Here is a 72,089-nt window from a genome sequence, read left to right as displayed (position 1 = left end):
CTTAGTGATCATAGATATGTTTTCAAAATGGGTAGAAGCTTTTCCAACCAGGAATCCAGATGCAGCAACAGTGGCAAAGGCCCTAGTAAAGGAAATAATTCCTAGATTTGGCATACCGGAAAGAATCTATAGTGACAATGGAACACATTTTGTCAACCAGACAATTCAGCAACTTGGGAGATTCTTTGGGATTTCCCTGAAGAATCATTGTGCTTACCACCCACAGTCAGCAGGACTGGTGGAGAGGTACAATGGGATTTTGAAAAATAAGTTAAGAAAGTTGATGAGTGAGACTCAGAAGAATTGGATTTGCTGTTTACCTTTAGCATTGCTGAGCATGAGAACAGTTCCAAATGTAAAGGGTTTGACCCCCTTTGAAGTAGTATTTGGAAGGGCATATTATGTGCCACAGTGGAAGGCTCTCATGCCTGCAGAGCTGGAGGTTGATGGCTCCTTAGCCAGTTACATGAAAAAATTGTTAACCAATAAGACTGTATTGCAGTTAAACTCTTTTTCAGATAAAGAACAAACGAAACCAGACGCAGTGGTAACTCCAGGATCCTGGGTATGGTTGAAAGTTATCAAGAAGAAAAATTGGACGAGTCCAAAGTGGGAAGGTCCGTACCAGGTACTGTTGGCAACGCCTACTGCAGTAAAGGTTGCGGAGAGGTCATCCTGGGTTCACCTGACCCATTGCAAACCGGTAAAGAATTTCTAGCTGGACAAACATTTTGTAGCTGATATACCACAGAGACAGAATGACCAGGGGCAGAGTGTATAAAAATACAAAGCAACCCCAAAGACATTGGTTTACTGTCCTACTGATCATACACTTATTAACCATGTTGGTGGTGACTTCTCTTTTGCTGGGGTTTTTCCTGCAAATAACTACACAGATAAAAATAACGAAACGTGATGGACTGGCCACAGATTGGCATCCAAACTTTAACACACACCTAGCCATGAAACGTGTGTATGTAGAGACTATGAACATTTCAAATTGCTGGGTTTGTACAGCCATACCTACAGCATATGGAGGACTTTTGATGTCCGCTATCCCCTTGGGGATAAATGAGACTTGGGAAAATCTACCTTTTGATACAGGTTCTGTGAGATCACAGGACAAAGTGGCACTGTACTTACCTGTTACACAAAAGGGAATTGTTTGTTTCTATAAAAATGATACGCTCCAAGTTGGTTGGAGTAATTGTAACATAACTGTGTCTTACAAGTGTTATATAAAAGCCAAGGATCAGAGTATTAGTTGTAGCATGAATTATGATTCGTATTTAAGCTAAATGAAAACAACATTGAAAGATGTGCAGAAAAATCCTGAATTGTATAAACAGTTGTCTGTTATAGACAGGAAAATGTTTCATTCAGAGTTAACCCGCATCAGTACTAAAGTAGAAAATTGTTATTTTGTTTGTGGGAAAAAAGCATATAAATGGTTACCTGAGAATTGGTCCGGCAGTTGTTTTTTGGGTTATCTGGTTCCAGCCATAAGACATACTGCAGAATTGCCTCTGGGTAAGATACGAAATGTAAGAGATATAGCTCAAAGAACTGGGAACTCAGTCAAGAAACCTACTAATCCAGTGGGTAAAATCAAAGCTGGTTGGAAAGATCATTCATCCGTAAAAGATAAAGAAAAATTGACTCATATGGACTTGAGTGACAGTGTTATATCCTGGGCTGGAATAATCCCAGCCTATGGAGCAGTCAAATCAATCTGGGAACTGAGGAAATTGTCAAAACTTCTCGAAGTAATGAGCAATGCGACTTTTTCTGCTCTCGAACTTGTGACTGATGAACTGAATGCAATGAGAACTGTTGTACTACAAAATCGAATGGCTCTTGACTTCACCCTAGCGGCGAGAGGTGGTACGTGCGTGCTTATCAAAGAAGAATGCTGTGCGTATATACCAGATAATGAGCACGAAATCAACAACCACCTAGAGGTAATTCAGCAAGTATCAGCAATGGCGGAACCAGGCCCAAACCCACTGATGAACATTTTCCAGAATCTATTTGGTGGGTGGGGTTCAACCCTAATGAATATTTTGATAGCCATTTGTGTTGTTTTGCTCATATTGGGAGCATGTGTCTGTTGCGGGATACCTTGTATGAAAAGATTAGTTAGGGACTTTGTTGATGTATCTGTAACCGAGACTATGTACCAAGACCTGGAGTTGAATCTGTTAATACCAAATGAAATTCTTTCTGAAATATAAAACAAATGACTTGCCTAGTTGAAAGTTCCAGAGAGGAAGAGGCTAGGGAATGAAACAATATTGTTTATGTTTCTGAATAGAATAAAAAGTATTCAAAGGAGGGAGAATGTTAGAAAAATATGTACTTAAACATATATGTAGTGCTAGTTTAGAAACAGTATAATATGTAATGCATTTGATTCTATTTAACAATATGGCAGTAGAAATGATCTTGCATGTAATTGCTTGAAGCTTAGCTGCAGTGTGGTTAACCTCTGACCCTGGCAGTAGCCAGCTCAGCAGGCTTATGTCTTTCAGCAATTATAATCTGCTGGGTTAGAGAGAAATAAATATGTATGCATGTATATCTTTCTTCCTTCCACCGTGGAGGATGGCCTTGTGAGCTCTATCGAAGATAGAGTACAGCTGCTTACCAGAGAAACAAAGAAACGTATTAAGAAATGAACTGACTATTGTATTCGTACAGGCCTGGAACCTTGGAAGAGCAACATTTACAGAAAGACATTGTAATTGACCAGGTGCCTTGCAAGGCTGTGTTGTTCTCATGGGAAAGTTTTTAAAAAGCATTACCTCAGCACCTTCTTATGAATGAAATGTTGTGGACTATAGTGATGTAAATGCCCTGTGACTGACCACGTCAGTAAGGTGGGCAAAAGCTGATTGTAAATGCTATAAAAACCAAGTTATTTCCAGTATAGAGCCAGTCAAAACTCTATACTTGTTTTGTATAGTTTTTTGCCTCCTGGTGTACACTAGTAAAAACGTTTTGAACCTGAGCTTCCTGTGTTATTGACTGTCATTTTGAAAAGCCTAATGATTTTTACAGTCTGATTTTAACAATTTATTTGACAGAAACTAAATCCACAGGTCTTCAGCATGATAACAAGGAAATGGGGACGCCCAGACATAGATCTTTTTGCTTCCCCTCACAACTGCCAACTACAGAGATTCTGCACAAGAACTTACCACTCACAAGCATGGAAAGTGGATGCTCTATCATTCAGCTGGAAAACTCACTGCCTCTTCTTCCCAAGGTGCTCCTAAAAGTCAGAGAAGAGAAGCCACAAATGATCCTGATTGCCCCAGACTGGCCCACACCAGCACTGGTACCCAATCCTAAAGAGCTTGTCTCAAGGCCCAGCGTGGCCTTTACCTCAAATTCCTCATCTTCTGACACAACAAAACAATCAGATTCTGCACAGTCAACTCAGAACCTTAAATCTGGCTGCATGGCAGATAATATAGCCACTCAGACCACACCTCTCTCTAAAGCTGTTATGGATGTCATTTTAGAAGCCAGGAGGCCCAGCACTAGGAAATTTTATGCAGAAAAATGGAAGAGATTCTGTGCTTGGAACCAGGCACAAGGACTTGAACCACTTGTTCCAAATATACCTCAGATTTTACAATACCTAACTGAGATGCTGGACAAAGGCCTATCCTTCTCATCAATTAAGATCCATGCCTCTGCCATTTCAGCTCATTACAATACGGAACCTCCTATTTTCTCTCATCCACTACTAAGACAGTACCTCAGAGGGGCAAAAAACATAAGACCCCCAAGGAGAGCACCAATACCTACTTGGGACCTCAATTTTGTTTTAGAAAAACTCACACTGCCTCCTTTTGAGCCAGCCAGTACAGCTGATATAAAATTCTTATCATGGAAAACTGCTCTGCTCCTAGCAATAACTTCAGCAAGAAGAGTCTCAGAGTTACAGGCATTAATGGCAGTGTAAACTTTCATCATTTTTCATCAGGACAGGGTCTCTCGAAGGACAAACCCAACATTTATGCCAAAGGTAGTATCCAGTGTGGCTCTTAACCAAACCATTAATTTGCCAACATTCTATCCAAATCCCCAGAATAAAGGGGAGAGACTTCTGCACACTTTGGATATACACAGACAGCTACGATTCTACTTGGACAAAACAAAAGCTTTCAGAAAAACTGAACAACTGTTTGTAGCCTATGCTGCAGGTTCACAAGTAAAGCCTATCTCAAAGCAGACTATTTCAAAATGGATAGGACACTGCATTTGCTTTTGCTATTCACAGCATGGCAAGCCAGTGCCTAAGAATATTAGGCCACATTCTACCAGAGCAGCAGCCACTTCAGCAGCCTTCCTCAGAGGAGTACCAACCAACGACATTTTAGAGGCTGCAACCTGGAGTTCAGTGCACAGTTTTACCAAGCACTACCACTTACCTCTCTACTCTAAATCCAGAGAAGGCTTTGCCACTGCAGTTCTGCAGGGCCTGGTAGCCTCTCCTAATCCTATTTAGGCCCAGCCACCCAACCTCAGCTTTGGGATTCAACCCAAGTGTAATGACTGCAACAGTGAAACACGATGAACATAGTACAGTTGTGTACCTACCATAAATGTAGATGTTCGAGTGTATTCACTATTGCAGTCCAGGTTACCCACCCACCATCCCCCTTTTCTTGGCTGGGACTTTTCTGTACTTCTCTATTCTATACAACCTTTGTGGTGTATTTGCTTGTAGATGAAGGAAATGTTTATTTTAGTACATGCATGCTTTTTGGCATAATTTTTTTTCAGCCTACCTATTTGGGGCACCTGACATCTGGGGCAAGAAAAACTGAAGAAAATGGCGTCGGCTGCATCTTTTATACCCCTGGCGCACTGACATCGGGGAACAGGTGACAGAAACCGATGCCGGACCTAGACTTTGGAATTCTGGCCGACTGCGGGTAAACTGCCAGCAGGATAACCCAAGTGTAATGACTGCAACAGTGAATACACTCGAACATCTACATTTATGGTAGGTACACAACTGTACTGTACCCAGAAAAGGCAATACATGGCGTCCTATCCTGGATTTTCTTCTCTAAAATACCTTTCTGGTGATTCCAAAATTCAATATGCTGACTCTTCACCAGCTGCTTCCTATGCTAGGCAAAGATGCATGGTTGGCAACACTAGACTTAAAAGAAGCATACCTGCACATCCCTATCAGGGAGGCTTGCAGAAAATACCTACGCTTCAAAGCAGGCTACATGCACTATCAGTTCTCTGCACTGCCCTGTGGCTTATCTACTGTGCCCAGGGTATTCACAAAGTGCCTAGCTCCAGTCATTGCATTCTGCAGGCAAAGAAATATTCAAATATACCCATATCTGGACGATTGTCTAATTCAGGCAGAAAGCCAGGACATACTTTTGAATCATCTGGCCTTTGTTCAAAGGGTACTTATTTGTCTGGAGTACACCATAAACAAAAAAGAAATTACACCTGGTACCCTGTCAACAAATTATATTCCTGGGAGCAAGCTTGAATACAACTTCCCAGATGGCTTTCCTCACGCCAGAGAAACAGATTCATTTGACAACCTACTTCAAGCAAGTGGCCACAAAAACCCAGTTATCTGCAAGGCAAATACTGCAAGCCTTGGGGTCCATGGCCTCCTGCATTCTTCTAATTCCATATGCAGGCTGCATATGGGAAAACTGCAGTGGCATTTCAAAAGCCTATGGTGTCAACATTCACAGGATCTAGAAGCAATGATTCCTGTCATACCTTGCCTACGCCTAGAGTTCCTTTGATGGGCAGAGGCCTGGCACCAAAACAGGGGACTACCATTCACACTACCCCCTGCTGCCCAAACTTTAACAGCAGATGCATCAGACTATGCATGGTGGACCCACCTGGCAGGGAAGTGCATTCAGGGCAAATGGAACCCACGTCAAATGCACCTGCATATCAATCAAAAAGAAATGTTAGCTGTACAGAATGCTCTGCCAGCCTTCAAGCACCACATTCTTCCAGGACGATTAATGATAAAGACTGGACAACACCACTGTTATGTGGTACATAAACAAGCAGGGGGGTACACATTCTTACCCCCTCTGCAGACTAGCCATGGCATTGTGGAACACAGCCCTGAGCTGTCAAGTGCATTTACAAGCTCAATTCCTTCCAGGAAAACTAAGTACACTGGCAGACGAACTAAGCAGAAACCTCATGGACCCACATGAGTGGAAACTGGAACCAAGGATTTTCAACATGTTGACAAGCAAATGGGGGAGCCCAAATATAGATCTGTTTGCCTCCCCCCAAAACTATCAGTTGGACAAATTTTGAACAAGGACTCCACACAAACAAACTTGGAATGTGGATGCTCTGTCCCAAACTTGGAATGTGGATGCTCTGTCCTTCAGCTGGAAAAACCTATCAGTTTATGCCTTTCCTCCTCTGCCTTTGCTCTCCAAAGTACTACTAAAGATCAAGCAAGACAAACCAAGGACAATTTTGATTGCACCAGACTGGCCAAGCCAACACTGCTATCCCCTTTTGCGTAGTGTGTCACTGTGGGCCTCATGGCACCTGCCTCAGACTCCTACTATATTGTCTCAGCAGGAGAACCAAATTCTGCACCCTCAACTTCAAACACTGAATCTAACAGCCTGGCTAATTACATAATTTCCCCTTTACCATCCCTCAATAAACCAGTGATGGATATCATTTTAGAGGCAAGGAGGCCTAGTACCAGAAAGTCTTGCGCTGAAAAATGGAAAAGATTCTGTGACTGGAACCAATCTCAAGGGATTATACAACAGTGCCCAATTTACATCAGATTTTACAATACTTAACTGAGATGCTTCATAAGGGCCTGTCTTTCTCCTCCATCAAAATTCATGCTTCAGCTATGTCAGCTCATTATAACACAGAAACACCCCTCTTCTCTCATCCACTGCTTATGCAGTTCCTGAGAGGGGCCAAAAATCTGTGACCACCCAGGAGAGCACCAACTCCAGCCTGGGACCTCAACTTTGTATTGGAAAAGGTCACCCTTCCTCCTCTCGAGCCAGCTGCCACTGTGGACTTAAAATTCCTTTCCTGGTAAACAGCCTTCCTTTTAGCAATCACTTCAGCAAGAAGGGTATCTGAATTACAGGCCCTCATGGCATTGGAGTCTTTCATCGTCTTTCATGCGGACAGGGTGTCCCTCAGCACCAATCCCTCCTTTATGCCCAAGGTGGTATTCAGTGTGGCCCTTGATCCGTCCATACATTTGCCAACCTTCTTTCCTAATCCACAGAACAAAGGGGAATGGATTCTGCACTCCTTAAACGGGCACAGACAACTTAGATTCTACTTGGACAGGACTAAACCTCAAAGGAAATCTGATCAACTGCTGGTGGCATTTGCTGCAGGGGCAGAGGGGAAGGCTATTACAGAGCAAACCATTTCCAACTGGATAGGCCATTGCATTCATTTCTGCTGCAAACACCATGGAAAACCTATCCCACAGGGGATCAGACCCCACTCTACCAGGGCTGCATCTACCTGTACAGCCTTTCTCAGAGGTGTCCTTACCAGGGACTTCCTAGAAGCTGCTACCTGGTGTTCTGTACATACTTTCACCAAGCATTAACATCTGCCAATTTTCTCTAAATCCAGAGCTGGCTTTGCCACTGCAGTCTTGCAGGGCCTTTTAGCTGGTCCTAATTCTATTTAAATTCCTCCTCCCATCCTTGGCTTTGGGAATCTACCCAAATGTAATGACTGCAACAGTGAAACACGAAGAACATAGTACAGTTGTGTACACTTACCATAAATGTAGATGTTCAAGTGTATTCACTGTTGCAGTCCTGGTTACCCTCCCTCCAGCCCCCCCCCCTTTTTTTTTTGGATATACCTCTACTTTCCTTTGCTATCTTCAAAATCTTTTTGGTGTATTTGCTTTTTTGTTGGAGGTATAGCCTTGTATATTTATAGATTTAATTGCTTCCCATTAAGGGAGCACCTGACATCTGGTTCAAGAAAAACTGATGCATCGGCTGCATGTTTTATACCCCTGACGATCTGACGTCGTGGAAGAAGGGACAGCAACCGACTCAGGACCCAAGACTTTGTTAATCAGGCCGATTGAGGGCTACTGCAAGTAGATAACCCAAAAGTGATGACTGCAACAGTGAATACACTCAAACATCTACATTTATGGTAAGTGTACACAACTGTACTTTCTCTAACTTCACATAAACTATGCAAGGCCTTTCTCAAAGGCACTTTCTTGTTGAGGCCACCAGTTAGAGATCCAGTTCCACTTTTGGACCTAGATTTTATACTGTAGGCTCACACTAAACCACCCACTGATTCAACTTCTTCAGCAGAGCATAAATATCTTAATATCTTTTTTGGAAAACAATCTTTGCAATATTTATTAATTCTTCAAGAAGAACTTCAAAATTCCACCCTCTGTCCTCCTTTCCTCCTGGCTTGATGTTCCACAATGACAAAGTTTCCTTAGGGGACAAGTCCTTCATTTGTTACCAAAGTAGCTTCAGAGTTAAATATTTCTCAACCCATTCACTTGCTATTTTTTTCCTAATTATGAAAGCAAAGGAGATTATCTACTCCATACCCTGGATGTACATTTCTGTCTTCACAGAATAGACTCAGGAAGAATAAATCTCTTTAATGTTCTTCATGTTTCACTGTTGCAGTCATCACATTTGGGTTATCTGCTTGCAGTAGCCCTCAATCGGCCTGATTAACAAAGTCTTGGGTCCTGCGTCAGTAGCTGTCCCTTCTTCCATGACGTCAGGCCATCAGGGGTATAATACATGCAGCCAGCGCCATTACATCAGTCTTTCTTGCCATGCTGTGCCCGAAGCAGAAGCAGTTCGCAAGTGCCAGTCAGCTGACTCCTGAAATTTTCGTTTTTGAGTTTCAGTACTGAAGTCTTCAACTAAAAGCTAAGTACCCCGTTGGGGAAACCTTTTCTTGCTCTAAACCGATGTCAGTAAAAGTAAATAATTGCATTACTTGTGAAAATCAAATACCTCATAAAGATTTTAATTTGTATTGTATTCCTTGCCTAGGCCCTGACCACGACGTACCTCGCTGTCAGTTTTGTGCCTTATTTAAACCACGAACAATCCGTTGTTGGTATATTTTCGCTTCTAAATATTTTGGTGCTCTATTCAATTATCCTGACATGTCTTTGGTAAGCCATCCGACTACCGACATTCCAAAAAAATGCAAAGATAAAGACAGAGACAGGACGCCTAGGTCCAAAGCTGACAACGACACTTTTCCTAAGCCATTCACCAGTTCACCGGTACTCAATGAGGTGCTTTTGCAGCCCCTGATAGCCGCTACTTTAGAGTCACAGGCCTCTATTGAGACTGATTCTGAGTCCGGTATGCCACGAGATGCTTCAATTGTGGAACCTGTGGATGTCTCTACCTTGGATGAGTCTGGAGCCTCTGTGCAGGCACCGGCTTCTGAGGGTGTATTCAGGCCTACTGACTTGTGTATTAAACCAATGCCATCTTCTTCTTCAAGGCCTAAATCTCATACCATGCCTAGAAAACTGATGCCCAGACTGCATGGTCAGGCCTTTATGCCTAAAAAACAAATTATAAGAATGGCTGAAGACCTTATTACCTTATTACTTTAATCAGGGCAAGCCAGCCTTCCCCCTCTAAGAAACCTATTACTGAGTTTGCTTATGATGCTTCTGACCAGGATTCTGAATTTTCTGATGTTCTTTGTGTTTCACTGTTGCAGTCATTACATTTGGGTAGTCTGCTGGCAAGTTGCTCTCAGTTGGCCTGATTAACAAAGTCTTGGGTCCTGCGTCGGTTGCTGTCCCTTCTTCCATGATGTCAGGTCATCAGGGGTATAAAATATGCAGCCAACAACATTACATCAGTCTTTCTTGCCGTGCGGTGCCCGAAGCAGAAGCAGTTCACAAGTACCGGTCAGCCGACTCCTGAAATTTTTGTTTTCGAGTTTCAGAACCGAAGTCTTCGACTTAAAACTAAGTACCCCATTGGGGAAATGTTTTCTTGCTCCTTACCGATGTCAGTAAAAGTTAATAATTGCATTACTTGTGGAAAGCAAATACCTCATAAAGATTTTCATTCGTACTGTATTCCTTGCCTAGGCCCTGACCACGACGTACCTTGCTGTCAGTTTTGTACTTTATTTAATCAGCTCACTATCCATCGACGGTACATTTTTGCCTCTAAACATATCGGTTCTCGGTTTAATTATCCGGAAATGTCATTGGTTAGCCATCCGACTACCTAGATTCAGAAAAAATGCAAAGATAAAGACAGAGACAAGCCACCGAGGTCCAAAGCTTCCAACGACGCTTCTCCTAAGCCAGTCGCCATTTCGCCAGTACTCATTGAAGTGCTTTCACAGCCCCTGATACCCGCTAATTCTAATTTACAGGCCTCTACTGAGACCCATTCAGAGTTCGGTATGCTGCGAGATACTTCACCTATGGAACCCGCTGATGTCTCTACCTTGGATGGGTCCAGAGCCGCTGTGCAGGCACTGGCTTCTGAGGGTGTATTCAGGCCTACAGACTTGCATATTAAATCAACACCGCCTTCATTACTAAGGTCTAAATCTCGATCCATGTCTAAAAAAATGATGCCCAGGCCACATGCTCAGGCCCCTGTGTCTAAAAAACAAATGACAAAAATGTCTGAAGATCTAATTACTCTAATCAGGGGTAGTCAACCCCCTCCCAAGAGGCCTAGGGCTGAGCTGGATTATGAATCTTCTGATCAGGATTCTGTTTCTTCTGACTCTACTAATGACCTGGATTTGCCCATACCTACTTATGAGGATTCTGATGCAGAGGATTCCATTCCCTCTGCTTCCCCTCCTGAGGATTTTTCTTTTGGGGAAACCTTACATACGTTAAGGGAGCATTTCCACTGGGAAAGCCAGGAATTTTCTGATTCCAAAAAGAGGCTTAGGGATTTCCTTGTTCTACCTCAGCATAGGCCTTTGGCTTTACCTTCTGTACTAGACATTGTTGATGATGTGTTCTCGGAATCCAGTTTGGCCCCCGATTCCCTGCCTCCAACTCCTAGTAAATCTGACAGATACTATTTATTTATTTATTTACATTTGTTGACTGGGCTAGTCTAACTGGATATATGTCCATTTTCAGTAGAGGCCCAGGGAGAAAAGCTCCAACCATTAGCAGAGACAAGTTTACAATATACAGTAAAAATGACATGAATTAAAAACACATTGTTTAATTTGAGGATAAGGTACTCATAGAAAAGAATTCAAGAATATATATATATATATATATATATATATATATATATATATATATAAAGCAGTGGAGAAGAGAAGAGTTGAGAGAGTAGAAAAGAGGTTTAGAGGTCAGAGGGTTATATTATGGAGAGAGCAGTGAGTTATCAGATGATAGTTAAAGTTAATTTTTATCAGATGGGAGTAGACGCAAGAGAGGAAAGAGCAATAGGAACCTGGTTCTGGTGTAATTATTGAATATTGGGTATAATCAATCAGGGTTGGAGCAGGGACAAAGCCAATGATTTTTTAGATATTCTTTAAGATGCTTTTTGTGTAGTTGAGTGGAAGCAAGAGAGGAAAGTTCACTAGGGAGTTGATTCCAGCTTTTTCACACTGTGTTGGTGAAGAGCGAGTCCCCTGCTTTGTTGTTAGATTTGACAGAAGAAACTAGAAGTTTGTTAGCTGAGCGAAGTGTAGGGAGATTTTTGTAGGGGGTGATTAGATTAGTAAGGATTGGGGTATTATTAGGGTGATAGAGGATTTTTTGGGTGATCACAAGTTGCTGGTAGAGTAGTTTATTATCCAGTTGTAGCCATCCCAGTTGCTTGAGGTTGTGACAGTGGTGTGTTCTATAGGGGGAGCTGGTAGCAAATCTAGCTATATTATTATAACAGGTGGAAAGTTTAGTAATGTTTTTTCTAGAAAGGTTAGTATAAATTGCAGAAGCATAGAACAGGGTAGAGGATAGGTGGGTCTGAGCAATAGTAATTCTCGCTGGGGGGGGTAAGGAAGGGTTTGAGTCTGTAGAGGGAGCCTAGTTTTTTGTTGGCAGTTTTTATTGTTGAGTTAATATGGTCATCAAAGCTAAGGGTGTTGTCAATTGTAACTCCCAGTAAACAGGTTGTGGTGTCAGGGACTATATTTGTGCCATTGTTAGAGGTTATTATGAAGTTTGGTAGAGGTGACTTAGGAGTAGGAGCAAAGAGTAGCAGTTTTGTTTTTTTAGGGTTCAGAAGGAGGCAGTGTTGCATGAACCAATTTTCAACACTGTTTAATACTGTTTGGGTCTGGAATTGGTGAGAGTTCATGGACTTGGCAGAACAAATTAATGTTGAGTCATCAGCATATTGAATGCAAGTGGCTTGAGGAATTTTGATATGTAGATTGTTAATAAATAATGAAAAGAGAAGAGGACCTAAAATGGAGCTTTGAGGTACTCCAATGTTCGCAGGGAGGGAAGAAGAAAGGGTATTATTCCAAAGGACTGCCTGCTGTCTGTTTTCAAGATAGGATTTAAACCATAGTAATGATTGTGAGTCAAGTGATTGGGCTTTTAGGATTTCAATGAGTAAGTTGTGGTTCACCATGTCGAAGGCCTTTGAAAGGTCAATGAATAGAGCAGAAGAAAAAGTATTGTTGTTACGATTTTTGTTTATAGAGTCAGTAAAGGATAGTAGAGTGGTAGTTGTGCTATGGAATGGTCTAAAGCCATGTTGGCAGTTGGCAAGTATATTATTATGGATAAGGTGGTCAAGTAGTTGTCTGTGTATGCATTTTTCCATTATTTTGGCAATTGGTGAGAGTAAGGCTATAGGCCTATAATTTGAGAGCTCAGTAGATGTATCACCTTTGTGTAGGGGGATGATATGGGATACTTTCCATATGGAAGGGATTTTACTTTCTGAGATTGTTCTGTTTATAAGGATGGCGATGGGGTAGGCAATGACTTTAGCTGCTATTTGCAGGTATTCTGCTGGAAGGCAGTCAGCAGAAGGGGTGCAGGGTTTAAGTTTTTGGAGGAGTTTGGAAATGAGGGATGTAGGAACAGGCTGTATGTGAAAGGTAGGAGTTGTAGTATTAGGGATGTTTAGAGGTGAAGAGGTGCTTGTTGGTATAGAATTGGCAAGGGTTAGAATGGCTTCAGTAAAATATTTATTGAAAGCATCTGGAACCTGGTCAGAGTTATTTTGGTTAAATCCAGAAGGTAAAGGAGTTTGAGTGTCCTAGTTGAAGAAGTTTGTTAATGCCTGACCAGAATTTTTGAGGTTGTTCTTTATTGGTTTGTAGGAGTTGAAAGTAATATTATTTTTTGTCTCTGAGAATGTCTTTCTTGGTGGCGTTTCTCAACTGTTTGAAGTAAAGATGATCTGATGGACTTTTAGAGGCTCTCCATTTGTTCCAAATTTTATTTCTGAGGAGGATATTTTGCCTAGTTTGTTTTGTAAGCCAGGGGGCAATTTTGGTCCTTAAGCGGGAGGAACGAAGTGGGGCATGGGAGTTGAGGATTTGAAGGAATTTTGTATTGAAGTAGGTCACTGCTTCATCTAGTTTAAGGTGTAACATGGGATACCAATCATATGCTTTTAGTTCATTTTGGAAGGACTGAGGATTGAAGAATTTTTTGGAGCGGAAGGTTGTAACATTATTATAATTAGGACAATGAGTTTTGTGCTTAATAATATAGGTTATCATGTGGTCACTAATATAGTCTGGAAGGGTTCCAGGTTTATAAGTATTATGATGGCTATTGAGAAGGATCCAGTCTAAGGTGGTTGCTTTATTAGTTGGTTTATGGATTCTGGTAGGAGTGGTAATTATTTGAGAGAAACCGTGAAGATTTATGTGATTGGTAGGATTGGGCAAAGAGCAGGTTATCCAGTCTATATTAAAGTCTCCTAGGACAATGGTTTCCTGAGGTAGGTGTGTAGAGAGGTGATTATGTTTTCAAGTGTATTAATATTATTCCTGGGGGGAGATATATGCAAATAACATAGATTTGGAGTTGTTAATTTGAAGCTTGGCAGTAAGGGTTTCAGCATTATTAGCTGTTGGTAGGCGCATGTCGAAGGTGCTAACTTGGAGTCCTGATTCGTACAAAATGGCTACTCCACCACCTTTTTTGGTTTTCTGGTAATTTCTTAGGATATTGAACCCTGGAGGGATAATTTCCTGGTTGAGGGTAGTGGGTTTTAACCATGTCTCTGTGATGCAGAGAATATCAAAGGAATGCACTTGTAAGAGTGCATGAAGGTATGTAATTTTATTGTTAATGCTACGGATGTTAAGGTGCGCTATCAGGAGGGAGTTTGATGGTCTATTTGGAGTAGTGCTGATGGGTGTTGCTGAGTTATTTGGGAGATTGAGTGTATGAGTATTGAGACCGGGGTTAGGATTAATATCTCCGGCTAATAGAGGGTGTTTTTGAGGATATTGAATACACTTTAGAATTTTGTAGATATTGAGAGTGGATCGTTTGACAAGGAAGTAGGTTATATGGGTTGATCTATGGTACTTTGGAAGTAGGTATGAAAAAGTACAGGTTATATTACTATGTTGGAGTGTATGTCTAATGGGAGTAAGGAGAGTTTGTTGGTTGGGAAAGTGTTCTAGAAAAGAGAAATGTTCAAAGGAGGTTAGTGTATAAGGTATAGTAAGAGCCGCAAGAGATGTAGTTAGGAGAAGAAGGTATGTATATAGATTGATTTGTGTGTTGGGTCCATTAGGTTGTAAATATAAGTGGTATAAGTCAGTGTTGGGAAAGATTGAATATGGAGGTATGAGGGAAGAAGGTGGAAAGTAATATGGAAGTATAAGGTAAGGAGGAGGAGGGAGTGAAATGTTAAGTGTGGTAGGTTGGGAGGAGATTTGAGTAAATAAAATAAGTGAAAGGAGGTTGTAGAGATGCAGCTATGCTATATAGTAGTACAAGGTAGGGTGTGGAAGGGTAAGGGGGTGGAAGTAAACCTGAGAGAAAGTAAAGTAGGAAGTTGTAGAGGTGGGGGTGTGGTTATAAAGTGGTAGGAGATTGTGATAGGGGAAGAATAGTGAGGGGGTGTGGTAATAGGAGTATATAGTTAGGACCAGTGGGGGTGGGTGAGAATTGGGGGTAGGGTAGGGGAGCGGAGTGAGCCCGAAGGGCGAACAGAGTGGGTTGGAGCAGATAAGTAAAATATTTCCCGGAGTCAATCAGTGAGGAGGAGGAAAATCCAGAGGCAAATGCAGTAGTCACAGGTAAGTATAAATTGGCTTAAGTAGTTCAAGTGACAAAGGAGAGGAGATGAAAAATATGGAGATAGTGGAAAAAGAAGGAAAAAAGAAAGGCTAAGAAGATGGAGAAGAGTTACTAGTGGGATGGAGAGGAGATACAAGAGGGAATGAGATAACAGATTAGCAGCTAAGCAAGAAGTAAGACAAGAAAAAGAAAATCAGGTAGGGAATTAGTACAATTAAATTAGGTAGACTGGAGGAAAGGCTATAGCATCAAAGCTGGCAGACAGTACCCTTTAGTGGGCAGAGGGCAGAATACAGGTTAAGTTAGAAAAATTAGTAGTTAGAGGTGACTCCGAAAGAGGAGTCAGGGAGGGGGAATACACCGCAGGTACAAGGACAGGGAGGGGTCTGGCTGCTGGCTATCTGACTCAGTGTCTTAAAAATTCCAAGCAAGCTAGGTAAGAGATACCTAGAAAGGTTGGACTAAGCTTAAATAGCAGGTACAGTGAAGTTATTACTAATACACTTTAATGTTTAGGACCAGGGAGGAAACATACTTTCTTGTCTGGTTAACACAGGAAAAATTATAGTCTGAGTCAGCAGAATATGATGACCACTACAGGGTTCCTGAGTCCCACAACTTCCTTTTCAAAAATCCTGTTGCAGATCCAGAGACCATTTCTCAGGGGCCCAAGGGCATTATGGCTTCTACTGCTAAAAATCCTACCAGGGCGCTGGATAGATGGGGTAAAAAGGTTTATACTTCTGCACCCTTGGCAATCAGAGCTTTAAAGTGCCAATTTCATTTGTTAAAATATCAACATCATATTATTGGACTGCTTAAACAGAAAATTATGTTGATTCCTGACTGTGTGGAAAATTAAGATTTACAGAATTTAATGCATTCTGCTGAACAAGTTGGAAAACATACTTTGCAATGTGGTTTTGATTCTTTAGAGGCCTCTTGCAGGGCTGCTGTTACTGGGTTTGTGCTCAGAAGGCATGCTTGGCTTAAGGAGCAATCTTTGCCTGATCATGTTAAAGCTAAATTGTTGGATGCTCCTTTAAATCAGGACCGCCTGTTTGGCAATAAGGCTGAAGAAGTTCTTAAAAAGATGGAAGATAAACCTAAATCTATGCAAACTGTTAAAGATCTAAATCTATGCAAACTGTTAAAGATTTTTTACAAGTGCAACCTCCAAGATTTAGTAGGCACTGGCCTACTAAGAACTGGTCCTTTCCAGCCCCTTCCAGATCCTCTCAAGCCAAACCCAGACACAGCAAACACCCAAGGTTTCAGTCCCAGGGGACTCTCAGCACTAAGAAGCGGGTGGCCTCCACTTCCAAAACTGGAAGTAACAAGACACCCCCTATGGTAAACAGTCTCGATGACTTCCTTTTAAAATTCCCAAGCACTTGTCTTTTGACCACCCCTTTGGGGGGAAAGATTGTTCTTCATGCAAACAACTGGAAACTCATAACCCAGGACAAATGGGTTTTAAATATAGTGTCCCAGGGATACAGATTTCATATCCACACGTTGCCAACACCAAATGGGTGGCCAGACCTGCCACCAAATCAGTGGGCAGAGGCTCAAAAACAAGTACTTTCCCTCTTAAACATGGGGGCTATTCAGCTGGTACCAGATGAGGAAATGGGACAAGGTTTCTATTCCAGGCTTTTTCTGGTGCCCAGAAAAAACAAATCGTGGCATGCAATCCTGGACCTGTCTACCTTAAACACCTTTCTGGAGATTCCAAAATTCAAGATGCTGACTCTTCACCAGTTACTTCATGTGCTAAGCAAAGGGGCCTGGTTGTCAACTCGAGATTTAAAAGAAGCATACCTGCACATCCCAATCAGGGAATCTTGCAAAAGATACCTACGCTTCAAAGCAGGCTACTGGCATTATCAGATGTCCTTCAAGGATGCATCTGCAGTCCTAACATATGGGTTGTCCTGCCTCAGGCAGCCCTTCGGTCGGCCGGATTCCAAAGTCTGGGTCTGGCCTCGGCTGATGTCGCACTTCACCCGACGTCACAGCTGCTGGGGTATAAAGGCATCAGCCGACGCCATTTTCCTCAGTCTTTCTTGCCGCGCGGTGCCCGAAGCAGAAGCTGTTCGCAAGTGCCGGTCGGTCAGATCCAGAGATTTCTACTACCGAAGACTAGTACCCCGTTGGGGACTCTTTCTTGCCTCAGCCGATGTCAGACAAAGTAAATAATTGTTTAACTTGTGGGAAACAAATACCTCATAAGGATTTCCACTCTTACTGCCTTCCTTGCTTAGGCCCAGACCACGACGTATCAGCTTGTCTAGCCTGTGCTTCCTTCAACCGACGGACGCTTAGACGTTGGTCGGAGTTTGCAGAGGAGTTTTTTGGTCCTGCTTTTGCATATAAAATGCCGTCGGAGACTCCGACTACACAATTAGCTAAAAAGCGCAAGGGAAAGGACCGACACTCGCGGTCCGCGGTTTCGGCTGAAACCACAGTTAGGCCAACCGCGAGTGTCTCGGTTTCGGCTGAAACCGAGTCCTCGGTTCTTCCTTCGGCCGAAAGCATGCCTCCGATAACCGAGGCCTCACAGAGCATGGTTGAATCTGCTACTGAAATTACTGCTACAGAAGCAGGCACCCAGGATTTGTCAGACACTAGTCCTTTAGACATTTCTACCCCTGCACATGGGGCTGCTAGACCCCCTGCTTCTATGTCTATCAAGGCCTTTTCCAGGGCTAAAGCAGTTAAATCTTCTAAGGCCTTACCTGCTAAAGCTCCCTCACACAGGCCTACCTCTAGTTCCCAGATACTCAGCCTGGCTGAGGATCTCATTTCTTTGATCAGGGGATCCCAACCTCACCCAGACAGGGCCTCTCAACCTCCTCCAGATAAGAGGCCTAGGACTGAACCCCCGGAACCTGTCTCTACAGACTATTCCTCGGATGACTCAGATATTTCAGACCACCAGGAAGGCCCATATTCTCCTTATGAGGATTCTGATACAGAAAACTCCATTCCTTCTGCTTCTCCTCCTGAAGAATTTTCTTTTGGGGAAACCCTACATTCTATGAGGGAACACTTCCAATGGCAGGGCCAGGATTTTTCAGATTCAAGGAAAAGGCTAAGGACTTTTTTACACTTACCACAGCATAGGCCTTTAGCCATTCCTCCAGTACTATCAGTTGTTGATGATGCATATAATGATGCCAGTACTGCCCCTGATTCTCTTCCTCCGGCCCCTGCCAAGCCTGACAGATATTACAGGGTCCCGGACACACACTACCACTTGTATAAGGCTCATGTTGCAGACCCAGAAACCATTTCTCAGGGCCCTAAAGGTGTGGCAGCCGCCTCTGCCAAAAACCCTCTTCCCTCTGAAAGGGAATCTAGAGCATTAGAGAGATGGGGTAAAAAGGTTTATACTTCTGCTACTCTTTTGGCCAGGGCCTTAAACTGTCAATTTCACATGATTCAGTAACAGGAATTTTTGTTAGACCAGCTAAATAAAAAACTGTCCTCTCCTGAACCTATAGACCGCAAGTCCCTTCAGGATTTGGTACATAACTCTCAGCAGGTCAGTAATCATTTCTTAAAATGTGGCTATGATGCACTGGAGGCTTCCTTTAGATCAGCTATGACTGGAGCAGTGATTCGAAGGCATGCCTGGTTAAAAGAACAATCCTTACCAGACCATGTTAAGTCAAAACTCCTAGATGCTCCTATGGAGAAACAAAGTTTGTTTGGCTCCCCTGCACAGGAGGTTCTAAAGAAAGTGGAAGAAAAGGCAAAATCTGTCCAAACAGTCAAGGATTTCTTACAGGTCCAACCTCCGAGGTTTAGCAGAAATTGGCCTTCGAAGAATTGGTCCTTTCCAGACACCTCCAGAGCACAGAGAGGCAGAAATAGACGCCCAAGAGGCAGAGGTCAATCTAGGGGTGCCTACAGGGGACGTCAGTGGCAACCTGCCAACCAGAGAAGTGCTGCCACAGATGCAACTACAACCACTTCCACAGGACAGGCACAATGACTTGGCTCTGGTTCCACCTACCAGGGAACAACTGGAAGCACCCTTGGGCGGAAAGCTAGCCTTATTTTCCGACAACTGGCATTGCATTACAGGAGACAAATGGACTTTACAAACAATAGACAAGGGCTACCGGTTTCACTTCCACACTCTACCAAAAAAGAGAGGAATGCCAAACCTACCACCAAGCCAAAAACAGAGGCTCAAAGACAAATCAACAACTTACTAAGAATGAGAGCTATAGAAAAGGTATCACCTTTGGAACAAGGCCAAGGATTTTACTCCAGGCTTTTCCTTGTACCAAGAAAAGAAAATCAATGGAGACCTATTCTCGACTTGTCCGCACTGAACACATACCTCATTGTTCCAAAATTCAAAATGCTGACCCTCCAGCAACTTCTTCCCATGCTGGGCAAGGAGTTTTGGCTGGTGACTCTAGATCTCAAGGAGGCATACCTGCACGTCCCTATGCGACCAGATTGCAGAAGACACCTAAGATTTCTTGCAGGATCAGAGCATTATCAATTCTCAGCATTGCCCTTTGGCTTATCTACTGCACCCAGAGTATTCACAAAATGCCTGGCATCAGTAATTGCTCATTGCAGGCTTCAGGGAATTCAAATTTACCCATACCTGGACGACTGCCTAATACAAGTGGACAACAAGACAAAATTAACAAAAGATTTGGAAAATGTCATACAACTGTTGCAAGCCTTGGGATACACAGTCAACATTCAAAAGTCAAGACTAGTACCATCCCAAAGGATAACATTTTTGGGTGCAGAACTGGATACATCAACTCAGATGGCTTTTCTCACAGAAGAAAAACAAAAGCAACTACCAGTCTATTTCATGACATTAACAACACAAACTCAGCTTACTGCAAGGAAAGTCCTGCAAGCCCTGGGTTACATGGCATCCTGCATAATATTGATTCCGCATGCCAGGCTGCATATGAGAAAGTTGCAATGGTACCTAAGGAATGTATGGTCTCAACACAAGCACAGTCTAGAAGCCCAGATTCCAATAATTCCATGCCTGAAACAAGAATTCCTGTGGTGGGCTCAGGCCTGTCAGATGAACAGGGGATTGCCCTTCCACAAACCACATCCAACCCAGACCATTACCACGGACGCCTCAGACCTAGGCTGGGGGGCACACATGGAGGACAAGTGTATGCAAGGCCTATGGACCCAAGACCAGCTGAATCTACACATAAATCTAAAGGAGATGCTGGCAGTGAAACATGCAATCCAGGCATTCAGACCATTCCTTCAACAAGGTCACCTGCTGATAAGGACGGACAATACCACAGTCATGTATATCTTCAAAACCATAACAAAGAAATGGGGAATGCCAGAGATAGACCTGTTCGCCTCCCCACACAACCACCAATTGAAGAAATTCTGCACAAGAACATACCACCCACTTCCCTGGAGGGTGGACTCCCTTTCCTTCAGCTGGAAAAACCTGACAGCATATGCATTTCCACCTCTTCCTTTGATGTACAAAGTCCTACTGAAGATCAGAGAGGAACCGCCAAGGGTAATCCTGATAGCTCCAGACTGGCCAAGGCAACATTGGTACCCGCTACTGAGAAGCATGTCTCGGACATACTCATGGCCTCTACCTCTATGTCCCTTACTTCTAACACAGAACAACTACAAGACCCTGCATCCAAACTTGAAAACACTGCAGCTAGCTGCTTGGAATATTGCATAAAACAAAATAAACCAGATTTATCTCAGAGGGTTAAGGACATTATCCTGGAGGCACGCAGACCCTCCACAAGGAAAACTTATTCAGCCAAATGGAAAAGATACCTCATTTGGAGTGCAGCAAAGGGAGAAAATGTCTCATTGGCAAACATAGCACACATCCTGGAATACTTAGCAGAACTGTTCCACAATGGCCTGTCCTACTCCTCCATTAAGATTCATGCATCAGCAATTTCAGCATAATACAACATGGATCCTCCTGTCTTCTCTCATCCTCTACTCAGGCAGTTCTTGAGAGGAATCAAAAATGTAAAGCCTCCAAGGAAACCACCTTTACCTACATGGGATCTCAACTTTGTGCTGGAAAAGTTAACACTTCCCCCTTTTGAATCAGCAGCAACAGCAGACTTACAGTTCTTATCTTGGAAAACTGCTTTCCTGCTAGCAATCACTTCAGCAAGAAGGGTATCTGAGTTACAGGCATTAATGGCAGTACAGACCTTCCTTATCTTCCATCAGGATAGAGTGTCTCTGAGAACTAATCCTACTTTTATGCCAAAAGTGGTCTCCAGAGTATCATTGAACCAAGCGATTCATTTACCTACATTCTTCCCCAACCCACAGAACAGGGGGGAAAGACTACTACATACCTTGGATGTGCACAGACAATTACGCTACTATCTAGACAGAACTAAGACCAACAGAAAAACTGACCAGCTTCTGGTAGCATATGCAACAGGAGTGCAAGGAAAAGCAATTTCAAAACAGACAATCTCAAAATGGATAGGAAATTGCATTAGATTTTGCTACTCTTTTCATGGAAAGACAACTCCTGAAAATATCAGGCCTCACTGCACAAGAGCTACAGCCACCACTACAGCTTTCCTACGAGGAGTGGCTACCAAAGACATTTTAGAAGCTGCTACTTGGAGCTCCGTGCATACATTTGCCAAGCATTATAATCTTCCTTTATACTCCAGATCCCGAGCAGGTTTTGCAACTACACCATCTTTATCTTAGTGCCTCCTCCCCCAGTTTGGCTATGGTATTCTACCCATATGTTAGGACTGCAGATGCATCCTTGAAGGACATAGTACAGTTTTGTACCTACCATAAATGTAGATGTCCGATAGGTATGCATCTGCAGTCAGGATTACCCACCCTCCTTCCCCTCTGTGGTATTCCTAGGGTACTTACCCCTCTTTTAGCTAGCTGGGGGAATCTATTATGGTGTATTTGTTTGTATATATGTATATATATATATATATATTTTGCTCTCTATTGTTTGGAATTATTTGCATTTATCCAAATTTAGCCTTCCTAGAGGGCACCTGGCATCTGAGGCAAGAAACACTGAGGAAAATGGTGTCGGCTGATGCCTTTATACCCCAGCAGCTGTGACGTCGGGTGAAGTGCGACATCAGCCGAGGCCAGACCCAGACTTTGGAATCCAGCCGACCGAAGGGCTGCCTGAGGCAGGACAACCCATATGTTAGGACTGCAGATGCATACCTATTGGACATCTACATTTATGGTAGGTACAAAACTGTACTTTCTCTGCACTGCCCTTTGGCTTATCTACTGCGCCCAGGGTATTCACAAGTGCCTGGCTCCAGTTATTGCATTTTGCAGGCAAAGAAATATTCAAATCTATCCAAATCTGGACAATTGTCTAATTCAGGCAGAAAACCAGGGCATACTTTTAAATCATCTGGCGTTTGTAAAAAGGGTTCTAACTTGTCTGGGGTACACCATAAACGAACATAAATCACAGCTGGTACCCTGTCAACAGATTACATCCCTGGGTGCAAGCTTGAATACAACTGCCCTGATGGCTTCCCTCATGCCAGAAAAGCAAATTCATTTGGTAACTTACTTCAAACAAGTGGCCACAATACCCTGCTATCTGCAAGCAAATACTGCAAGCCTTGGGGTTCATGGCCTCCTGCATTCTTCTAATTCCATATGCAAGACTGCATATGAGGAAACTACAGTGGTATCTAAAAAGTCTATGGAGTCAACATTGTCACAGCCTGGAAACAATGATTCCTATCATACCTTGCCTACGCCTGGAGTTCCTATGGTGGGCAGAGGACTGCCACCAAAACAAGGGATTACCATTTACACTACCCCCTGCCGCCCAAACCCTAACTACAGATGCATCAGACTATGCATGGGGAGCTCACCTGGCAGGGAAGTGCATTCAGAACAAATGAAACCCAAATCAAATGCACCTCACATATCAATCAAAAAGAAATGTTAGCTGTACAGAATGCTCTGACAGCCTTCAAGGACTACATTATTCCAGGACAACTAATGGTAAAGACTGACAACACCACGGTTATGTGGTACATAAACAAGCAGGGGGGGGTACACATTCCTACCCCCTCTGCAGACTAGCCATGGCATTGTGGAACACAGCCTTGAGCTACCAAGTGCACCTACAAGCACAATTCCTGCCAGGGAAATTGAATACACTGGTAGATGGACTAAGCAGAAACCTCATGGACCCACTCAAGTGGAAACTGGAAACAAGGATTTTCAATATGTTGACAAGCGAATGGGGGAGCCCAGACATAGATCTATTTGCCTCCCCCCAGAACTACCAGTTGGACATGTTTTGCACAAGGATTTCCCACAAACAAGCCTGGAAAGTGGATGCTCTGTCCTTCAGCTGGAAAAATCTATCAGTCTATGCCTTTCCCCCTCTGCCTCTGCTCTCCAAAGTTCTACTAAAAGTCAAACAGGACAAACCAAGGATGATTTTGATTGCTCCAGACTGGCCGTGCCAACACTGGTACCCCCTACTGCACAGTGTGTCGCAAATATCTCCATGGCACCTGCCTCAGACCCCTTCCCTGCTGTCTCAGCAGGAGAACCAAATTTTGCACCCTCAGCTTCCAACATTGAACATTGCAGCCTGGCTAATCACTTAAATTCACCCTTATCATCCCTCAGCAAACCTGTGATGGATGTCATCTTGGAGGCGAGGAGACCTAGTACTAGAAAATCTTATGCTGACAAATGGAAAAGATTCTGTGCCTGGAACCAGTCTTTAGGGATGAGCACAGCAGCACCCAATTTACCTCAGATCTTGCAATACTTAACTGAGATGCTTCACAAGAGCCTGTCTTTTTCCTCCATTAAAATCCATGCCTCAGCTATTTCAGCTCATTATAACACAGAACCCACCCCTCTTCTCTCATCCTCTGCTCAAGCAGTATTTCAGAGGGGAAAAAAACTTAAGACCACCCTGGAGAGCTCCTACGCCTGCCTGGGACCTTAACTTTGTTTTGGAGAATCTCACTCTACCTCCTTTCAAGCCAGCTGCTACTGCAGACTTAAAATTTATTTATTGGAAAACAGCCTTCCTTTTAGCAATCACTTCAGCTAGAAGGATTTCTGAATTACTGGCCCTTAAGGCAGTGGAGCCTTTCATCATCTTTCATGTGGACAGGGTATCTCTCAGGACCAATCCATCCTTCATGCTCAAGGTGGTTTCCAATATGGCTCTTAATCAGTCCATTCATTTGCCAAACTTCTTTCCCAATCCACAGAACAAAGGGGAACAGATTATGCATTCCTTGGATGTGCACAGACTACTTAGATTCTACTTGGACAGGACTAAATCTCGAACAAAAATCTGAACAATTGCTGGTAGCATTTGCTGCAGGGGCAGAGGGAAGGCTATTTCAAAACAAACCATTTCTAAATGGCTAAGCCATTGCATTCATCTCTGCTGTAAGCACCATGGAAAACCTATCACCCAGAGGATCCGATCTCACTCTACCAGGGCTGCATCTACTTCTGCAGCCTTTCTCAGAGGGGCTCCTACCAGAGATATTCTAGAAGCTATCTATGGTGTCAACATTCTCAGAATCTAGAAGCAATGATTCCTATCACACCTTGCCTACGTCTAGAGTTTCTTTGGTAGGCAGAGGCCTGCCACCAAAACAAGGGACTACCATTCACACTACCCCCCTGCCGCCCAAACCCTAACAACAGACGCATCAGACTATGCATGGGGGGCTCACCTGGCAGGGAAGCGCATTCAGGGCAAATGGAACCCAAATCAAATGCACCTGCATATCAGTCAAAAAGAAATGTTAGCTGTACAGAATGCTCTGACAGCCTTCAAGGACCACATTCTTCCAGGACAATTAATGGTAAAGATGGAAAACACCATTGCTATGTTATTGTTTACATAAACAAGCAGGGAGGTACACATTCTTACCCCCCCCCCCCTCTGCAGAGTAGCCATGGCATCGTGGAACACAGCCCTGAGCTGTCAAGTGCATCTACAAGCTCAATTCCTGCCAGGAAAACTAAATACACTGGCAGACGGACTAAGCAGAAACCTCATGGACCCACACGAGTGGAAACTGGAACCAAGGATTTTCAACATGTTGACAAGCAAATGGGGGGGGGGAATCCCAGATATAGACCTGTTTGCCTCCCCCCAAAACTATCAATTGGACAAATGTTGCACAAGGACTCCACACAAACAAGCTTGGAAAGTGGATGCTCTGTCCTTCAGCTGGAATAACCTATCAGTTTATGCCTTTCCTCCTCTGCTCTCCAAAGTACTACTAAAGATCAAATAAGACAAGCCAAGGGCGATTTTGATTCACCAGACTGGCCATGCCAACACTGGTACCCCCTCTTGTGCAATGTGTCACTGTTGGCCCCATGGCACCTGCCCCAGATTCCTACCCTATTGTCTCAGCAGGAGAACCAGATCCTGCACCCTCAGCTTCAAACACTGAACCTAGCAGCCTGGCTAATTACCTAATCTCTCCTTTACCATCCCTCAGTAAACCAGTGATGGATATCATTTTAGAGGCAAGGAGGCCTAGTACTAGAAAATCTTATGCTGACAAATGGAAAAGATTCTGTGCCTGGAACCAATCTCAAGGGATGAGCACAACAGCGCCCAATTTACCTCAGATTTTGCACTACTTAACTGAGATGCTTCACAAGGGCCTGTCTTTTTCCTCCATTAAAATTTACGCCTCAACCATGTCAGCTCATTATAACACAGAACTGCCCCTCTTCTCTCATCCTATGCTCAAGCAGTACCTCAGAGGGGCCAAAAACTTGAGACCAACCAGGAGAGCTCCGACCCCTGCCTGGGAACTTAACTTTGTATTGGAGAAACTCACTCTACCTCCTTTCAAGCCAGCTGCTGCTGCAGACTTAAATTTTTTCTTGGAAAACAGCTTTCCTTTTAGCAATCACTTCAGCTAGAAGGAAATCTGAATTACAGGCCCACATGGCAGTGGAGCCTTTCATCATCTTTCATGCGGACAAGGTGTCACTCAGGACCAATCCATCCTTCATGCCCAAAGTGGTATCCAGTGTGCCTCTTAATCCATCCATTCATTTGCCAACCTTCTTTTCCAATCCACAGAACAAAGGGGAACGGATTCTGCATTCCTTGATGTGCACAGACAACTTAGATTCTACTTGGACAGGGCTAAACCTCGAAGAAAATCTGAACAACTGCTGATAGCATTTGCTGCAGGGGCAGAGGGGAAGGCTCTTTCAAAACAAACCATTTCTAAATGGATAAGCCATTGCATTCATTTCTGCTATAAGCACCATGGAAAACCTGTTCCCCAGGGGATCATATCTCACTCCACCAGGGCTGCATCTACTTCTGCAGCCTTCTTCAGAGGTGTTCCTACCAGGGACATCCTAGAAGCTGCTACCTGGATTTCTGTACATACTTTCACCAAGCATTATCATTTGCCAATTTTCTCTAAATCCAGAGCTGGCTTTGCTACTGCTGTCTTGCAGGACCTTATAGCTGGCCCTAATGCTATATAAACTCCTCCTCCCAACCATAGCTTTGGGAATCTACCCAAATGTAATGAGTGCAACAGTGAAACACAAAGAACATAGTACAGTTGATTACACTTACCATAAATGTAGATGTTCGAGTGTATTCACTGTTGCAGTCCTGGTTACCCTCCCTCCAGCCCCCTAATTTCTTCTGGCTATGCCTCTACTTTCCTTTACTATGTTTAAAAGCTTTTTTGGGTGTATTTGCTTTTTGCTGGAGGAATACCTTTGTGTTTTTGTTTATTTGCTCTCCATTAGGGGGGCACCTGACATCTGGGGCAAGAAAAACTGATGTAATGGCGTTGGCTGAATGTTTTATACCCCTGACGACCTGATGTCATGGAAGAAGGGACAACAACTGATGCAGGACCCAAGACTTTGTTAATCAGGCCAACTGAGGGCAACCTGGAATAAGATCACCCAAATGTAATGACTGCAACAGTGAATACACTCAAGCATCTACATTTATGGTAAGTGTACACAACTGTACTTTCCTCCCCTTCCCGTAATCTCCTGCTGACCTGTAACCCTCAGATCTCGTTTGCCGCTGAACGTATAGGATGTGATCCAGACTTGAGTTTCCTCATGTTGGAGATAAGTAGCACCTTTTTCTCCCCTTTTTTCTATTTCTGAGTGAGTGAAAGGGATATTTTACCTTCTATCTTAGATGTTCTTCGTGTTTCACTGTTGCAGTCATCACATTGGGGTTATCTGCTTGCCAGTAGCCCTCAGTCAGCCTGATTATCAAAGTCTTGGGGCCTGCGTTGGTTGCTGTCTCATCTTCCATGACATCAGGTAGTCAGGGGTATAGAGCATGCAGTTGACGCCATTGCATCAGTCTTTCTTGCCGTGCGGTGCCCGAAGCAGAAGCAGATGTTCTTCGTGATTCACTGTTGCTGTCATCACATTTGGGTTATCTGCTTGCAGTAGCCCTGAGTCGGCCTGATTAACAAAATCTTGGGTCCTACGTCGGTTGCTGTCTCCTCTTCTGTGACGTCAGGTCATCAGGGGTATAAAACATGCAGCCGACGTCATTACATCAGTCTTTCTTGCCGTGTGGTGCCCGAAGCAGAAGCAGTCCGCAACTGCCGGTTGGCCGACTCCTGAAATTTTCATTTTCGAGTTTCAGAACTGAAGTTTTCACCTAAATGCTAAGTACCCCATTGGGGAAACTTTTTCTTGCTCTAATCCGATGTCAGTAAAAGTAAATAATTGCATTTCTTGTGGAAAGCAAATACCTCATAAAGATTTTCATTCATACTGTGTTCCTTGCCTAGGCCCTGACCTCAACGTACCTCACTGTCGGTTTTGTGCCTTATTTAAACCACGAACTATCCGTCGTTGGTATATTTTTTCACTTCTAAATATTTTGTTGCTTGGTTTAATTATCCTGATATGTCTTCGGTAAGCCATCCGACTACTGACATTCCAAAAAAATGCAAAGATAAAGACAGAGACAGGCCGCCGAGGCACCGGTACTCAGTGAGCACTTTCGCAGCCTCTGATACCCACTTCTTCAGATTCGCAGGCCTCTGCTGAGACCTATTTGGAGTCCGGTATGCTGCGAGATGCTTCAGCTGTGGAACCTGCAGATGTCACTACCTTGGATGGGTCCGAAGCCACTGTGCAGGCACGGGCTTCTGAGGGTGTATTCAGGCCTACTGACTTGCATATTAAACTGACGCCATCTTCTTCTTCAAGGCCTAAAACTCAAACTATGCCTAAGAAACCGATGCCCAGACCGTATGGTCAGGCCTCTATGCCTAAAAAACAGATGATAAGAATGGCTGAAGACCTTATTACTTTAATCAGGGGAAGCCAACCTTCCCCCTCTAGGAGACCTAGGACTGAATTTGCTTATGATACTTCTGACCAGGATCCTGACATTTCTGTTTCCTCTGATGACCAGGATTTACCCTTATCTACCTATGAGGATTCTGATGCAGAGGACTGTATTCCCTCTGACCCCCCCCCCCCCCCCAGAGGATTTCTCTTTTGGTGAAACCCTGCATACTCTTAGGAAGCACTTTCACTGGGAAAGCCAAAATTACTCTGATTCTAAAAAGAGGCTTAGGGATTTCTTACTCCTGTCCCAGCACAGGCCTTTAGCTATCCCTCCTGTACTAGACATTGTTGATGATGCCTTTTCTGAATCTAGCTTGGCCCCTGACTCTTTACCTCCTGCTCCCAGAAAACCTGATAGATATTACAGGGTTCCTGACTCTCACAAGTTCCATTTTAAAAATCCTATTGTGGATCCTGAGACTATTTCACAGGGACCCAAGGGCATCAAGGCTACTACTGCCAAAAATCCTACCCCCTCTGATAGACGCCAGGGCGCTGGATAGATGGGGTAAGAAAGTATACACTTCTGCAACTTTGGCCATTATGGCCTTAAACTGCCAGTTTCATATGTTAAAATAGCAGCAGCATATCATTAGATTGCTTAAACAGAAAATGATGTTGATTCCTGATTGTGCTGAAAATAAGGATTTACAGGATTTAATGCATTCTGCTGAATAGGTTGGAAAGCATACTTTGCAATGTGGTTTTGATTCACTAGAGGCATCTTGCAGGGCTGCTGTCACTGGGTCTGTACTTAGAAGGCATGCTTGGCTTAAGGAGCAATCTTTGCCAGATCATGTTAAAGCTAAATTGCTGGATGCTCCCTTAAATCAGGACCGCCTGTTTGGCAACAAAGCAGAAGTTGTTCTTAAAAAGATGGAGGAAGAATCTAAATCTATCCAAACTGTTAAAGATTTCCTACAAGTACAACCTCCACAATTTAGTTGCCATTGGCCCTCTAAGAGTTGGTCTTTTCCTGCCTCTTCCAGGCCTTCTCAGTCCAAACCCAGAACCAGCAGAACACCCAGGCTTCAGTCCCAGGGTACGCACAGGACTAAACAGTGGGGGGCTCCCACTTCCAAATCAGGGAGAAATAAGACTCCCCCCTGTGTTAAACTGTCTCAGTGACTTAACTTTAAATCTTCCAAGCACTTCTCAACTGACTGCTCCTTTAGGGGGAAAGATTGCTCTGCTCATTACCCAGGACAAAAGGGTGTTAAATATAGTTTCCCAATGATACAGATTTCACTTCCACATGTTACCATCCCCAAACGGTTGGCCAGATATACCCCCAAATCAGTGGGCAGAGGCTCAAAAACAATTACTCTCTTTCTTAAGCATAAAGGCTATTCAGTCTGTACCAGAAGAGGAAATGGAACAAGGTTTCTACTCAAGACTTTTCCTATTACTCAGAAAAGACAACTCTTGGAGTCCTATCCTGGACCTTTCCATATTAAACACCTTTATGTTGATTCCAAAATTCAAGATGCTAACTCTTCACCAGTTACTTCCTATGCTAGGTAAAGATGCCTGGTTGGCACCACTGGATTTAAAAGAAGCCTACCTGCACATCCCAATCAGGAAATCTTGCAGAAGATACCTATGCTTCAAAGCAGGCTACATGCACTATCAGTTCTCTGCACTGCCCTTTGGCTTATCTACTGCACCCAGGGTATTCACAAAGTGCCTAGCTCCAGTCATTGCATTTTGCAGGCAAAGAAATATTCACATATTGGGTCTATATTATAACATCGAAGTCTTAAAACTTTGAATGTTATAATATTGACCCCTATTCAGCGAACGCTTGAAATAGTGAAGCTGCAGAGCACCGAATATTTTCCTAGGGAAAGTATTCAGTGGGCCGTTTCTGCGGCTTCGCTATTTCCTTGATTGTGGTGCGAAGGTGACGGACCGGGTTAAGGTAAGTGTGCAAATGGTCCGAGGACAGGTGAGTGTGATAGTTAGGGACCTTAGGGATAGGGAGCGGATAAGGTGAGTGTGCGATAGTTAGGGACCTTAGGGTTAGAGAAGGGGGTAAGGTGAGTGCGTGATGGTTAGGTACCTTAGGGTTAGGGAGCGGGTAAGGTGAGTGTGGGTTAGTTAGGGACCGGGTAAGGTGAGTGTGCATTAGTTAGGGACCTTAGGGTTAGGGTTGGGTTAAGGAAAGTGGATAGCTAGTAGTGTATGTACGGTTTAGTGTAGGGTTCTGTGAAGTGTGTATGTGTGGATTATGTATTTTGGTGTGCTTGTGCTGTGTGTGTGTGTGTGTGTGTGTGTGTGTGTGTGTGTGTGTGTGTGTGTATTCTCGGAACAGCAAATTTTTTCCCTTGGAAAAAATTCACTGCTCTAAGCGTTCACGTATATCACATTTCGAGATTCCAAGGTCGAACTTATGGTGTTCGACATTTTGGAATTTCGATAATGTGATATAGACCCTTCAAATATACCCATACCTGGACGATTGTCTAATTCAGGCAGAAAGCCAGGATATACTTTTGAATCATCTGGCATTTGTACAAAAGGTGCTAACTTGTCTGGGGTACACCATAAACGAAAAGAAATCACATCTGGTACCCTGTCAGCAAATTATGTTCCTGGGAGCAAGCTTGAACATAACTTCCCAGATGGCTTTCCTCACGCCAGAGAAACAAATTCATTTGACAACTTACTTCAAACTAATGGCCACAAAAACTCTGCTATCTGCAAGGCAAATACTGCAAGCCTTGGGGTTCATGGCCTCCTGCATTCTACTAATTCCATATACAAGGCTGCATATGAGGAAACTACAATGGTCTCTCAAATGCCTATGGTGTCAACATTCACAGGATCTAGAAGCATTGATTCTTATCATACCTTGCCAACGCCTAGAGTTCCTTTGGTGGGCAGAGGCCTGCCACCAAAACGGGGGACTACCATTCACATTACCCCCTGTCGTCCAAATCTTAACAACAGATACATCAGACTATGCATGGGGGGGGGGCCTCACCTGGGAAGGAAATGCATTCAGGGCAAATGGAACCCAAGTCAAATGCACCTGCACATAAATCAAAACGAAATGTTAGCTGTACAGAATGCTATGACAGCCTTCAAGGACCACATTCTTCCAGGACAACTAATGGTAAAGATGGACTACACCATTGTCATGTGGTACATAAACAAGCAGGGGGGTACACATTCTCAACCCCTCTGCAGACTAGACATGGCATTATGGAACACAGTCTTGAGCTTCCAAGTGAATCTACAAGCTCAATTCCTGCCAGGAAAACTAAATACACTGGCCGACAGACTAAGCAGAAACCTCATGAACCGACATGAGTGGAAACTGGAACCAAGGATTTTCAACATGTTGACAAGCAAATGGGGGAGTCCAGATATAGACCTGTTTGTCTCCCCCCAAAACCATCAACTGGACAAAATTTGCACAAGGATTCCCTACAAGCTAGCTTGGAAAGTGGATGCTCTATCCTTCAGCTGGAAAAACCTATCAGTTTATGCCTTTCCTCCTCTTCCTCTGCTCTCCAAGTTACTACTAAAGATCAAATAGGACAAGCCAAGGATGATTTTAATTGCACCAGACTGGCCTCGCCAACACTGGTACCCACTCTTGCGCAGTGTGCCACGCTTGGCTCCATGGCACCTGCCTCAGATTCCTTCCCTGTTGTCTCAGCAGGAGAACCAGATTCTGCACCCTCAGCTGCAAACTTTGAACCTAGCAGCCTGGCGAATTACCTAATCTGTCCTTTACCATCCCTCAGTAAGTCAGTGATGGATATAATTTTAGAGGCAAGGAGGCCTAGTACTAGAAAATCTTATGCTGCAAAATGGAAAAGATTCTGTGCCTGGAACCAATCTCAAGGAATAAACACAGCAGTGCCCAATTTATCTCAGATTCTACAATACTTGATGAGATGCTTCATAAGGGCTTGTCTTTTTCCTCCATCAAAATTCATGCCTCAGCCATTTCAGCTCATTATAGCACAGAGCCTCCCCTCTTCTCTCACCCACTGCTCAAGCAGTTCCTCAGAGGGCCCAAAAATTTAAGGCACCCAGGAAAGCTCCAACTCCAGCCTGGGATCTTAACTTTGTCTTGTAGAAACTTACTCTTCAAGAAAAATCTTGATGAGTGGATGGGAAATAGGAAATATACCCCGGGGATCACTTCTGTGTCTGCTCAACAGTGGCACAGGAAAATAACTTTCTTGGGTGGCGTAAGCCAGGGAACCTTGTTGGCTAGGCTTACATAGGCCCTTGGGCCGATAGCCTAGTACCTACCTATGAACTCTTCCTCCTTTCGAGCCAGCTGCTACTGCAGATTTAAAAATTCTTTCCTAGAAAACAGCTTTCCTTTTAGTAATCACTTCTGCAAGAAGGGTATCTGAATTACAGGCCCTTATGGCAGTGGAATCTTTCATCATCTTTCGAGCGAACAGGGTGTCCCTCAGAACCAATCCCTCCTTCATGCCCAAGGTGGTATCCAGTGTGACTCTTAATCAGTCCATTCATTTGCCTACCTTCTTTCCTATCCCACAGAACAAAGGTGAACGGATACTGCACTCTTTAGATGTGCACAGACAGCTGCACAGACAGCTTAGATTCTACTTGGACAGGACTAAACCTCAAAGGAAATCTGAACAACTGCTGGTGGCATTGGCTGCAGGGACAGTGGGGAAAGCGATTTCAAAACAAACCATTTCAGAATAGATAGGCCACTGCATTCATTTCTGCTATAAGCACCATGGAAAACCTATCCCACAGGGCATCAGACCCCCTTCAACCAGGGCTGCATCTACCTCTACAGCCTTTCTCAGGGGCGTCCCTACTAGGGGCATCCTAGAAGCTGTTACCTGGAGTTCTGTACATACTTTCACCAAGCATTATCATGTGCCAATTTTCTCTAAATCCAGAGCTGGTTTTGCCCCTGCAGTCTTGCAAGCCGTATAGCTGGTCCTAATTCTATTTAAATTCCTCCTCCCAACCTTAACTTTTGAAATCTACCCAAATGTAATGACTGCAACAGTGAAACATGAAGAACATAGTACAGTTGTGTAGACTTACCATAAATGTAGATGTTTGAGTGTATTCACTGTTGCAGTTCTGATTACCCTACCTCCAGCCCCCTTTCTTCTTTTGGCTATACCTCTACTCTCACTTACTATGCTCTAAAAGCTTTCTGGTGTATTTGCTTTTTTGTAGAAGGTATATCCTTGTATTTATAGATTTAATTGCTTCCCATTAGGGGGGCACCTGACATCTGGGGCAAGAAAAACTGATGTAGTGGTGTCAGCTGCATTTTTTATACCCCTGACGACCTGACGTCATGGAAGAAGGGATAGCAACCGATGCAGGACCCAAGACTTTGTTAATCAGGCCAACTGAGGGCTACTGCAAGCAGATAACCCAAATGTAATGACTGCAACAGTGAATACACTAGAACATCTACAGTTATGATAAGTGTACACAACTGTACTTTGTCTGCACTTCCCTTTGGCTTATCTACTGCACCCAGAGTATTCACAAAAATGCCTGGCTCCAGCCATTGCATACTGCAGGCAGAGAAATATTCAAATCTACCCATACTTGGGCGATTGCCTGATTCAGGCGGACAGTCAGGAATTGCTACTTCAGCACCTGGCATTTGTAAAAGGACTTCTAACTTCACTGGGATACACCATCTTCTTCTTCTTTCAGCTGCTCCCGTTAGGGGTTGCCACAGCAGATCAACTGTTTCCATTTCTTCCTGTCCTCTTCATCTTGCTCTGTCACACCGACCACCTACATGTCCTCTCTCACCACATCCATAAACCTTATCTTAGGCCTTCCTCTTTTCCTGTTACCTGGCAGCTTCATCCTTAGCATCTTTTTCCCAATATACTCTGCATCCCTCCTTAGCACATGTCCAAACCAATGTAATCTTGCCTCTCTGGCTTTGTCTCCAAACCTTCCAACCTGGACTGACCCTGTAATATACTTATTCCTAATCCTGTCCATCCTCATCACACCCAGTGCAAATCTTAACATCTTCAAGCTCTGACTCCTGCCTTTTTGTCAATGCCACTGTCTTCAACAAATATAACATAGCTGGTCTTACTACCCTCTTGTAGACCTTCCCTTTCACTCTTACTGGTACTTGTCTGTCACAAATCACTCCTGACACTCTTCTCCACCCACTCCATCCTGCCTGTAATCTCTTCTTCACCTCTCTTCCACACTCACCATTACTCTGAACTATTGATCCCAAGTATTTAAACTCATCCACCTTCGCCACCTCTACTCCCTGCATCCTCACCATTCCTCTATCCTGCCTCTCATTCACACACATATATTCTGTCTTAGTCCTGCTGACCTTCATTCCTCTTCTCTCTAGAGCATATCTCCACCTCTCCAGGGTCTCTTCCACCTGTTCCCTAAGCTCACCACAGATCACAATGTCATCTGCAAACATCATAGTCCACAGGGATTCCTGTCTGATCTCGTCTGTCAACCTGTCCATCACCACATCAAATAAGAAAGGGCTCAGAGCGGATCTTTGATAGAATTCCACCTCCACCTTAAATGCATCCGTCACTCCCACTGCAGACCTCACCGCTGTCAGACTACCTTCGTACATATCCTGTACCACTCTTACATACTTCTCTGACACTCCCGACTTCCTCATACAATACCACAGCTCCTCTCTAGGCACCCTGTCATATGCTTTCTCTAAATCCATAAAGGCACAATGCAACTCCTTCTGACCTTCTCTGTACTTCTCCATCAACACTCTCAGAGCAAACATCGCATCTGTAGTGCTCTTTCCTGGCATGAAACCATACTGCTGATCACTAATCATCACCTCCTTTCTTAACCTAGCTTCCACTACTCTTTCCCATAACTTCATGCTGTGACTGATCAATTTAATCCCTCTGTAGTTACTACAGCTCTGCACATCACCCTTATTCTTAAAAATCGGTACCAAAACACTTTTTCTCCATTCCTCAGGCATCCTCTCACTTTCCAAGATTGCATTAAGCAATCTAGTTAAAAACTCCACTGCCATTTCACCTAAACACCTCCATGCTTCCACAGGAATGACATCTGGACCAACAGCCTTTCGGATGTCCTTCAAGGATGCATCTGCAGTCATAACAAATGGGTTGTCCTGCCTCAGGCAGCCCTTCGGTCGGCCGGATTCCAAAGTCTGGGTCTGGCCTCGGCTGATGTCACACTTCACCCGACGTCATAGCTGCTGGGGTATAAAGGCATCAGCCAACGTCATTTTCCTCAGTCTTTCTTGCCGCACGGTGCCCGAAGCAGAAGCTGTTCGCAAGTGCTGGTCAGTCAGATCCAGAGATTTCAACGTACCGAAGACTTCTAAAAAGCTAAGTACCCCATTGGGGACTCTTTCTTGCCTCAGCCGATGTCAGACAAAGTAAATAATTGTTTAACTTGTGGGAAACAAATACCTCATAAGGATTTCCACTCTTACTGCCTTCCTTGCTTAGGCCCAGACCACGACGTATCAGCTTGTTTAGCCTGTGCTTCCTTCAACCGACAGACTCTTAGACGTCGGTCGGAGTTTGCAGAAGAGTTTTTTGGCTCCACTTTTGCATATAAAATGCCGTCGGAGACTCCGACTACACATTTAGCTAATAAACGCAAAGAAAAGGACCGACACTCGCGGCCCGTGGTTTTGGCTGAAACCACGGTTAGGCCTACCGCGAGTGTCTCGGTTTCGGCTGAAACCAAGACCTCGGTTCTTCCTTCGGACGAAAGCATGCCTCCGATAACCGAGGCCACACAGGCCATGGCTGAGTCGGCTACAGAAATTCCTGCTGAAGTAGCAGGCACACAAGAGTTGTCTGACACTATTCCATTGGACATCTCTACTCCTGCACGTGGGGCAGCTAGACCCCCTGCTTCTATGTCTATCAAGGCCTTTTCCAAGGCTAAAGCAGCCAAACTTTCCAAGGCCTTACCTTCAAAAGCTCCCTCTCACAGGCCTACCTCAAGTTCCCAGATTCTCAGCCTTGCTGAGGACCTTATTTCGCTGATCAGGGGAACCCATCCTCACCCAGACAGGGCCTCACAACCCCCTCCTGAAAAGAGGCCTAGGACTGAACCCCCTGAACCTCTGTCCTCTGACTACTCCTCAGATGGTTCAGATGTTTCGGACCATCAGGAAGGCCCGTACTCACCTTATGAGGATTCTGATGCAGAAGACTCCATTCCTTCTGCCTCACCTCCAGAAGAATTTTCTTTTGGGGAAACCCTACACTCAATGAGGGAACACTTCCAATGGCAGGGTCAGGATTTTTCTGATTCTAGGAAAAGGCTAAGGACTTTTTTACACTTACCACAGCATAGACCTTTAGCCATACCACCTGTACTATCAGTTGTTGATGATGCATACAATGATGCCAGTACTGCCCCTGATTCTCTTCCCCCGGCCCCTGCAAAGCCTGACAGATACTACAGGGTCCCGGATTCTCACTACCACTTGTATAAGGCTCATGCTGCAGACCCAGAAACCATTTCTCAGGGCCCTAAAGGTGTTGCAGCTGCCTCTGCCAAAAACCCTCTACCATCTGAAAGAGAATCTAGAGCTTTAGAGATGGGGTAAAAGGTTTATACATCTGCTACTCTTTCTGCCAGGGCTTTAAACTGTCAATTTCACATGATACAGTACCAGGAATTTTGTTAGATCAGCTGAATGAAAAGCTGGCCTCTCCTGAACCTTTAGACCGTAAGTCCCTTCAGGATTTGGTACACAATTCTCAGCAGGTCAGTAATCATTTCTTAAAATGTGGCTATGATGCACTGGAGGCTTCATTTAGATCAGCTATGACTGGAGCAGTGATTCGAAGGCATGCCTGGTTAAAAGAACAATCCTTACCAGACCATGTTAAGTCTAAACTCCTGGATGCCCCTATGGAGAAACAAAGTTTGTTTGGCTCCCCTGCACAGGAGGTTCTAAAGAAAGTGGAAGAAAAAGCAAAATCTGTCCAAACAGTCAAGGATTTTTTGCAGGTCCAACCTCTGAGGTTTAGCAGAAATTGGCCTTCAAAGAATTGGTCCTTTCCAGACAGCTCCAGAGCACAGAGAGGCAGAAATAGACGCCCAAGAGGTAGAGGTCAATCTAGAGGTGCCTACAGGGGTCGTCAGTGGCAACCTGCCAACCAAAGAAGTGCCGCCACAGCTGCGACTGCAACCACTTCTACAGGACAGACACAATGACTTGGCTCTGATTCCGCCTACCAGGGAACAGCTGGAAGCACCCTTGGGCGGAAAGCTAGCCTTATTCTCAAGAAATTGGCATTGTATTACAGGAGACAAATGGACTTTACAAACAATAGACAAGGGCTACAGGTTTCACTTCCACACTCTACCAAAAAAAAGAGGAATGCCAAACCTTCCACCAAGCCAGAAATCAGAGGCTCTAAAACAAATCATCAGTCTACTAAAGATGAGAGCAATAGAAAAGGTACCATCTATGGAACAAGGCCAAGGATTTTACTCCAGACTATTCCTTGTACCAAGAAAAGAAAATCAATGGAGGCCTATTCTCGATTTGTCCGCACTGAACACATACCTCATTGTTCCAAAATTCAAAATGCTGACCCTACAGCAACTTCTTCCCATGTTGGGCAAGGAGTCTTGGCTGGTGACTCTAGATCTCAAGGAGGCATACCTGCACGTCCCTATATGACCAGATTGCAGAAGACACCTCAGATTTCTTGCAGGATCAGAGCATTATCAATTCTCAGCATTGCCCTTTGGCTTATCTACTGTGCCCAGAGTATTCACGAAATGCCTGGCATCAGTAATTGCTCATTGCAGGCTTCAGGGAATTCAAATCTACCCATACCTGGACGACTGCCTAATACAAGCGGACAACAAGACAAAATTAATAAAGGATTTGGCCTATGTCATACAACTGCTGCAAGCCTTGGGATACACAGTCAACATACAAAAGTCAAGACTAGTGCCATCTCAAAGGATAACATTTTTGGGTGCAGAACTGGACACAATAACTCAGATGGCTTTTCTCACAGAGGAAAAACAAAAGCAACTGCCAGTCTATTTCATGGCATTAACAAGGCAAACTCAGCTTACTGCAAGGAAAGTCCTGCAGGCCCTGGGTTACATGGCATCCTGCATAATATTGATCCCACATGCCAGGCTGCATATGAGAAAGTTACAATGGTACCTAAGGAATGTATGGTCTCAGCACAGACACAGTCTAGAAGCCCAGATACCAATCATTCCATGTCTGAAAAAAGAATTCCTGTGGTGGGCTCAGGCCTGTCAGATAAACAGAGGATTGCCTTTCCACAAACCACATCCAAGGCAGACCATCACCACGGACGCCTCAGACCTAGGCTGGGGGCACACATGGAAGACAAGTGTATCCAAGGCCTATGGTCACAAGACCAGCTGAATCTACACATAAACCTAAAGGAGATGCTGGCAGTGAAACATGCAATCGAAGCATTCAGACCATTCATCCAGCAAGGACACCTGCTGATAAGGACGGACAATACCACAGTCATGTGGTACATCAACAAACAGGGAGGCACACATTCATACCCTCTATGCCGGACGGCAATGGACCTGTGGAACTTGGCCCTGAATCTCAACATCCAACTGCAGGCCAAATTTGTACCAGGAAAAGAGAATTCACTAGCAGACAGCTTAAGCAGGACTACCACGGATGCTCACGAATGGATGCTGCATCCAGAGATTTTCAAAACCTTAACAAAGAAATGGGGAATGCCACCAACTGAAGAAATTTTGCTCAAGAGTATACCACCCACTTGCCTGGAGGGTGGACTCCCTTTCTTTCAGCTGGAAGGACCTGACAGTATATGCCTTTCCACCTCTTCCTTTGATGTACAAAGTTCTACTGAAGATCAGAGAGGAACAGCCAAAGGTAATTCTGATAGCTCCAGACTGGCCAAGGCAACATTGGTACCTGCTACTGAGAAGCATGTCTCGGACGCATTCATGGCATCTACCTCTATGTCCTTTACTTCTAACGCAGAACAACTACAAGACCCTGCATCCAAACTTAAAAACACTGCAGCTAACTGCTTGGAAAATTGCATAAAACAAAACCAACTTGATTTATCTCAGAGGGTTAAGGACATTATCCTGGAGGCTCGCAGACCCTCCACAAGGAAAACATATTCAGCCAAATGGAAAAGATTCCTCATTTGGAGTGCAGAAAAGGGAGAAAATGTCACACTAGCAAACCTGGCACACATCCTGGAATACTTAGCAGAATTGTTCCACAATGGCCTGTCCTATTCTTCCATTAAGATACATGCATCAGCAATTTCAGCAGAGTACAACATGGATCCTCCTGTCTTCTCTCATCCTCTCCTCAGACAATTTTTGAGAGGGATCAAAAATGTAAAGCCTCCAAGGAAACCACCTTTGCCTGCATGGAATCTCAATTTTGTGCTAGAAAAATTAACACTTCCCCCTTTTGAACCAGCAGCAACAGCAGACTTACAGTTCTTATCTTGGAAAACTGCCTTCCTGCTAGCAATCACTTCAGCAAGAAGGGTATCTGAGTTACAGGCATTAATGGCAGTGCAGCCTTTCCTTATCTTCCACCAGGATAGAGTGTCTCTGAGAACCAATCCTACTTTTATGCCAAAGGTGGTATCCAGGGTATCCTTGAACCAAGCCATACATTTACCTACATTCTTCCCCAACCCACAGAACAGGGGGGAAAAACTACTACACACCTTGGATGTACACAGACAACTGCGCTACTATCTGGACAGAACCAAGGCCAGCAAAAAAAGTGACCAGCTTCTGGTAGCATATGCAACAGGAATGCAAGGAGAAGCAATTTCAAAACAGACAATCTCAAAATGGATAGGAAATTGCACACGATTCTGCTACTCATTTCATGGAAAGACAACTCCTGAAAATATCAGGCCTCACTCCACAAGAGCTACAGCCACCACTACAGCTTTCCTACGAGGAGTGGCTACCAAAGACATTTTAGAAGCTGCTACTTGGAGCTCCGTGCATACATTTGCCAAGCATTATAATCTTCCTTTATACTCCAGATCCCGAGCAGGTTTTGCAACTGCTGTTTTACAAGGGATCTTAACTACACCATCATTATCTTAGTGCCTCCTCCCCCAGTTTGGCTATGGTATTCTACCCATTTGTTATGACTGCAGATGCATCCTTGAAGGACATAGTACAGTTTTGTACCTACCATAAATGTAGATGTCCGATAGGTATGCATCTGCAGTCAGGATTACCCACCCTCCTTCCCCTCTGTGGTATTCCTAGGGTACTTACCCCTCTTTTAGCTAGCTGGGGAATCTATTATGGTGTATTTGTTTGTATGTATATATGTATATATACTTTTTGCTTTCTACTGTTTGGAATTATCTGCATTTATCCAAATTTAGCCTTCCTAGAGGGCACCTGGCATCTGGGGCAAGAAACACTGAGGAAAATGGCGTTGGCTGATGCCTTTATACCCCAGCAGCTATGACGTCGGGTGAAGTGTGACATCAGCCGAGGCCAGACCCAGACTTTGGAATCCGGCCGACCGAAGGGCTGCCTGAGGCAGGACAACCCATTTGTTATGACTGCAGATGCATACCTATCGGACATCTACATTTATGGTAGGTACAAAACTGTACTTTCTTCATCCTCTTCACAGCTATCCTTACTTCCTCCTTGCTAATCCACTGCACTTCATGATTCACTATCCGCACATCATCCCACCTTCTCTCCCTCTCATTCTCTTCATTCATCAGCCCCTCAAAGTACGCTTTCCATCTGCTCAACACACTCTCCTCGCTTGTGAGTACGTTTCTCTCATTATCCTTTATCACCCTTACCTGCTGGACATCTTTACTAGCTCGGTCCCCCTGTCTAGCCAATTGGTACAGGTCCTTTTCTCCCTCCTTAGTGTCCAACCTTTTATACAACTCTTCATATGCCTTATCCTTGGCCTTCGCCACCTCTCTCTTTGCCATGCACCTCATCTCCTTATACTCTTGTCTACTTTCTTCATCTCTCTGACAATCCTACTTCTTCGCCAACCTCTTTCTCTGTATACTCCATACCTCCCAACCTGGAAACATAAAAAATCTGGACAAAGGCCTATGAAAATCTGTACGCTGATTAACATAACATTTACATACATAATTGTGTAACCCCACCCACTTCAATAGAATTGAGGGATACCAACTTTCAACTGCAAACTGATGAACAGACAACCAAAATATGCCCCCCCCCACACACACACAAGAAGCTGCTGCTGATGTTAATATAAATGCACACACAAGTAAAGCCTCCTGCCTGCAATCATAAAAATAAAAGAAGCTCAGCTGCTGTTAATATAAACACACAAGTAATGACTCCTGCGTGCAGTGCAATCATATAAATAAAAGAAGCTGCTAATAGAAATAAACACACAATTAAAGCCTCCTGCTTGTGTATATTATGTGTATATTAATAAATGTATTAATAAATACACACACAAGTAAAGCCTCCTGCCTGCAATCCTATAAATAAAAGAATAAGCTGTTAAACTGGTAGACTTATTTGCAGGGATAACAATAAGTGCAGACTTATTTATTTTAAAACATTACTGTCTGTGACAGTTGTGATTTGATTTGAGGAAGCCATAACAAAATTAAGGCTTAAATTTGCATTTCTAGTAAAGGATTTCAACCTAATGTTTTCTCAGTTGTGTTTTTCTTTAGTCACCAAGTGCTTATATTCCTGCTGTGGTTATTTCTGTTAAAATAGAGACGGTGCAATACTACACAATGGTGGCAGTGTTTACACCCCTAAACCCATAGGATGGAGCCAAAAATACTAATGAAGCACTGAGGGAGAAATAAGTTTGCCCCAACACTTTCCATCTTTCCAAACTTCTTATTATGATTACAGTTCTAAGCTAAAATAAAAGCAGCAAACATGTATCAGTTTCCTTTTGCACAAAAAGCAGAAATGATTGCACTATCAAAATATACAGCGTCAGCGAACACGTCATTTTACTTTTGTATAAAAAAAGAAATGATTGCACTATAAAAATATATGAATGATACTTCTCAGAAATAAAAAAAAAACAATTGTAGAGTTTAAAAAAAAAAGACACACTGGAGTGAAGAACCTAGCCAGACGTGGTGGTATATGATCAGCTTAATTATGGAAGCAATCATGGTATTTAACAGGTACACTTTGTTTCAAAATGAACATAAAATCATGGCTACCAGGATAACATGTAAAGTACTCTCAAACTTATTTAATCTAGTGAATTCTCAGTACTTCCAAAAAGCACAAATCTATTTCAGTTATTCCAGTAAATAAAGATGGTATGGCTGTTATTCAGAGGAAATCTCCTGGCAGAGACCTGCTCTCTGATTATTATTGTATTGAATCTTTCCTCAAATCTTTCCTGTAGCAGTTTCCATAATTCTTCAGGGGTCTATCTTTCTGTTCAGTGTGCTTGAGGGTTACATATTAAAGTCAAATATTAGCCTCAGTATTTTTCTTTCATTCACTTGTGTCAGACTGGAGACATGAGAACTCTAAGAAGAATGCAAACCACCAGATGCCATACTCCAGAAAATAGTAAATATGGTTGAACTAAAACATCTCATGTTTTTGCATTGGGTTTTATTTTTTCCCAGTGAACAATGCAGCCCAGTTTTTAGGCTTACTCTTCACATTTTCCACACCTTTATTGTACTCTGTCCAGTGCTAAGTTTCATATGCCAAAAGTAGTAAAAAATGGGATTGTTCTGCGATGAAGAATATGAAGTTATTTAAACATTTGTTTATCTGTGAACTTCACTGTGAATGTCATAGAAAGCTATTCATTTCCAGCGATCCTTAATAGAAATGTGTATCCACACTGGGCCACTGTAAACTATGGGCTGCAGCTAGAAAATCTAATGCAGAAGTCAAAGTATAAGTGGAGGAGGCAATAGTTTGCCAAATAACGATTAGGTAGTTTGCATATAGTTTAATTTATAAGTAAGTGAAGGAGCCAGGGACATCTCAGACCTTATTTTTGCTCCTCATGTTAAGGAGCACAAAAAGTGACCTAGCTTGCCCTAGAAGCACTAGCTAGACAGTTTTGACAATCAAATCTTCTCTAGTTCTCTCCCTTCAAGAGTAGAGAATCATGAGAACAGGGACTGGTACAGAATGATAAATGAGCCAAGTAAGGCTTTGCGGCTGCCCTAAAAATTGCCCCTTCTAAATAATATACTACGATTCCTACCACGCATACACACAGACACCAGTTCCTACCCGAAATAAGCAGCTCCATCCACCATGAAATAAAGGCTGAAGTAGATCCAAGCTGCACCAGTCAGAAAGCAGTCCATTCTTTCCCACGAAGCAGCAGAAGAGAAGGTGTCCTTCCCGCTCGCCGCAGATCCATGCAAAAAGCAGCAGCAGTTGTTTCTTTTTCGCGCGTGTTCAAACAACAGAAATACACACGAAAGTTGAGCTCAATTCCGACAGGCTAACTAAGCTGACGTCATCGCACACATGATGACGTCAGCTCAAAACGCGGAAAAAATAACATTTTAAAGAAGAAGCCAGGGAAATTGGAAATGAAGCGGTGCCACTCGGGAATCGTGGCACCCCAATTTTTGATCCCAAAACTCAGTAAAAACCAAGTAATTTGTGACGGTTGGGAGGTCTGGTATACTCTCCTGTACTTCTTCATTCCACCACCAGGTCTCCTTGTCCTCCTTCCTCTTTCCAGATGTCACACCAAGCACCTTTCTAGTCATCTCTCTTACTAGCTCTGCTGTAGTTACCCAGCTATTCGGTAACTCTTCACTGCCACCCAGTGCCTGTCTTAACTTAACATCACCTCACAATTACCCTTTTTCAATTTCCACCATTTGATCCTTGGTGCTGCGCTCACACTCACCTTCCTCTTCTTGATCACCAATGTCATCCTACAAACCACCATCCTATGCTGCCTAACTACACTTTCCCCTGCCACCACTTTACAGTCTCCAATCTCCTTCAGACTGGCCCTTCTAGATAAGATATAGTCCAGCTGTGTGCATCTTCCTCCACTCTTGTATGTCACCCTATGCTCCTCCCTCTTGTTAAAATATGCATTCATCACAGCCATGTCCATCCTTTTTGCAAAATCCACTACCATCTGACCTTCTGCATTCCTTTGCTTAACACCATACCTGCCCATCACTTCCTCATCCCCTCTGTTCCCTTCACCAACATGCCCATTGAAATCTGCTCCAATCACCAGTCTTTCATCCTTGGGTACAGTCATTACCACTTCACCCAACTCACTCCAAAATTTTTCTTTCTTATCCATCGCACACCCAACTCGTGGAGCATATGCACTAACAACATTCATCATTACACCATCAATTTCCAGCTTTATAAGCATCACAAAAAAAACTGGGATACATCATCAATGAAAAGAAGTCACAACTGGTGCCCAGCCAACAAATTGTATTCCTGGGAGCAAGCTTGAACTCAACTTCCCAGATGGCATTCCTCACTCCAGAATAGCAGGTCCATTTGACAAACTATTTCAAACTAATGGTCAACAAAACCCAGCTATCTGCAAGGAAAATACTGCAAGCCATAGAGTTCATGGCTTCATGCATTCTGCTAATTCCATATGCAAGACTGCATATGAGGAAACTTCAATGGTACTTAAAATGTCTCTGGTGTCAACATTCTCAGGACCTGGAAACAGTGTTTCCTATCATACCTTGTCTAAGGGCATAGTTCCTTTGGTGGGCAGAAGCATGCAACCACAACAAGGGACTTTCTTTCACTCAACCCCTCGTAGCCCAAACCCTGACAACAGACTATGCATGGGGGCTCACATGGCAGGCAAATGGAGCCGAGAACAAATTACCCTGCATATCAATCAAAAAGAGATGCTAGCTGTACAGAATGCTCTGACAGTCTTCAAATACTTTATCCTTCCAGGACAGCTCCAGATAAAGACAGACAACACCACAGTTATGTGATACATAAACAAGAAGGGCAGCAGTCATTCCTACCCACTCTGCAGGTTAGCCATGGCTCTGTGGAACACAGCCTTGAGCATGCAAGTGCACCTACAAGCTCAATTCCTGCCAGGCAAGCAAAATTCACTGGCAGATGACTTAAACAGAAGTTTACTGGACCCTCACAAGTGGAAACTGGACTCCAGCTCATTCAAACTTCTAACCCAGAGGTGGGAAACACCAGAGGTGGACCTTTTTGCCTCCCACAAAACCACCAATTGAGCAAAAGTTGCACCAGGAACCCTCACAGCAGAGCCTGGAAGGTGGACGCCCTATCCTTTACATGGGAAAACCTCTCAATTTATGTCTTTCCTCCTCTCTCCCTCCTCTCAAAAGTACTACTCAAGATCAAACAGGAAAGGCCAAGGGCAATCCTTATTGCACCAGACTGGCCATGCCAGCACTGGTACCCACTCCTACGCAGTCTGACAGTAGTGCCACCCTGGCACCTACATCACACACCTTTCCTGCTGTTTCAGCAGGAGGGACATATTTTGCATCCAAAGCTGCAAACCCTAAACCTTGCAGCCTGGTTTATTCCCTAAATGCACCACCAGCATCCCTCAGCAAACAGGTGCTGGACATCATCCATGAGGCCAAAAGGCCTAGTACTAGGAAATCCTATGCTGAAAAGTGGAAAAGATATTGTTCTTGTAGTCAGTCTCAAGGAAAGGACACAGCTGTGCCTAACTTACCTCAAATCCTTGATTACCTAGCAGAGCTGCTCCACAGAGGCCTATCCTTCTCATCCAGTAAAATTCATGCCTCTGCCATCTCAGCTCACTATAATACTGAGCCTCCTCTCTTTTCTCACCCACTCATCAAACAGTTCCTGAGAGGAGCTAACAATTTAAGGCCCCTTAGGAGAGCTCCCACCCGGACGTGGGACCTTAACTTTATACTGGAGAAGCTCACACTTCTCTTTGAACCTGCTGCTTCAGCAGAGTTAAAATTCCTCTCTTGGAAAACAGCTTTACTTCTAGCTATTACTTCAGCAAGAAGAGTGTCTTAGTTACAGGCACTAATGGCAGTGGAGCCCTTCTTTATTTTCCATGCTGACAGGGTTTCCCTCAGGACTAACCCTTCCTTTATGCCCAAGTTGGTATCCATTGTGGTTTTAAACCAATCCATCCATTTGCCAACCTTTTTCCCTAATCCTCAGAGTAAAGTGGAAAGGATCCTGCACTCCTTGGATGTGCACAGACAGCTCAGGTTCTACCTTGACAGGACTAAGTCTTTCAGAAAATCTGACCAGCTGCTAGTCATCTTTGCTACAGGGGCAGAGGGCAAGGCCATTTCAAAGCAAATCATTTCCAAATTGGTAGCACGCTGCATCCATTTCTGCTACAAGCACCATGGAAAACCTACCCCTCTGGGGATCAGAACTCATTCCACTAGAGCTACTTCAACCTCTACAGCATTTCTCAGGGGAGTCCCTACCAGGGACATTCTGGAAGCTGCAACCTGGAGTTCTGTACACACCTTCACCAAGCATTACCACTTACCTATTTTTTCTAAATCCAGAGCTGGATTTGCTACAGCAGTCTTACAAGGCCTGCTAGCCAGTCCTAACACTTTGTGACTGCCTCCACCCTTCCTCAGCTTTGGGAATCATCCCAAGTGTGATGGCTGCAACAGTGAAACACGAAGAACATAATACAGTTGTGTACACTTACCATAAATGTAGATGTTCGAGTGTATTCACTGTTGTCCTGGTTTCCCTCCCTCCATCCCCCTGGTTTTCTATATCCTTTCTACCTATCCTCTTTATGGCCATCTTTTATGGCAGGAGTATTTACTTTCTACTGGAGATGGTCAACACCAAGTAATAGCTTCCTATTTCGGGGGCTCCTGACATCTGGGATAAGAAAAACTGATGTAATGGCATTGGCTGCATGTTTTATACCCCTGGCGATCTGACGTCACGAAAGAGGTGACAGCAACCGATGCAGAAATCCCAAGACTCTAGTATTTGGGCCAACTGAGGGCTACCTGCAGGCAGATAATAATTGAACCGAGCACCAAAAAATTGAGAAGCGATGACTGCAACAGTGAAAGCACTCGAACATCTACATTTATGGTAAGTGTACACAACTGTACTTTTGGGAGAGCCTCACCTGAAGGTTGAATGCGACATTTGTGCCGTACTTAACCCCAGGGCTCTTTTGGAGCTTAGAACTAAGTTGCTATTAAAAGGGTTAGTGCAAGGCGGCCCACTGGCTTCGTACTCTCCCTCTAAAGCTGCTCAGGACCCTAAGAAGAGACCTCCCCCTCCCTCCAAGGGGTCTCCTTCTGTTTCTAAAAAGCCTAGGTTCTCGGTTCGTAGATCCCCAGAACCAAGCCTAGCCTCTATGGCTTTGGATCTGGGCTCTTCTGCTCCAAGAACCTCAGATCAATTTCTCAGAGGCCTTTGGATCAGACTCTGCGTAAACCTTCACGGGATATGACCAGTCTGTCGGATCCACCATGTACACCAGCTAAGGCATCTGATCCTCCCAGGGCTTCATATCCAATTGTTCTTTCGGATCTGATAGTCATTTACAGTTGCCCCTCCATGCCTAAGAAATCGGATCCGATGCATCTGAGTTGGTCCCCCTCCTGGGACTGTAGGTCATTGGCGGGATCTCCGGCAAGGTCAATTCATTCTTCAGCATCTTCCAGGGCCTCCAGAAGATGTTCTTCATGTTTCACTGTTGCAGTCATTACATTTGGGTTATCTGCTTGCAGGTAGCCCTCAGTCAGCCTGATTAACAAAGTCTTGGGTTCTGCATCGGTTGCTGTCTCTTCTTCCATGACGTCAGGTCATCAGGGGTATAAAACATGCAGCCAATCTCATTACATCATTCTTTCTTGCCGTGCGGTGCCCGAAGCAGAAGCAGTTCACAAGTGCCAGTCGGCCGACTCCTGAAATATTTGTTTTTGAGTTTCAGAATCGAAGTCTTCAACTAAAAGTTAAGTACCCCGTTGGGGAAACTTTTTCTTGCTCTAAACCGATGTCAGTAAAAGTAAATAATTGCATTTCTTATGGAAAGCAAATGCCTCATAAAGATTTTCATTCGTACTGTATTCCTTGCCTAGGCCCTGACCACAATGTACCTTGCTGTCGGTTTTGTGTCTTATTTAAACCACGAACTATCCATCGTCGGTATATTTGCGCTTCTCAATTTTTTGGTGCTCGGTTCAATTATCCTGATATGTCTTTGATAAGCCACCCGACTACCGACATTTCTAAGAAATGCAAAGATAAAGACAGAGACAGACCGCCCAGTTCGCCGGTACTCCGTGAGGTGCTTTCGCAGCCCCTGATAACCCACTACTTCAGATTCGCAGGCCTCTACTGAGACCCATTTGGAGTTGGGTATGCCGCGAGATGCTTCAACTGTGGAATCTGTGGATGTCTCTACCTTGGATGGGTCTGGAGCCGCTGTGCAGGCACCAGCTTCTGAGGGTGTATTCAGGCCTACTGACTTGCATATTAAACTGACACCATCTTCTTCTTCAAGGCCTAAAACTCGAACCATGCCTAGAAAACTGACACCCAGACCACATGGTCAGGCCACTATGCCTAAAGAACAAATGATAAGAATAACTGAAGACCTTATTACTTTAATCAGGGGAAGCCAACCTTCCCCCTCTAAGAGACCTAGGACTGAGTTTGCTTATGATACTTCTGACCAGGATTCTAAAATTTCTGTTTCCTCTGATGACCAGGATTTACCTTTATCTACCTATGAGGATTCTGATGCTAAGGATTCTATTCCCTCTGCTTCCTCCCCAGAGGATTTCTCTTTTGGTGAAACCTTGCATACTCTCAGGGAGCTTTTTCATTGGGAAAGTCAGGATTTCTCTTATTCGAAAAAGAGGCTTAGGGATTTCTTACTCCTGCCCCAGCACAGGCCTTTAGCTATACCTCCTGTACTGGACATTGTTGATGATGCCTTTTTGGATTCTAGCATGGCCCCTGACTCTTTACCTCCTACTTCCAGAAAACCTGATGGATATTACAGGGTTCCTGACTCTCACAAGTTCCTTTTCAAAAATCCTACTGCGGATCCTGAATCCATTTCACAGGGACCCAAGGGCATTAAAGCTACCACTGCCAAAAATCCTACCCCGTCTGATAGAGGCTCCAGGGCACTGAATAGATGGGATAAGAAGGTATACACTTCTGCAACGTTGGCCATTAGGGCCTTGAATTGCCAGTTTCATATGTAAAAGTATCAGCTGCATATTATTGGATTGCTTAAACAGAAAATGATGTTAACTCTTGATTGTGCTGAAAATAAGGATTTACTGGATTTTATGCATTCTGCTGAACAAGTTCGTAAACATACATTGCAATGTGGTTTTGATTCACTAGAGGCATCTTGCAGGGCTGTGGTAACTGGGTCTGTACTTAGAAGGCATGCATGTAAGGAGCAATCCTTGCCAGATCATGTTAAAGCAAAATTACTGGATGCTCCCTTAAATTAGGGCCACCTGTTTGGCAACAAGACAGAAGAAGTTCTTAAAAAGATGGAGGAAAAAGCTAAATCTATGCAAACTGTTAAAGACTTTTTACAAGTACAACCTCCAAGATTTAGTAGGCATTGGCCTTCTAAGAATTGGTCCTTTTCTGCCTCTTCCAGACCGTCTCAGTCCAAACCCAGATCCAGTAGAGCACCCAGGCTTCAGTCCCAGGGGACGCACAGAACTAAGCAGTGGGGGGGCCTCCACTTCCAAATTTGGGAATAATAAAACTCCCCCCTATGGTGAACTGTCTCAATGACTTCTTTTTTAAAACTTCCAAGCACTTCTCGACTGACTGCCCCTTTGGGGGGGGGGGGGGGTTGCACTTCATGCAAAGAAGTAGGGACTCATTACCCAGGACAAATGGGTTTTAAATATAGTGTCCCAAGGATGTCCTTCAAGAATGCAACTGCAGTCATAACATGTGAGGTTGTCCTGCCTCAGGCAGCCCTCGGTCGGCCGGATTCCAAAGTCTGGGTCCGACGTCGGCTGATGTCGCATTTCTCTCCGACGTCAGAGCGGCTGGAGTATATAAGCATCAGCCGACGCCATTTTCTTCAGTCTTTCTTGCCGCGCGGTGCCCGAAGCAGAAGCAGTTCGCAAGTGCCGGTCGGTCAGCTCCTGTATTCTACGATACCGAAGTCATCAAAAAAGCTAAGTACCCCATTGGGGACCTTTTCTTGCCTCAGCCGATGTCAGAAATTACTGAAAAAGTTAACAATTGTCTTTTTTGTGGTAAACAAATACCTCATAAGGATTTCCACTCTTACTGCCTCCCTTGCCTGGGCCCAGAACACGACGTCTCGGCCTGTGTAGCCTGTGCTCGCTTCAACAAGCGCACTCTCAGGCGCCGGGCGGAGTTCGCTGAAGACTTTTTCAGCGATAAATTTGCTTATACCATGCCGTCGGATCTTCCGACATCGCAAACTCCCAAGAAGCGAAAAGACCGGGACCGACATCGTCGGCCCGCGTCTACTACCGACTCCACGCCAAAATCTAGCGCGAGTGCTCCAGTTCCCTCTGAGACGGTCTCTCCACCGCTCCGAACCGAAGACACCGCATTACCGACTACTCCGATTCCAGACATTACTCCGACGCCAGTTATAGATTTTCCTCCGGATACTGAAACTAAGGAAATGCCCGAGACCATTGCTGTAGACAGGGTCACTCCTGCATGTGGAGCTGCCAGGCCTCCTATGGCCATGTCTATTAAGGCCTACACTAGGGCTAAGGCAGCCAGCAAAACAAAGCATATTACTTCTAGATCTTTACCTCAGCGGACTCCAGAGACACAAACTATGTCCATGGCTGCTGATTTAATTTCCATGATTAGAGGTTCGCAGACCCATCCAGAGAGAGCATCCCAGCCTCCTCCTGATAAAAGGCCCCGGGTTGAACCCTCTGACCCTACTCCTTCAGATGAAGACTCTGAGGGCTCTGTCCACTCTGATAGCCAGGAAGAGCTCTTCCAGACCTATGAGGACTCAGATGCAGAAGATTCCATACCTTCGGCCTCCCCACCTGAGGATATTTCCTTTGGGGAAGTTCTGCACACCATGAGGGAACATTTCAAGTGGCAGGGCCAGGAATATTCTGATTCCAGGAAACACCTTAGGACTTTCCTTAAGAAGCCTCAGCACAGGCCCTTAGCTATTCCTCCTGTACTTGATGTTCTGGATGATTTGTATTCTGATTCTAGTGCTATCCCTGATACTCTCCCTCCTGCACCAGCCAAGCCAGACAGGTATTACAGGGTCCCTGAAACTCATTCCCATTTATTCAGGGCCCATACTGTTGATTTGGAAACTATTTCACAGGGGCCTAAAGGAGTTTCAGCCTCCACCTCAAAAAATCCTTTACCCTCCAACAGGGAAGCAAGGTCATTAGAGAGATGGGGTAAAAAGGTTTACATTTCCACTACCTTATCTATGAGAGCTTTAAATTGCCTTTTTCATATGTTCCATTATCAGGATTATCTTTTAGAAGATTTACAAAAAACACTAGCTTCTCCTGATCCTTTAGACAGGAAGACTTTGCAGGAAGCTGTACATAACACTCAGCAAGTAAGCAATCACTTCCTGCAGTGTGGATATGATGCACTGGAAGCTTCATGTAGGGCAGCTATGACAGGGGCAGTGATGCGAAGGCATGCTTGGTTAAAAGATCAACCTCTACCAGATCATGTAAAAGCAAAGCTTCTGGATGCACCTTTGGAAAAGAACAAGCTTTTTGGTGCAAATGCTAAGGATGTACTAAAGACCATTGAAGAAAAAGAAAAATCAGTTCAAACTGTAAAGGATTTCCTCCAGGTTCAACCCCCCAGATTCAGTAGGAATTGGCCTTCAAAAAACTGGTCCTTTCCTAATCCAGAAAAGTTTCAAAGGGGTAAGAACAGACGTGGCCGAGGAAGAGGCCAATACAGAGGCCCTTACAGGGGACGTCAATGGCAGCCAGGAAACCAAAGAGGTGACGCAGGGGTTTCTCCTGCCCAACAACCACAATCTCAATGACTTTCCTCTACTACCGCTTACCAGGGAACAGCTGGAAGCTCCCTTGGGCGGGAAATTATCTCTGTTTGCAGAAAACTGGCACAGACTGACAAAGGACAAATGGATTTTGGACATTATAGACCGAGGGTACAGGTTTCATTTCCATACCTTACCAAGAAAACAAGGCATGCCAAATCTACCACAACATCAAAGGGCAGAGGCTATCAAGCAAATCTCTCTGCTAACTCAAATGAAAGCAATAGAAAGAGTTCCACAACAAGAACAAGAACAGGGATTTTACTCAAGACTGTTCCTTGTTCCAAGAAAAGAAACTCAATGGAGACCAATACTGGACTTGTCCGCATTAAACACCTTTCTCATAGTACCAAAGTTCAAAATGCTGACTCTACAGCAACTCCTTCCCATGCTGGGCAAGGAGTCATGGCTGATTACTCTGGACCTCAAGGAGGCATACCTGCATGTCCCTATCAGACACAGTTGCAGAAGATACCTCAGATTTCTTGCAGGGCCAGAGCATTATCAATTCTCAGCATTGCCATTTGGCTTATCTACTGTGCCCAGAGTGTTTACAAAATGTCTGGCTTCAGTAATTGCTCATTGCAGGCTCCAGGGTATACAAATTTATCCGTACCTGGACGACTGCCTCATACAAGCGGACGACAAATTGATGTTGACAAAAAATCTGGAATATGTCATACGATTACTTCAAGCTCTGGGATACACAGTCAACTTCCAAAAGTCAAGACTGAAGCCATCCCAGCAAATAATCTTCTTAGGAGCCAAACTAGACACAGCCTCTAAAATGGCTTACCTGACAGAAGACAAGCAAGAGAAGTTAACTCAATACTTCAAAGATTTAGCAAAACTCACCCAGATGACTGCAAGGAGAGTCCTACAGGCCCTGGGTTACATGGCATCCTGCATCCTACTGGTTCCATTAGCAAAACTACACATGAGAAAGCTTCAATGGTACCTAAAAAGTGTTTGGTCTCAGCACAGCAACAACTTGGAGACAATCATACCACTCATCCCATGCTTACAAAAAGAATTCCTATGGTGGGCTTCGGTGAGCCAGGAAAACACAGGTTTGTTATTCAAAAAACCACAGATAACACAGACCATGACTACAGGCGCCTCAGACCTCGGATGGGGGGGCGCACATGGAAGGCAGATGTATACAAGGACAATGGTCTCCAAAGGAAACACATCTGCATATAAATCAAAAGGAAATGCTGGCAGTAATGCATGCTATCGAGGCTTTTCAAAACCAACTCCAGCAAGGTCACTTAATGATACGGACAGACAACACCACAGTGATGTGGTACATAAACAAGCAGGGGGGCACTCACTCTTATCCCCTTTGCAGACTGACAATGCAGCTTTGGGAGAAATCACTGAGTCTAAACATCCAGTTGTAAGCACAGTTTGTTCCGGGAAAAGACAATGTGTTGGCGGACAGCCTAAGCAGGAATTTCACAGATCCACACGAGTGGAAGTTGCATCCGAAGGCTTTCAGACAACTCACTTCGACATGGGGCAAGCCAGAAGTGGACCTATTTGCCTCTCACCTCAATCATCTACTACCAAAGTTTTGCACAAGGACATACCATCCAAAGGCTTGGAAAATAGATGCTCTTTCATTCAACTGGAGCTCCCTAGCAATCTATGCATTCCCACCTCTGCCACTGATGACCTCAGTATTACTAAAGATCAAAGCAGAGAAGCCCAAGGGAATTATAATAGCTCTGGATTGGCCAAGACAACACTGGTACCCACTACTACGGAGCATATGTCACACCAGGAGGTGGGCCCTCCCTCAGTGGCCTCTACTTTTGACTCAGCACAATTTCGAAACACTGCATCCAAACCTTCAAACTCTGCAGCTAACAGCCTGGGAGATCCCATAAATACATTCATCTTACCTCTCTCCAAGGAAGTCCAGAGGATACTAACAGAGGCTCGAAGACCATCCACTAGAAAGGTCTACTTAGCAAAGTGGAAAAGATTCAGCAATTGGAATACCAGCAAAGGGCATGATGCATCATTGTTGAACATCCCACTTATCTTGGAATATTTGGCAGATATGTTACAGAGTGGCCTATCATATTCGTCAATAAAAATACATGCATCTGCTATTTCAGCCAGATACAACACTGATCCTCCTGTTTTTTCTCACCCCTTACTAAGGCAATTCCTCAGGGGAATCAAGAACATTAAGCCACCAAGAAAGGCCCCAGTGCCAGCCTGGGACTTCAATTTTGTCTTAGAAAAACTGACTCTTCCTCCTTTTGAGCCAGCAGCTTCAGTTGACTTGCAATTTCTCTCATGGAAAACAGCCTTCCTGTTGGCAATTACCTCAGCAAGAAGGGTTTTGGAACTACAGGCCCTAATGGCAATACCACCCTTTATTATTTTCCACAGAGACAGGGTTTCATTAAGGACCAACCCTACCTTTATGCCAAAGGTGGTATCTAGGGTTTCTCTAAATCAAGCCATCCATCTGCCTGCCTTCTTCCCCAATCCTGAGAATAAGGGGGAAAGGATTTTACATACCTTGGACATTCATAGACAACTTCGATACTACCTGGACAGAACCAAGGCCAGTAGGAAGTCTGAACAGCTTTTTGTAGTTTACGCCCCTGCAGTCCAAGGAAAAGCAATTTCAAAACAGACTATTTCTAAATGGATTGGACATTGCATCAGATTCTGTTATTCCTTTCATGGAAAGACTGTTCCAGCCTATGTCAGACCACATTCCACCAGAGCTACAGCCACCTCTACAGAATTTTTAAGAGGGGTGCCTACAAAGGACATTCTAGAAGCTGCTACATGGAGCTCTGTGCATACATTCTCAAAACACTACAATCTCCCCCTATACTCCAGATCCAGAGCAGGCTTTGCTTCGGCAGTCCTGCAGGGTTTGATTGCCACACCATCTCTTTCCTAGAGCATACCTCCTCCCCCAGCTAAGCTATGGTATTCTACCCACATGTTATGACTGCAGTTGCATTCTTGAAGGACATAGTACAGTTTTGTACCTACCATAAATGTAGATGTCCGTGAGACATGCAACTGCAGTCGGGTTTTCCCTCCCTCCATACCCCTCTATGCTTAGGGTCCACTCCTATCCCTCTCTCTCTCTTAGCTGGGGATATCTGTTATGGTGTATTTGTTGTATTGCTCATGTATTTGTTTGGAATCCTGTTTTTGTCTTCCAATTTGATTACAGCCTTCCTTGGAGAGCACCTGGCATCTGGGGCAAGAAACACTGAAGAAAATGGCGTCGACTGATGCTTATATACTCCAGCCGCTCTGACGTCGGAGAGAAATGCGACATCAGCCGACGTCGGACCCAGACTTTGGAATCCGGCCGACCGAGGGCTGCCTGAGGCAGGACAACCCCACATGTTATGACTGCAGTTGCATGTCTCTCGGACATCTACATTTATGGTAGGTACAAAACTGTACTATACAGATTTCACTTCCACACGTCACCAACTCTAAGCGGTTGGCCGGATCTACGTCCAAAGCAGTGGGCAGAGGCCCAAAAGCAAGTACTTTCCCTTAAGCATAGGGGCTATTCAGTTGGTATCAGAAGAGAAAAAGGGACAAGGTTTCTACTCAAGATTTTTCCTGGTACCCAGAAAAGACAATTCATGGCGTCCTATCCTGGACCTGCCTACTCTAAACACCTTTTTGGTGATTCCAAAATTCAAGATGCTGACTCTTCAGCAGTTGCTTCCTATGCTAAGCAAAGATGCCTGGTTGGGAACACTAAATTTAAAGGAAGCATACCTGCACATCCCTATCAGGGAGTATTGCAGAAGATACCTATGCTTCAAAGCAGGCTACATGCACTATCAGTTCTCTGCACCGCCCTTTGGCTTATCTACTGCGCCCAGGGTATTCACAAAGTGCCTAGCTCCAGTCACTGCATTTTGCAGGCAAAGAAATATTCAAATATACCAATACCTGGACAATTGTCTAATTCAGGCAGAAAACCAGGACGTACTTTTGAATTGTCTGGCTTTTCTACAGAGGGTGCTAACTTGTCTGGGGTATGCCATAAACAAAAAGAAATCACACCTGGTACCCTGTCAACAAATTATATTCCTGGGAGCAAGCTTGAATACAGCTTCCCAGATGGCTTTCCTCATGCCAGAGAAACAAATTCACTTGACAACCTACTTCAAACAAGTGGTCACAAAAACCCTGCTATCTGCAAGGCAAATACTACAAGCCTTGGGGTTCATGGCCTCCTGCATTTTACAAGACTGCATATGAGGAAACTACAATGGTATCTCAAAAGCCTATGGTGTCAACATTCTCAGGATCTAGAAGCAATGATTCCTATCATTCCTTGTCTATGCCTAGAGTTCCTTTGGTGGGCAGAGGCCTGCCACCAAAACAAGGGACTACCGTTCACAGTACCACCTGCCGCCCAAACCCTAACAACAGACACATCAGACTATGCATGGGGGGGTGCACCTGGCAGGGAAGTGCATTCAGGGCAAATGGAGCCAAATTCAAATGCACCTTCACATCAATCATAAAGAAATGTTAGCTGTACAGAATGCTCTGACAGCCTTCAAGGACCACATTCTTCTAGGACAATTAATGGTAAAGACGGACAACACCACTGTTATGTGGTACATAAACAAGCATGGGAGTACACATTCTTAACCCCTCTGCAGACTAGCCATGTCATTGTGGAACACAGCCTTGAGCTACTACCAAGTACATCTACAAGTTCAATTCCTGCCAGGAAAACTAAATACACTGGCAGATGGACTAAGCAGAACCCTCATGGACCCACACGAGTGGAAATTGGAACCAAGGATTTTCAACATGTTGACAAGCAAATAGGGTGAGCCCAGATATAGACCTGTTTGCCTCCCCTCAGAACTATCAATTGGAAAAATTTTGTGCAAGGACTCCCCACAGACAAGTTTGGAAAGTGGATGTTCTGTCCTTCAGCTGGAAAAACCTATCAGTTTATGCCTTTCCTGTTCTGCCTCTGCTCTTCAAAGTACTACTAAAGATCAAACAAGACAAACCAAGGATGATATTGATTGCACCAGCCTGGCCACGCCAACACTGGTACCCCCTCCTGTGCAGTGTGTCACTGTTGGCCCCATGGCACCTGCCTCAGACTTCTACCCTGCTGTCTCAGCAGGAGAACCAGATTCTGCACCCTCAGCTTCAAACACTGAACCTAGCAGCCTGGCTAATTACCTAAGCTCTCCTTTACCATCCCTCAGTAAACCAGTGATGGATGTCATTTTAGAGGCAAGGAGACCTAGTACTAGAAAATCTTATGCTGAAAAATGGAAAGTATTCTATGCCTGAAACCAGTCTCAAGGGATGAGCACAGCAGTACCCAATTTACCTCAGATTTTACAATACTTACCTGAGATGCTTCACAAGGGTCTGTCTTTTTCCTCAATGAAAATTCACGCCTCATCCATTTCAGCTCATTATAACACAGAACCTCCCCTCTTCTCTCTTCCACTGCTCAAGCAGTTCCTCAGAGGGGCCAGAATTTAAGACCACCCAGGAGAGCTCCAACTCCAGCCTGGGACCTTAACTTTGTTTTGGAGAAACTCACCCTTCGTTCTTTCGAGCCAGCTGCTACTGCAGATTTAAAATTCCTTTCTTGGAAAACAGCTTCTGTTTTAGCCATCACTTCAGCAAGAAGGGTATCTGAATTACAGGCCTTTATGGCAGTAGAGCCTTTCATCATCTTTCATGTGTACAGGGTGTCCCTCAGGACCAATCACTCTTTCATGCCAAAGGTGGTATCCAGTGTGGGCTTTAATCAGTCCATTAATTTGCCTACCTTCTTTCCTAATCCACAGAACAAGGGAAATGGATACTGCACTCCTTAGATGTGCACAGACAACTTAGATTCTACTTGGACAGGTCTAAACCTCAAAGGAAATCTGAACAACTGCTGGTGGCATTTGCTGCAGGGACAGAGGGGAAGGCTATTTCAAAGTAAACTATCTCCAAATGGATAGGCCATTGCATTCATGTCTGCTATAAGCACCATAGAAAACCTATCCCACAGGGGATCAGATCCTACTCAAGCAGGGCTGCATCTACCTCTACAGCCTTTCTCAGAGGCATACCTACCAGGGACTTCCTAGAAGCTGATACGTGGAGTTCTATACATACTTTCACTAAGCATTACCATTTGCCAATTTTCTCTTAAATCCAAAGCTGGCTTTGCCACTTCAGTTGTGCAGGGCCTTATAGCTGGCCCTAATGCTATCTAAATTCCTCCTCCCATCCTTAGCTTTGGGAATCTACCCAAATGTAATGACTGCAACAGTGAAACATGAAGAACATAGTAAAGTTATGTACACTTACCATAAATGTAGATGTTCGAGTGTATTCACTGTTGCAGTCCTGGTTACCCTCCATCCAGCCCCCTGACTTTGTTTGGCTATACCTCTTCTCTCCTTTTCAATGCTTAAAAGCTTTTTGGTGTATTTGCTTTTTTTGTTTGAGGTATAACCTTGTATATTTATAGATTTAATTGCTTCCCATTAGGGGGGCACCTGACATCTGGGGCAAGTATAACTGATGTAATGACGTCGGCTGCATGTTTTATACCCCTGACGACCTGACGTCATGGAAGAAGAGACATCAACCGATGCAGGACCCAAGACTTTGTTAATCAGGCCAACTGAGGGCTACCTGCAAGCAGATAACCCAAATGTATTGACTGCAACAGTGAATATACTCGAACATCTACATTTATGGTAAGTGTACATCACTGTACTTTTGCTACCCACAGATATGGGTGGCGCAGTGGTGCACCGGATGTGTTGTTGCCTCACAGCAAGAGGTTCTCCAGTTCATTTCTCAGCTGGAGTGCCTTCTGCACAGAGTCTGCATGTCCTCCCTGGATTCATGTGGGTTTTGTCCAGGTGCTCTGGTTTCCTTCCATGTTACAAAGACATACATCTGGAACATTTCTCCCTGGGCCTCTGCTGAAAATTGGCTTCATTCCAAGTTAGACTTTCCTGGTTAACAAATGTTAAGTAAATAAGTAAATATGGATAGGATGATGAGGAGTTTCCTCAAGGCTCAAATCGAGTTGTGCTTGCTACCGTCCCCAGCTCAGATGCCATGGGGACCTTCTCCTTCCACAGGACTTCACTCTCCTCTTCAGACCCACCTGGGTTTGGGACATCAGGATCAGAGCATTCCTTGTGAGAAGCCCATGGTGCCTGGTGTCCCTCCCTTCATGACACCATCAGGGTCCCTGGCTGGCTCTGGTCACCTGCTCTTGGAACATGCTGCGCCTCAGCCCCATGAGGTCGGCACTAGCTCCCTGGGGGTGGGGTCTGGCCCAGAAATTTCAGACTGTTGCCTTCCTTTGGGGGCTTCAGTGCTGCATTGTGGTCCCTTCTCCCTTCCTGGGCAGCTGTGGCCGCTGGGGAGGAGAGGGGAGCCTTGTCCAGTCCATCGGACTTCCGGGCAGTAGAGAAGACCTTCACCAGCCTGGCAGTTACCTCTCCTCCTTCTCTGGGTCCTCACCAGCCTCTCTTGGGTTTGGTTGATGAGGCCTGTCATGAGCGTCTTCAGGCAGGCACTACCCACTGTAGGGGTCCCTGTCTCTTTCAAATCCTCCCTGAACCCCTCAGAAGAGAAACATGTAAGGGGAGACACTTGGACTCCCCCACTTGGTTCCACAGGACTCAGCCTGCCTTCCAGGATGCTCCCCAAGAAACCTCTTCTGCAGGCCGTGGCAGGGGATTCAATGGCATACACCGCCTCAGGGACAGAGGGGGTCTGCAGAATCAGGACTGTCGAGAACCTTTCTCAGAGAAGTCCTTTCAGCGCTCCTGAAGTGCTGCCTGACTGTCCTGCCCTGGAGGCAGTCAGGGGATAATTCTCTCTTCACCCACTAGCTTGGACAAGTCTCACTTCTGATCAGTGGGATTTAAAAATTATTTGCAAGAGTTACTTAATTCCCTTTTTTCAGCCCCCTCTGGTTCTAAAATCTTAACTGGGACATTCCAACCTGCCAAAGGGAAGTTGGAATATCTCGTGTCCAAGACCTTATTCAAAAAAAGAGCCATCCAAGAGTTCCCAACAGGACGAGGGTCCGGAACTTACTTTCGCTTCTTTTTCATGCCAAAAAAAGATGGGGGACCTATGCCCAATATTGGATCTCAGCGAACTGAACCTGTCAGTCAAAAATTCCAAGATGTTCTTCATGTTTTACTGTTGCAGTCATTACATTTGGGTAATCTGCTGGCAGGTTGCCCTCAGTCGGCCTGAATAACAAAGTCTTGGGTCCTGCGTCGGTTGCTGTCCCTTGTTCCATGACGTCAGGTTGTCAGAGGTATAAAACATCTAGCCGACGCCATTTTCATCAGTCTTTCTTGCCGCGCGGTGCCCAAAGTAGAAGCAGTTCGCAAGTGCCGGTCGGCAGACTCTAGAAATTTTCATTTTCGAGTTTCAGAACCGAAGTCTTCAACCTAAAGCTAAGTACCCCGTTGGGGAAACTTTTTCTTGCTCCTTACCGATGTCAGTAAAAGTTAATAATTGTATTACTTGTGGGAAGCAAATACCTCATAAGGATTTTCATTTGTACTGCATTCCTTGCCTAGACCCTGACCACAATGTGCCTTGCTGTCAGTTTTGTGCTAAATTTAACCAACTCACTATTAAGCGTTGGTATATTTTTGCATCTAAATATTTTGGCTCAAGATTTAACTATCCAGAAATGTCGTCGGTTAGCAATCTGACTACCAGAATTCACAAAAAATGCAAAGAAAAAGACAGAGACAGACCGTTGAGGTCCAAAACCAATGAAGCTTCTCCTAAGCCAGTCGCCGGTACTCAGTGAGGTGCTTTCGCAGCCCCTGATACCCGCTACTTTTGATTCGCAGGCCTCTACTGAGACCCATTCAGAGTCCGGTATGCCGTGAGACACTTCAAGTATTGAACCCGCAGATGTCTCTCCCTTAGATGGGTCTGGAGCCGCTGAGCAGGCATCGGCTTCTGAGGGTGTTTTCAGGCCTAAAGATTTGTATATTAAACCTACGCCATCCTCAAAAACAAGGCCAAAACCAACTTTTATGTCTAAAAAACCGATGCATGGGCCATGTACTCAGGCCCCTATGCCTAAAAAATAAATGATCAAAATGGCTGAGGATTTAATTACCTTGATCAGGGGTTCCCAACCCCCTCCTGCTAAAAGGCCTAGGCAAGGCACTGATTATGAATCTTCAGATCAGATTTCCATTTCTTCTGATTCCTCTTCTGATCAGGAATTATCTACTCCACCTTATGAGGACTCTGATGCAGAGGAATCCATCCCTTCTGCTTCTCCTCCTGAGGATTTTTCTTTTTGGGAAATTTTGCATACCTTAAGGGAACATTTTCAGAATCCAAAAAGAGGCTTAGGGATTTCCTTCTTCCTCAGCATAGGCCTTTGGCTATACCTCTGTTTTAGACATTGTTGATGTTTTCTCAGAATCCAGCATGGCTCCTGATTCCCTGCCTCCGGCTCCTAGTAAGCCAGACAGATATTTACAGGGTTCCTGACTCCCACAAGTTTCTTTTTAAAAACCCTAATGCTGACCCTGAAACAATTCCTCAGGGTCCCAAGCGTGTTAAGGCTTCTAATGCTAAAAATCCCTACCCCTTCTGATAGAGACTCCAGGGCGCTGGATATATGGGGTAAGAAGGTTTACACGTCTGCAACCCTGGCAATCAGGGCTTTAAACTGTCAATTTCATATGCTTAAATATCAGCAGCATGCCATGGGCTTACTGAAACAGAAAATTATGTTGATTTCTGACTGTGTGGAAAATAGAGTTACAGGATTTATTGCATTCAGCTGAACAAGTTGGAAAGCATACTTTGCAATGTGATTTTGATTCCTTGGAGGCCTCTTACAGGGCTGCCGTAACTGGATCTGTGATAAGAAGGTATGCTTGGCTCAAGGAGCAAAATTTGCCTAATCATGTTAAAGCACAATTGTTGGATGCTCCTTTACAACAGGACAGTCTATTTGGTAATAAGGCAGAAGAAGTTTTGAAAAAAGATGGAAGACTAAGCTAAATCTATGCAAACTGTAAAAGATTTCCTACAAGTGCAGCCACCCAGGTTCAGTCGGCACTGGCCTACTAAGAATTGGTCCTTTCCAGTACCCACCAGAGCCGCTCAGGTCAAACCCAGACACTCCAAAGGCTCCAGGTTTCAGTCACAAGGAACTTACAGAACAAAACAATGGGGTGCCTTCACCTCCAAATCTGGAAGCAGCAAGGCACCCCCCTATGGTAAACAGTCTCAATGACTTTCCTCTGCCATTTCCAAGCACTTATCTTTTGGCAGCCCCTTTGGGGGGAAAACTAGCACTTCATGCACAAAATTGGCATCTAATTATCCAGGACAAGTGAGTTTTAAATATAGTATCCCAGGGATACAGATTTCATTTCCACACGTTGCCAATTCCAAATGGATGGCCACATCTGCCTCCAAATCAGTGGGCAGAGGCCCAGAAACAAGTTATGTCCCTCATGGCTATGGTGGCTATTCAACCAGTACCAGAAAAGGAAAAAGGACAATGTTTTTATTCAAGACTTTTCCTGGTACCCAGAAAAGACAAATCATGGTGTCCAATTCTGGACTTATCCATTCTAAATACTTTCCTGGACATTCCAAAATTCAAGATGCTGACTTTACAACAGTTACTGCCTATGCTAGGCAAGGATGCCTGGTTGGTAACTCTAGACTTAAAAGAGGCTTACCTACATATCCCAATCAGGGAATCTTTCAGAAGATACCTCCACTTCAAAGCAGACTATTTGCATTACCAGTTCTCTGCACTGCCCTTTGGCTTATCTGCTGTGCCTAGGGTCTTCACAAAGTGCCTGCACCAGTAATTGCATTTCGCAGGCAAAGAAACATTCAAATTTATCCTTATTTGGACGATTGTCTAATTCAGGCAGAAAACAAGGAAACTCGTCTACAGCATCTGGCGTTTGCAAAAATGCTTCTAACTTGCCTAGGGTACACCATAAACAAAATTAAATCACAACTGGTACCCTCTCAAAAAATTGCATTCCTGGGTGCAAGCTTGAATACAACTGCCCAGATGGCTTACCTCATGCCAGACAAACAAATCCAATTGATGACTTACTTCAAACAAGTGGCCACAAAAAAAAAACAGTTATCTACAAGACAAATTATGCAGGCCTTGGGGTTCATGGCTTCCTGCATTCTTCTAATTCCATATGCAAGACTGCATATGAGGAAACTTCAATGGTACCTAAAAAGCTTATGGAGTCAACATTGCCACAGCCTGGAAACAATGATTCCTATCATTCCTTGCCTGCAGCAAGAGTTCCTATGGTGGGCAAAGGCCTGTCACCAAAACAAGGGACTGTCATTCATTCCACCTCCTGCTACCCAAACCCTGGCTACAGATGCATCAGACTATGCTTGGGGGGGCACATCTGGCAGGGAGATGCATTCAGGGTGGATGGAGCCCAAATCAAATGCACCTGCATATCAACCAGAAAGAGATGCTAGCTGTACAGAATGCTCTGACAGCTTTCAAGGACTTTCTTCATCCAGGACAACTACTGATAAAGATGGACAATACCACAGTCATGTGGTACATAAACAAGCAGGGGGGTACCCATTCCTACCCCCTTTGCAGACTAACCATGGCCTTGTGGAACACAGCCTTATCTTACCAAATACATCTACAAGCTCAGTTCCAGCCAGGAAAGCAAAATACTCTGGCAGACGAACTAAGCAGAAATCATATGGACCCACACGAATGGAAACTGGATCCACAAATCTTCAGCATGTTGACACTCAAATGGGGGAATCCAGACATAGACCATTTTGCCTCACCCCAAAACTATCAGTTGGACAAATTCTGCACAAGAATCCATCACAAAAAAAGCTTGGAAAGTGGATGCTCTATCCTTCAGCTGGAAAAACCTATCAGTCTATGCTTTTCCCCCTCTGCCTTTACTCTCCAAGGTATTACTAAAAGTCAGACAGGAAAAACCAAAAATGATTCTGATTACTCCAGACTGGCCTCACCAACACTGATAGCCACTCCTACGCAGTGTGTCACAGCCTCCGTGGTACCTGCCTCAGGCACCTTATCTACTGTTTCAGCAGAACTTTCAAATTCTACACACTTAGCTCCAAACTCTGAATCTTGCAGCATGGCTAATCTACAAATTTCACCAGTTATATCTCTCAGCAAACCTGTGATGGATGTCATTTTGGAGGCTAGAAGATCTAGCACTAGACAATCTTATGCTGATACATGGAAAAGATTCTGTGCCTGGAATTAGGCACAAGAAATAAGCACAGCAATGCCCAGTATTCCTCAAATTCTGCAATATTTAACTGAGATGCTTCACTAGGGCCTATCTTTCTCTTCCATAAAAATCCACACCTCTGCCATTTCAGCTCATTACAACACAGAGCCTCCCCTCTTTTCTCATCCCCTGCTAAAGCAGTATCTCAGAGGGGCCAAAAATTTAAGACATCCCAGGAGAGCACCAACTTCTGCATGGGACCTCAATTTTGTGTTGGAAAAACTCACCCTGCCTCCTTTTGAGCCAGCTGCTACTGCAGACATAAAATTTCTCTCTTGGAAGACAGCTTTTCTTTTAGCAGTCACTTCAGCTAGAAGGATGTCAGAACTACAGGCTCTCATGGTAGTGGAACCTTTTATTATTTTCTACCTGGACAGCGTAGCGCTCAGGACCAATCCATCCTTTATGCCTAAAGTGTTATCCAGTGTGGCTCTTAATCAGACCATTCATCTGCCAACTATTTTCCCAAATCCACAGACAAGGGGGAGCGGATTCTACATTCATTGGATGTACACAGACAACTAAGATTCTACTTGAACAGGACAAAATCTCTAAGAAAATCTGAGCAAATACTGGCGGCATTTGCTGCAGGGGCAAAGGGAAAGATTATCTCAAAGCAGACAATTTCAAAATGGATAAGCCATTGTATTAATTTCTGCTACATGCATCACGGTAAACCTGTCCCCAAGGGGATCAGATCCAATTCCACCAGGGCTGTATCTACTTCTGCAGCCTTTCTCAGAGGGGTTCCTACCAGAGACATTCTAGAAGCTGCTACCTGGAGCTCAGTTCATACGTTCACCAAGCATTCCCATTTACCTCTCTTCTCAAAATCCAGAGCAGGCTTTGCCACTGCTGTCCTGCAGGGCGTTATAGCTGCTCCTACTGCTGTATAATTCCATCCTCCCCAACCATAGCTTTGGGATTCTACCCAAATGTAATGACTGCAACAGTGAATACACTCGAACATCTACATTTATGGTAAGTGTACACAACTGTACTTTCCAGATGGTCGCTGTCCAGTCCATTCTGCCTGTGTTGCGAAAGGACGATTGGATGTGCTCAGTGGATTTCAAGGATGCATACTATCATATCAAGATCGTCAGGTTCTCCAGGAGACATCTGTGCTTTTGTTTAGGGGCCAATCACTACCAGTTCTGGGCCCTGACCTTTGGTCTCACCGCAGCCCCCTGGGTGTTCACCAAATGCATGGCAGCTCATCTCCAGCTTCAAGGATTCCAGGTCTTCCCATACCTAGACAATTGGCTGCTTATGGCACCCACAAGGCATCAACTTCTAATGTCCACCAGTTTTGCCCTCAACCTTTTTCAGCATCTAAGCATTACCATGCCAAAACTTAGAGATCATCGAAGTCCAATTGGACACCATGTCAGAGACTGCAGCACTACCCTTACACCACGTCCAGCTCATTTGAGATCAGGTGTCTTGCTTGTTAGATCTAGAGCATCTGTTAGTTCATCTGATTCTTCCAGCATTAGGCTGAATGGCGGCTGCCATCCAGATAGTGCCACCTGCCAGGTATCACATGCAGGTGTTTCAATAGACTCTGGCAGTCCAGTGGTCCACTCAGGTTCATCCCTTGTCCATGACTGTCAGGATTACTCAGGTGTGCAGAAATCATCTTGCTTGGTGGCTTCAGTCACTGGATCTACTTCTAAGCAAGACATTTTGTCTTCCCAATCCCAGGGCCACAGTGACCACAGATGCCTCTATCTTGGGTTGGTGTGGGAATTTCCAGGACAGTATGGTTCAAGGCACGTGGTCTCCCACAGAGACCAAATTGCACATAAATGTCCTGGAGATGAGAGCAGTCCTCCTATCCATTGCAAGCCTTTCAGGATTGCCTCCCTCTGGGGACAATACAGTTCAAATGAACAACATGGCGGTGGTCTGGAACATCAACAAACAAAGGGGAACATGGTCTTATCCCCTGTGCAGAGAGACCATGAGAGTGTGGGAATGAATGATATCTTCCAGGTGTTTTCTTCTTGCAACTTACATTTATGGCAGTTCCAACGTGCTGGCCGACAAACTCCCCAGGTCTGTCTTGAGTCCCCACTAGTGGTCCCTGAATCCATCAGTGGCACATCAGATATTTGACTGTTGACCTCAACCATGCTGCAATCTCATTGTCTCCTAGCAGTCAACCACAAATGCAGCAACTACTTTGCCCTGATTCCCCCCCCAACGGGGGGAGTCACCCATGGACACGCTGGTTCACCATTGGCCATTGGGACTCCTCTATGCTTACCCTCCTAGTCCTCTAATTCCCAAGGTCTTACAGAAGGCTCGCCATCTGAAGACCCCTCTCATCCTCATTGCCCCCGTTTGGCTTCATCGGGCATGATTCTCCCTTCTTTGTTCTCATCTAAAATATCCTCCCTGGATATGGGATCCCACTTTGGATCTTACCTCCCATCCCTGGGGCCTTCCTCTTCCCAACCTCCAGACTCTTCGTCAAACCACTTGGTTCCTCCAGATCCGGTGATACTTTCGCAGTCCAGGATCTCCTGCCCAGTGAGAAGCATTACCTTGTCATCTCAGAAGCCATCTACAAAGAAGATGTATTCCAGTAAATGGAAAAGATTTTCTATTTGGGCCAGACAACGTAATTTGGATCCTTTCTCGGCCCAGATTCCTGATATTTTGCTGTAATTGGCTTCTCTCTTTTAGGAAGGTGCTAGTTTCTTCACAATTAAACTCCAGTTGGCGGCCATCTGTAATTTCCATTTGAATGAGGGTCCTATTTTTTCTTCTAAACTATGCAAAGCCTTTTCTCAAAGAGGTCTTTCTTCTTAGACTGCCTATCAGAGATCCTTCCCCATCATGGAACTTAACCCTGGTATTGCAGTCCTTGACACAAAAACCCTTTGAACGAACCAGCTACATCTTATGATTTTAAGTTTCTGTCTTGGAAGACTGCATTTTCAGTGTCCATTACTTCTGTAAAGAGAGTTTCTGAGTTGCAGGCTATTAGCATTAAGCCCCCTTTTATGGTCTTCCACAAGGATAGCGTATCCCTCAGGACAAATCTTTTGTTCGTTCCGAAGGTGGCTTCGGAAGCCAACCTCAACCAATCTACCCAGCTAACAGATATTCTTATTGTTTCACTGTTGCAGTCATCACACTTGGGTTACCTGCCTGCAGGTAGCCCTCATTCGGCCTGAATACCAGAGACTTAGTATTTCTGAATCGGATGCTGTCGCTCCAGGACTGATGTCAGGTAGTCAGGGGTATAAACGTAGGCAGCCGATGCCATTACATCGGTCTTTCTTGCTGAGGAGCCCGAAGCAGTTCGCAAGTGCCAGGCAGCCGCTACCTGAGTTTTTGTTTACGAATTGAATCATCGTGAAGTCTTCTAAAGCTAAGTACCCCATTGGGGATCCTTTTTTCGATGTCAGAAAAAGTTAATAATTGTCTTGCCTGTAGAAAGCAAATACCACACCGAGATTTTCATTCTTACTGTGACACCTGTCTAGGCCCAGACCATGACGTACATCACTGTCAGTTTTATGCATTGTTCAATGCCCTAACCATTTGTCATCGGGCCCTTATTGTCGCTAAATACTTTTGCTCTCTATCTCCGTATTCCAAAATGGCTTCAGTAAGCCATCCGACTACCGATATTCTGAAAAAACATAAGGATAAAGACAAAGACAGACCGCACAGGTTCAAAGCTGCCGACAATGCTTCCGTTAAGCTAGTCGCCAGTTCACCGCTACTCAGTGAGGCGCTTTCACAGCCCCTGATGCCCGCTTCAATGGATTCGCAGGCCTCTACCGAGACCCGTTCAGAGTCCAGTATGCCGCAAGACTCTTCTTTGACTATGGAACCGGTGAATGTCTCTACCTTGGATGGGTCCGGAGCCGCTGAGCAGGCACCAGCTTCTGAGGAAGTTCTTGGTACTACCGATGCTCGACACAGACTTACTTCAGCTCTGTCTAAAACTACTAAGTTTCTAAGGCCAAGAGTACGCTCTACGTCTAGAAAACTGATGACCAAAGCACATGCACCTGCTCCCTTGCCACTAAATAAAATGCTTAGAGTGGTAGAAGACCTTATTATGCTGATTAGGGGAAGTCAGCCCTCCCCTGCTTAGAGAAAAAGGTACCAGTCCCCAACAGCTTCAACAGACCAAGAGTCCGATGACTCTGAAGTTTCAGATTATGAAGACATGCCCTTATCTGCTTATGAGGATTCTGATGCAGAGGAATCAATTCCCTCTGCCTCTCCTCCAGAGGATTTCTCTTTTGGTGAAACCTTACATACTTTAAGAGAGCATTTCCACTGGGAATGCCAAGACTATCCTCTGTCCAAAAAGAGACTCAGAGAATTTCTAGATTTGCCATAACACAGGCCTTTAACAATACCACCACTCCTGGAAGTTGATGATGTCTTTATGGAATCCAGTCTTACTCCTGATATTTTACCCCCTGCCCCTAGGAAACCAGACAGGTACTACAGAGCACCTAATGCTCACAAATTTCTTTTCAGTAAATCCTACTGCTGACCCAGAGATCATTTCCCAGGGGCCTAAAGGTATCAAGGCAACTACAGCTAAGAATCCCACCCCTTCGGACAGGGATTCCAGAGCTTTGGACAGATGGGGTAAGAAAGTATATACCTCTGCAACTCTTGCCATTAGGGCTTTGAATTGTCAGTTTCACATGCTGAAGTACCAGCAACATATTATGGAACTTGTTAAGCAAAAAATAGCTACCTTTACAGACTGTGCAGAAATAAAGAACTGCAATAGCTTATGCATTATGTAAGCCAAGTCAGCAAGTAAACATTGCAGTGTGGCTTTGACCCCCTAGATGCATCTTGCACGGCAGCAGTCACTGGTACTGTACTGAGAAGCCATGCTTGGCTTAAGGAGCAGACCTTGCCAGATCATGTCAAATTAAAGTTACTAGACGCTCCTTTGGACAAGGACAATCTGTTTGGCACCAAAGCAGAAGAGGTTCTTAAAAAGATGGAAGAAAAAGCTAAATCTATGCAGACAGTCAAAGAATTCATACAAGTACAGCCTCCTAGATTCAGTAGGCATTGCCCCTCGAAACATTAGTCCTTTCCAGCCCCCTCAAGGCCATCTCAAACTAGACCCAGGGGAAACAGACCCCCCCAGACTACAGTCTTAGGGTATTTAGAGATCTAAGCAATGGAGTGTCTCCATCTCTAAAGCAGCAAGTGCTAAACCACCCCCTTACGGAAAGAATTCCCAATAACTTCTCAACTCTACCCTCCTTCTCTGCCCAACTGCTTGTGCCCCTAGGAGGAAAACTTGCCCTTCATGCAAAAAAACTGGATTTCCATCACCAAAGACGGATGGGCCCTCAACATTGTATCCCAGAGGTACAAATTTTACTTCCACTCACTGCCAACCCCAAAATGGTTCCCAGACCTAACTCTAAACCAGTGGGCAGAGGCTCAAAACCAAGTCCAATCCCTGCTGTCTATAAGGGCAATTCAGCTGGTTCCTGCACAACAGATAGGTCAAGGATTCTATTCCAGACTTTTTCTTGGTACCCAGAAAAGAGGGCAATTAGTGCCCAATCCTAGATTGTTCAGTTCTCAATGCCTTCCTGGTGGTACCAAAATTCAAAATGCTCACCCTGCAGCAGCTTCTACCTGTGCTAGCGAAAGATGCCTGGTTAGTCACCTTAGACTTAAAAGAAGCCTATCTGTACATCCCTATAAGGGAGTCATGCAGAAAATATCTACGCTTCAGGGCAGGTTCTATGCATTATCAGTTCTCTGCACTTCCCTTTGGCGTATCCACTGCTCCCAGAGTATTCACAAAATGCCTGGCTCCAGCCATTGCTTACTGCAGACAGAGAAATATTCAAATTTACCCATACTTGGACGACTGCCTGATTCAGGCAGACTGTCAGGAAATGCTGTTGCAGCACCTGACATTTGTAAAAAACCTACTAACCTCCCTGGGGTACACCATCAATGAAAATAAATCAAAACTAGTCCCCAGTCAAAAAATTGTATTCCTGGGAGCAAGCTTGGACACAGCATCCCAGATGGCATTCCTCACTCCAGAAAAACAAGCCTATCTGACAGGCTATTTTACTCAAATGGCCACCAGAACCCAGCTATCTGCAAGGAAAATCCTGCAGGCCCTAGGGTTCATGGCTTCATGCATCCTACTAATTCCATATGCCAGACTGCATATGAGGAAACTTCAGTGGTATTTAAAAAGTCTTTGGTGCCAACATTCTCAGGACCTGGAAACTTGTCATTCCCATAATACGCTGTCTAAGGACAGAGTTTCTTTGGTGGGCAGCAGCATGCAACCACAACAAGGGACTGCCATTTACCCAACCCCACGCCACCCAGACCCTAACCACAGACACATCAGACTATGCCTGGGGGGCACACATGGATGGCAAGTGCATTCAGGGCCACTGGAGACCAAGTCAAATGCATCTACACATCAACCAGAAAGAGATGCTAGCTGTGCAGCACGCTCTAACAGCTTTCAGATCCCTACTCTCATCAGGACACCTGCTAATAAAAACAGACAACACCACAGTTATGTGGTACATCAACAAGCAAGGGGGCACCCACTCTGCAGGCTAGCCATGGCCCTGTGGAACACGGCCTTGGACATGCAGGTACATCTGCAAGCTCAATTCCTGCCAGGCAAACAAAACTCACTGGCAGATGATTTAAGCAGAAATCTCCTAGACCCACACAAGTGGCAACTAGAGCCACACACTTCAGCCTTCTGATTCAGAAATGGGGGACACCAGAGGTGGATCTTTTTGCCTCCCCCTGCAATCACCAGCTCGGAAGATTCTGCACCAGGACACCTCACAGCAGGGCCCGGAAAGTGGATGCCCTATCCTTCCAGTGGGTAAATCACTCAATCTATACCTTTCCACCTCTGCCCCTCCTTTCAAGAGTATTGCTCAAGATAAGACAGGACAGACCAAGG

Source organism: Protopterus annectens, chromosome 1.part1 (genome assembly GCF_019279795.1).
Source record: "Protopterus annectens isolate FY-2018-M chromosome 1.part1, PAN1.0, whole genome shotgun sequence".
In the NCBI taxonomy this organism is placed as follows: Eukaryota; Metazoa; Chordata; order Ceratodontiformes; family Protopteridae; genus Protopterus; species Protopterus annectens.
Note: the sequence above shows the minus strand (reverse complement) of the source record.